This window comes from Callospermophilus lateralis, chromosome 12, assembly GCF_048772815.1.
Source record: "Callospermophilus lateralis isolate mCalLat2 chromosome 12, mCalLat2.hap1, whole genome shotgun sequence".
Classification (NCBI taxonomy): Eukaryota; Metazoa; Chordata; class Mammalia; order Rodentia; family Sciuridae; genus Callospermophilus; species Callospermophilus lateralis.
The window spans coordinates 70,015,110-70,085,575 of NC_135316.1; the positions used below are offsets into that span (position 1 = coordinate 70,015,110).

The window sequence follows — 70,466 nt, forward strand, 5'->3', positions numbered from 1 at the left end:
ATTGAAGAAGACCTCAGAAATGAAAAGATCTCCCATGTCCTTGGATACACATATTGTCAAAATGGCTGTACTACAAAACGTGCTATACAGATTTAATGCAATTCCTATTAAAATTGCAAAGACGTTTTCATAGAAATAGAAAAATCAGTTGTGAAATTCATTTGGAAAAATAAAACGCCCAGAATAGCTAAAGCAGTTCTTAGTGAGAAAAGTGTTGCAGGAAGCATCACTACCAGACCTTAAATTATAGTACAGAGGTATAGTATCAAAAAAAGCATGGTATTGGTACCAAAACAGACATGAAAACCAATTGTACAGAACAGAAGACACGGAGACAAACCCCCATAAATACATATCTTATACTAGACAAAGTCGCCATAAACATACATTGGCAAAAAGATAGCCTATTCAACAAATTGTTCTGGGGAAACTGAAAATTCATATGTAGTAGAATGAAATTGAACCCCTATCCTCCCACTTGGTCCAAATCTCAAAGTGGATCAAAGACCTAGGCATTGACAAAAGATACTGTGCCTGCTAGGAAAAAATAGGCCCAACTCTCCATTATGTCAGCTTAGGAACCAACTTCCTAAATAGGACTCCCAAAGTACAAGAAGTAAAATCAAGAATGAATAAATGAGATGGTATCAACTAAAAAGCTGCTTCACAGAAAAGGAAATAATAAGAATGTGAAGAGAGAGCCTACAGAATGGGAGAATATCTTTGTCACCTGCACATCAGATAGAGCATTAATCTCCAGGATATATAAATAACTCAAAAATCTTAACATTGAAAAAACAAATAACCCAGTCAATAAATGGGCAAAGGAACTGGATAGGCACTTCGCAGAAGAAGAAATGTGAATGGTCAACAAATATATGAAAAAATATTCAACATTCCTAGCGATTAGGGAAATGCAAATTAAAGTACCCTGAGATTTCATCTCCGGCAAGAATGGCAATTTTCAACCCCCGTAAGGGCTGGGGTTGTGGCTCAGTGGCAGAGCGCTTGCCTCGTGCATGTGAGGCATTGAGTTCGATCCTCAGCACCACATAAAAATAAATAAGCAAAATAAAGTTTGTTTAAAAAAATACAAGTAACAATAAATGTTGGTGAGCATGTGGGGAAACAGGTTCATTCATACATTGCTGGTGGGACTGCAAATTGGTGCAACTATTCTGGAAAGCAGTATGGAGATTCCTCAGAAAACTTGGAATGTAACCACCATTTGACCCTGCTATACCACTCCTTGGTTTATACCCAAAGGGCTTAAAATCAACATACTACAGTGATGTAGCCACATCAATGTTTGTAGCAACTCAATTCACAATAGCCAAGCTATGGAAACAATGTAGGTGTCTTTCAACAGATGAATGGATAATGAAAATGTGCTATATATACACCATGGAATATTACTCAGTTATAAAGAAGAATGAAATTATGGCATTTGTTGGTAAATGAATAAAACTGGAGAATATCATGCTAAGTGAACTAAGCCAAACCCAAAAACCAAAGGCCAAATGATCTCTCTGATATGTGGATGCTAGGGAGGGCAAGGAGGGGAAGAATATTGGATTAGATAATGGGGAATGAAGGGAAGGGAGGGGGAATGTGAATAGGAGAGACAGTAGAATGAATTGAACACAACCTTCTTATGTTCATATATGAATACACGACCAGTATAACTCCATGTCACGTACAACCTCAAGAATGGGATCCTAATTAGAATAAGTTATACTCTATGTGTAAATATTCAAAATACACTGTAATGTCATGTATATCTAAAAAGAACAAATAGATGTAAAAAATGAAAAAGAGTAGTAAGCAACACAGCATGACAGACCTCTCGCCAATCAGCAGACATTGAAACTGTTGAAAAGCTGAGCCAGTACATATAAGAGGGTCCGAATTCCAGACAGCTCCAGACAGGCTGTGTATAACCCTAAGCAGGTGCCCTGTTACATTTCTAACAAGGTTGCTAAGTAAAATAATCTATTAACACTATCATTGTCATTTTTCCAAAACCAGTAAGTCTCTCTAAATGCTTTGGAACTTATTCTTCATAGAAATCATATTTCAGTGTTGCTTTGTTTCATTAATTTTTAAGAACACCTTTTTTCCATAATAACTGCAGGTCTAGTACATTCTTTTCCTAGAAAATGTTTCCAGCCTATTGATTATCTGTACCTTGCCCACAAACACCATAAGTCCCCTGCCAGTCCTCTTAGTCCTTTGGCTGCATTCAAGCATGTGCCTAAAGACTGAAATATATATATACATATGTTGGAGGAACAAAGCAAAGGCTATTTAGAAGAGAAATTGTACTATTACTTTAGCAAATTGTTGCAATCCCAGTGGTTATCAGAGATTAGGACTGGGTAGGAGGACTTCTCAAATAAAAAAATTGTTTTTGTGGTTTTCTTTTTAAATAAAACAATAAATCGTATGGATACGTTGCCTCAACAAATTAGTAATGTTACTTTCTTCTTCAAAAAGCCTCTACATTTTCATTATTGTCAGGATTATCAACTGGACTGACTTATTATCTGGGGAAGTACTTTTGTTTCAGTTGCAATTGAACAACAGATAAATCTTTTGAAAGTTTCAGACTTTGAAATTTATTGTATCTTCTCTTTTGAATACAGAGAAATCAGAAATTGAACAGAAGCTCCAACTTTTAGCATTAAGTAGCTGAATCATTAGATAAAGCCATTTTAGTGCATTTTTAAAAAATCGGTAAAGAGCTACAAACAGTGATTTTTAACTAGCAAGCATAGTTTCAAAATCTCTAAATATGATAGTCTATGTATTTCAGTTAAACTACCAACACTCTAAATAATTGCTTTTTCTTGCCAGATGGATTTCTTTTCCTTCTTAGTCTAGTTATCTTTCAGGTTTAAAACATTAAGGTTTATTGAGCAGTGGGAATATTTTTAAAAAATTTCTTTCCATCTTGGTTTATGTAAGTCTACCAGCAGCAGAATTTTATCACTCCTCAGGGTGATTATGAGCCATTGGGTTCTGGTTCTGGCTGTTGGTAAACTCGTCTTTTTTTTTTTAAATTTATGGCATATGTACATAAGGGAGAGCAAAAGTTGGCTCCTGTGAGCTTCTCTAAGCCTTGACAGTGCTTTGCTCATGTTTAAAACATGTCGTGAATAGGCTGTCACAGATTCAAAGGTCACTTTTCCATTTTGTTCATTTTGGGAAATGCTTTTAGGTAATTATCTGACTTTTGTACCTAATAAGTTTGGAGCATGGGATGCTATCCTAGGCTACCCAGGGCTCTCTTAAAATTGTAAAACAGAGTGGCCATGCAGTCTTCATAGGCAGCATGTTGCTTCCAAGCATGGCTGGCCCAAGTGTTTTTGTGTTGCAGTTTCTGGAGACCTTTGTTCTTGCAAGACATGTCACTCAGTGTCATGTGTAAAGTTAATCTGTATATACCTGATGACACTTCCTCTTTGACTTAAATAGCATTTCACAGATTGCATATAGTGGAAGACACACTGTGCAACACAGCTGTGAACCAGGGACTTTGACTTGGAGGAGCCTAGGGGTTAGTAGTGGATCCAGCTTAAGTGGATTGATGAGACTGTTGTAGCCCAGAGGACGACATGGAGATTTACAGAGTGCTGTGAAAGCCCAGAGGAATGAAAGCATCTTTTGTTTGGGAAATTCAGGTTCAGCTTCTGGGGGTTACCAGTTGCAGGGTAGTTGCCCTCATGTTGGAATACTTGCAATTTGTACAGAAAGTAGCCTTAGGTTCCATTGATCTAGCCTCCTTTTCTCTTTCTCAGACCATGCACTTCCATCTAGCACTTAATATCTCCAAAAAAAGGTTATTCACCCCCAAAACTTCCATTTCAAGGAGGATATTTGGAAATTCTTTTGAGATGAAAAGGGAGGAGTCTTTTAAGCCTGGTCTTGACAGTCTCATGCAGTCTTTACATTCTTCAGACCTCAAGCCACTCTCCCCCAAATTCTCAGACATTAGTCTCATGGTTCCCAAAGATCAAGTCTCCTATTACTCTCACTCTAACTTATATAATTCTAATCCTGTACACAGCAAAACCTCTTCACAAGTGTCCCCATGCACGTGGCTACTGCCAGACTCCATTCATCACCTGTCAATCTGTGACTTTCATCCCCTCCTCCCCTTCTGCAGAGTAGTCCTTGCTCATGTCATGAGTAGCCTCCATGTTGCTAAATTCAGTGTGCCCTTTTTGGTTATCATCTTATTGGTCCCTGAGCTGCATTGAACTCAGCACACTGCTTTGAAGCTCATTCTTCCCTTGGCTTCCATGATAATCTCATCCCAATTTTCCTCCTGCCTCTCCTGACTGCTCCACCTCAGTCTCCTTTGCGGATTCGTCCCCCTCCTAGGCCACTGTCCTTTTCATTCTAAATTCTCTTTCCAAGCCACTTATTTGCTGCCTTGATTTCAGGTGGTCGGTGGTTGTCAAGTACACAAAAATAGTCATAGAAATGGCAGGAATTTACAAAAATGCATAGTAAATATATAAAATGAGTTCTCCTTTCATCTGTTTTATTTTCATGATGTCTCTAATGTGTATTTATTTGAGTGGTACTTCACATGTTTTCAAACCATTCTTAATGTAACTATAAACAGGTTCCAAGATAGAAATGAATTAGAGTCCTGTCTGATTGCAACCTATTCCTTCTGTAGATGAAGAAACTGAAATCCACAGAGCTTAAGTACTTTCTTTAGAGTCACACAACTGGTTCATGTCTTACTCAAATCTCACAACAACTCTGTGAGGGCATATGGATTCATCAGTATTTAAGAGATGAGAAAACTGAGTTACTGGTAATATGAGTCTTGGACAAATTTTCCAAGCTCCAAGTTGCATTACAAGAACTAAACACCAGCCACTAGTTCCCAGGTTGTTGGCATGGACCTTACTGCTTCTCTGCAATTGTAGAAATGTTGCAACTAAATTATATTTGAAAGCTGAGTTATCTTTTTTTTTTTAAAAAAAAAAAAAAGGCAAACACACAACAAGTTCAGCCTGACAGGATTGTGGAGAGGAGGGCAGGGAGGAGGAGTTGCAAAGTAATATGAATTCTAAGTGTTTGTCCAGATGTAAAGACTGAGTTAGGTTTTTTTTTTTTAACCCAGGCCCTGTGTTAATTTAAAGTGTCTATGTTGTTTTTTCCTCCTTTCCCCTTGATATGATCCACTTTCATTTTAAGTGGCCATGCCTTGGCACCCATGGCCAAACCTACCCAGCTTCAGATCCCAAACTCTGTGCTGCCTGAAGTCTCAACATCCCAGGCCTCTCTGTCTCTGTAGAGGAATCCTGAGATGGGCATAGAGGGAGCTTTGCCTGAGCTATTGTGCATTGTAGCCATTTGAGGGGCTAGGCCTGGCATTGCAGGCTCCCTGTCAGGCAGAGATCCCATGATGCAGGTGGACCTCCCTCTCAAGCTCTGCCTAAGATCCCACACAGCACCTGAGATGTCAATAGACCTCACCAAGCAAGATTCCACACTTGAAACCTTATCCCCTGCCTTATTTGGTGAAGAACATTTTATTGAAACTCCTTTGCTAGTCCCCTTATGAAAATAAAGAGATTCCAGGTGCATGCTCTCTTCTCCAGAGCTCTTTCCAGCGTGGAAGCTGACCCTTAAGTTCTCAGAACCATCCCTCCCTCAATTAGAAAACTACTATCTGTGTTGTGTGGGTTTTTTTTGCCACTGAGCTTAATGTCGCAGCCAGCTCTTTTAAACCCAGTTTATCCCATCTGCACGGGTCACTGGTAAGAGTATTTAGTGTTCTAAATTTGTTGCTCAGATAGTAAGAATCTTCACAACTGAAGATTAGAAGAAAATTTTGCTAAGCAAGATCTAATAATATTATGCTAAGTGAAATAAGTCAATCCCCAAAAACCAAAGGCTATGAGGATGCTAATTCACAATGGGGGGTTGGAGTGGGGAAGAATACAAATACTTTGGATTAGACAAAGGGGAATGAAGGGAAGGAAGGGAGAATGGGAATAGGAAAGATAGTAGAATGAATTGGATCTTACTTTCCTATGTGCATATATGATTACAGGACCAATGTAATTCTACATCATGTACAACCAGAAGAATGAGAAGTTATACTCCATGTATGTATGATATGTCAAAATATGTTCTACCATTATGTATAACTAATAAGAACAAGCAAAAATATATAGTAAAAACTAATTCACCCATGCAGACACCCAGCCCCAGGCATGCTGCACTGTACCCAGTTGAGCTCACCTGAATGGCCCTGCCCTCACACAAACCAAGGGGTGGTATGGATGTAAAAATTCTCAACAAAACACTAGCAAATGGAATCCAAGCACACAGTGAAAAGAGTATACACCATGATCAAGTGGGGCTTTTCTCAGGGATGCAATTTTTTTTTTTTAATTCTAGGATTCCACAGCAGCTACTTTCAAGAGTCATATCAGTTCTAAGGTCATAACTGTTGATACTCGTGACCTAAAATATTCTCTATTTTAGAAAATACTCCATGTGCTCCTGAGAAGTAGGTAAATTTAGTCATTGATGGATAAATATTCTAAAGATGTCTGTTAGGTTCACATTATTAATCATAGTTTTTAGTTCTGTAGAATCAGAATGTCTATCTAGTGGTGAGACAGTTGTGTTACAGTCACCCAGTATTGTTGTATCCTGGTCTATTTGATACTTATTATTGAGAATGGTTTGCTTTATGTATGTAGATGCACCATTGTTTGGGGCATAAATATTTATAAACATGATATCTTGTTGCATGATTCCCTCAAGCATATGAAGTGAGCTTCTGTGTCTCTTCGGATTAATTTTAACTTGAAATCCATTATGTCTGATAGGAGAATAATTGCTCCTACTTATCTAAGAGAATTATTTGCATGGGATTTTCCCCCTATGCTTTCACCTTCAGTTTGTGGATGTCTTTGCCTGTGAGGTGAGTCTCTTGCAAACAACATATCGTTGGGTCTTGTTTTTTATTTTTATGTAATCTGCCAACCTGTGTCTCTTTTTCTTTAATTTTGTTTTATTTTTTAGTTATAGATGGACACAATACCTTTATTTTATTTATTTACTTTTATGTGGTGCTGAGGATCAAATTCAGGGCCTTATACTTGCTAGGTGAGTGCTGTACCGCTAAGCCACAACCCAAGCCCCAAACTTTGTCTTTTGATTGAAGAGTTTAGACCATTTATATTCCATGTTATTATAGAGAGATGCTCTTTAATTTGTGCCGCTTTGATGTATCTGTAATGTTTAAATCAGACTTTATTCTCATTTAATTGCCTATTCTTCTATTCTGTGCTGATTTTCATTTTTATTTTTCCTTCTTCATGAAATATTTCATTGAGTATGTTTCATAGTACAGGTTTTCTGGTTATGAATACTTTTAGCTTCTGTTTATCATGGAAGGGTTTTATTTCATCTTCAATTCTATGTGTGTGTGTGTGTGTGTGTGTTTTTTTTTGTTTTGTTTTGTTTTTTGTACCAGGGATTGTACCCAGGGGTGCTTAACCACTGAGTTATGGTGTTTTTTTTATGTTTTATTTGAGACAGGGTCTTGCTAAGTTGCTTAGGCCTTGCTAAGTTCCTGAGGTTGACTTTGAACTTACAATCCTCCTGGGTCAGCCTCCTGAATTACTGGGATTACAGGCATGTGCCACCACACCTAGCCCTGGCCACTGATTTGCAGTGATCTGTGAGGAGACACCAAGGGTTTGCTCAACAGGTACATCCACTCACACTGAGGGTTACAAAGAAGATCCATGGCTCAGAGAGAAAGGGGAAGAGGGGGAAATATGTATGTCTGGCTTCTTTTTGTTTCCCAAGTAGTCAAGGCTCACCCATGGGCAGTTAATGCCCCAGAACTTCTGCTTTTTTCCATTCAGTCTCTCCTCAGAGGCTGCTCAGGAATCATATCTAAAGCCTTATTTCATACTGATATATTTATATCCCAAAACGAAGTTCAGGTTCATGCAGTGGTTGGGCAAGGATCCAAGAGAGCTAACAGTGACTGCCAGCATCTTAAGGCCTGGCTGAGGCTAGAAGTCCACGTCCACACGTGGACTTCTAGCACACTCTATTGGTCAAGGCAAGTCACAGGTCAGTCCAGATTCCAGGTTCATGGAAACAGACTCTACCTCTCAGGCAGAAGCTGCCGAGGCACCTTGTAAAGGGTCTGGATTCCAAGAAGGAAGTGATGGGGGCAGTTATCACACAGAATCTAGTAAGAAGGTAGCCAGGACAGAGGAGTGGGAGGGGGCCCAGTATTTTAGCAAAATGCTCCTGCTTTACCAGAGCTAAAGCTTAGAGGGACTAAAGCAAAGACAAAGGCTGGATCTAGAAGGCTCTTGGGTGCCAGGCTAGGGCACTTGGATTTTTCTTGGAAGGTATCAGAGAAACACAAAGAAGAGGGAGATGAACATAAATTCATTTTTGAAAGACCTTTTTATTTGGATGTAGAGAACAGTGCAGCCTAGGCAGGACCGTTTGGAGGCTTCATGGTCAGCAGTTAAGGAAAGGAGATAAATCCATGTATTCAGAGAAGTGAATGAATTCCACATTGGCTTGGGCTGATTGAAAAATGTACTTCTTGTTCAGTTCAATACCAGGCATATTTTCAGAATTTTGTTATCCTCAGTCACCTAAAAAAAGAAACAGAGCAATTAATGACCACCTGCCAGCCCTCAAAGGATGGACTTCTGTGCTCCTGGTGCTGTCAAACACAGTCCAGTTTCAAGGTATGTTTGAGTGGTTCCAATAGGCCTGGTACCCTATGAATGGAAATTCTGAGGTGGGTGTTGTTGGACCAGGGGCTCTTGATGTCACCACTTTGTGCTTGGCCCATCTTGAGAGCTGGTTTGAAGTGATCTAGCTTCAGAAAACTGCTCAGATCAAACAGTTTTGCAAGAGTCTGACACATAAAAATCCAGAATGCTACTTTATGTTCAATGGAAAATATGGACTAGATAGGAAATGTACAATCACTGCTCAGGGCCTTCTTTCCCAATAAGTAAAGCTACACAGAATGCTGAATGAACATCCAGGTGCTTAATAACTTCACCTCCTGAGCCTCAGTTTCCATGTCTGGAAGGTGAGAGTAATAACCCCTTTCTTCCATGAGTTGTTACAAGGACTAAACAAAATAACACGAAACACACATAGCATGTGGATGTGAATATATATATTCAGTGAGCTTAAGAATTAATTGCTGAAATATATTTTAAACTGAGTACAGTATGAATAATTTTATAATCAATATCACTATAAATAGCCATGTCAGATATGTACATTCTTGACAATCAGATCTAATTAATTCAGAAGTCAAAAAAATTGGAACATGGCCAAGGTGAATCCTGAAGTACCTAATAAAGGTAATACATTAGAAATAAAAGTTGATCAAAAACTCACCTATAAAACCCTCCTTGTGGTAGTGTTTGGCTTGGTGTTGTTTGTATGGCCTCGCCTGGTTTTCTGGTAAGTCCCTGGAAAACATTAAAAGAATCATCTCTTGAGGTGACCACTGTCGATTTTGCAATTTACTGCCTTTGTCTGCTTTAACTATTCATGTCAAGGTCATCTCCCAATTAACAGTGCCTCATGATAATGTTTACAGCACAAAGTAGTGATTTGGTTTCAGGACTTTATCAGTTTGAAAGATTTCTTCTCACCATGCTTTCATTTATCCAGAATGTTTTCCCAGGGAAGTTTCATTCCATTTAACTGCTCTTTCTGAGTTTTGTTGTTTTCTCTGGATCATTCTGTGTTTTTCTAGAGATAAGAGAGAAGCTTGTTAGAGGGTTGTGTTTTTAAGAAACCAGGAAAAATGAGTGCAGAGTACAACCGAGTCTGAAAAGAGTCCAGGGGAAGGAAAGCCTTTGGCAAAATTCTAACTTCTCTGTCAAACAAGAACAACATACTGTGTTCACTGATGCTAAAGTAAAGCCCAAAGAGATGTTATCAACACTAGACCTAGGTGATAATCTACACATTTACATAAAGTGAAATTATGTGAGATGTGCCAAGACACATTGATTGTGGATGATATTAATTACCGAAGTAATAGCATCTTCAAAACCTTTTATGAGGTCAGATTCATTAATCTGTAACATATTTGGTCGTAGGCATCTAAGGACCTAGGTCTCATGGTGAACAAACCATTTCTAGAGGATGGGAAGTTTCACCTGGTCTTGAATAAGAGGAGGAAAGAGGAAAATGATGGTGTGAACAGAGGCACCAAGATGGATTTACAGGATTGTGACTGAATCATTTGAATAATTTCTTCCAAACTGATCAGCTAGACCTAGATCCTTTTAATAGCTAAGTGAAAGGAAATTGTTGAGAAGCTTAATTTTTAACAGAACAGCTGTGAACTCTACAAAATAAGGTCAGTTGCTTTCACTCTCTGGTCATAAAAGGTCTCTGTTGTGCTGGAACCTGGCACAATATACAGGATAAAGGTCTGGGATGATCTCGAGGCACATGATGAAAGCTAAGAGCAATGTGGGAACTGTCACACCTGTTTGAAGCCAGCTTCTCTGTAGCTTTGCAGACCAAAAACCATGGGGCTGCATCAGCAATAACTCACATAGTCAAACACCCTGGGTTCTAACTGCAGAGACAGGGGCCCTGCCCAGCTGTGGTGGGTCTTCCTATTACAATCAGGATGCCAGAACTCCAAGTTCTTTAGAGGTGGAAGACCCATATGAACAGATTTCATCCCACCCACTACTGCACCTGGTAGGATTCGGTTTCTGAGGCTCAGTAGGACCTGTGTTGGTTTTGAGAAGGCCAATGAAAAGCACACTGGAGCAGCATAGTGACAAGAGAGTCCAACTTCTTAGAGGAAGAAGGAAACTTAGAGGTCACTCCAACTCACCATTGCACAGAATCACCCAGCCTGTTAGTGACAGAGCTGACCCTCATCTCTGTCATGGTTCCCTGTATTTTGTGAAAATGTTTTGTTGTTCAACTCCATGAACTGTCCTTGCAATCTTACCTCCAATGTGTTTCTTACACTATCATTTGCCTTTTCCTTCCTCTCTAAATGATTCCTTTATTCTCCTTTTGTCCTTTGCTTTCTTCTTGGAAGAAAAGGTAAATATCCTCCATCCCAATGTTTATCTTATTTGTCATGTTTTAGCCAATCTGGGCTAATATAACAAATTTCCATAGACAGGGTGTCTGAAACAATATAAGCTTTGTTTCTTATGATTCTGGAGGCTGGAGGTGTAAGATTAAGGTGCTAGCATGGTTGGACTCTGGTGGAGAGCCCCTCCTCTTGATTCACAAATGGATGCCTTCTCCTTGTGTTCTTCCCTGGAAGAGAGCAGAGAGAGACAACTCTCTCCTGCTTCTTCTTACAAAAGCATTAATCTCATGAGAGCCCCATCCTGGAGACACAATTACCTTCTGTCTTAGTCCTTTCTGGATGCTATCACAAAGTAACACAAACTAAGTAATTTATAAACAACCGAAATTTATTCTCTAACTGCTCTGGAGGGTGGAAGTCTGAGATCCAGGCATCAGCAGAATTTCATGTCTGGTGAGAGCTGCTCTCTTCTTCCAGGATGGCCCCTCAATGCTACATCTGCTGAAAGGGATAAATACTATGTCCTCACATAGTGCAAGAGTTGGAAGGGGAACGGTACCAGGACACATCCTTCATCCTCTATTATAAACACTCATCCCATTCAGAGGACCAAGCACTCCTGGCTTCCCCCACCTCCTAATACCATCACAGTGAGATGAGGGTTTCAACATGTGCATCTGGGAGGGACACAAACATTCAGCCCATAGCAGTCCTTTTATATGTGATTTGCTGGTCACTCCCTCCTCAGCTGTGGGTCATGGCCCTCTCTCTTTCTCTGTTGCTCACATCCTCCATGTTGGCACTTCCTGAAGAGACTCCTGACTTTCTGGTCATCTCACTGCCTCTGGGAGCCTTCATCAGGAGTTATGGATTCACCCTCTGCTTGTGTCACTTCAATGATTCTACATTTGTTTCCAGCTCATATCTATTTCCGGAGCTCTAGACCCATATAGCAAACTGACTGTAGACATATCTCCTTAAAGTCTCTTTGCATATCTTAAACAGAATCATCAGAACATCTCAGCTGCCCCTTTTCTTGTAATCTGTGCTCTGAGTGGCTCCATCAGACACCTTTCACCACAAGCCACGAACCCAGATGTTTGCCTTGATTACTTCTCTTCCACATCCATAGCAGGTCAGTCAGTTTTATAGATTCTACTTTCTTAACCTTCTTGAATCCATTTCCTCAGTTAACTCTGTCTTAATTTAGCTCTTCCACTGGGAACCTACATTTATGCTTCAAGACTTAGTCAGCTCCAGTGTCAGTCATCTCTCCCAGGAAGCTTTCAAAGAGCCTCTTCAGCCAATTATGTAATTTTCTAGTTTTTCTTTTTTTTTCTCCTCTAACAGACCATAAATCTCTATAGGCAAAGCATCCCTACTCTGCAATCTTCGTACCCAGCACTGCACTCATTGATTGTTAAATGCACACATACATGAGTAAATAAGTGAACAAAGTGAAAAAGTAATGTTTTCACAGCCAATCATAAACGTAAGATATAGGGGTGTAGTAGCTCAGCGGTAGAGCACGTGCCTAGCATGTGCAAGGCCCTGGGTTCTATCCCCAATATCACCACACACTAAAACCAAAACCAAACCAAACAATAAATGTAAGTTATGTGGTTATATATAGGATGTTTCCATGTTTCCCTACAGCTTTCCAAAAGTTTGTTTTCTTAAAAATTTTTAAAATTTGTTGTTTTTAGATATACATGACAGTAGAGCATATTTAGAATAATTATACATACATGGAGTATAACTTCCTATCCTGTGGATTTTACATGATGTGGAGTTTCACTGGTCTTGTATTCATATATGAACATAAAAAAGTTATGTCTGATTCATTCTGATGTCTTTCCTATTCCCATACCCTCTTCCTTCCTTTCATTCCCTTGTCTGATCCAATGAATTTCTAATCTCATCACCCCTGCCCCCTACCCTCATACACTTTGTGTGTTAGCATCCATGTATCTGAGAGAACATTCAGCCTTTGGTTTGGCAGGATTGGCTTATTTCACTTCTCTAGTTCCATTCAGTTACCAGCAAATGCCATAATTTCATTCTTCTTTAAGGTTGAGTAATATCCCATTGTGTATATATACCACATTTTCTTTATCCATTCATCTGTTGAAGGGTACCTATGTTGGTTCCATAGTTTAGCTATTGAGAATTGAGCTGCTATAACATTGACATAGTATGCTGATTTTAAGTACTTTGGGTATATACTGAGAAGTGAGATAACTGGGACAGTTGGTGGTTCCATTCCAAGTTTTCTGAGGAGTCTCCATTACTACTTCTCCACAAGTTTGATCAATTTTTTTTCCTGCCTGTTTCCTTCTTTTGTGTTTCTGTTTCATTATCTACATTAGTAAAATAAGTCTTAAGACTCAGGGCAGAGCTGGGGGTGGAGCTCGGTGGAAAAGAGCTTTCCTAGCATTATGCAAGACACTGGGTTTGATCTCCAGCACCACAAGAAAAAAAAATTTCAGGGTATACTCTGGTGCTTAATTCTAATTTCCTGAGCCAGGGGATTAAGTGAATGTAGATATTCAAAGGAAATTGAATTTGTAAACCAGACAAAGTTAACAATGGGACATATTTTCCTAGAAGAAAGAGTCTCTTTATGTCCTTCCTGAGGCTGGCTATAGAATTACCACAATGATACAATTTATCTTCCTTCCTGACTTTGTGGGATAGTTTGCTGTTGTGATTCATTTTAAGGTGAAGTGTTGGAGGGTGAGAGCAAGTAATAGAATCTAAAGTTGGAGACATTCATCATGGACAAATCCCAAGGTGATGGTGACCCTGTGGTATTCTCACAGAAAACTGTTCTTAGCTGAGTCTTACCAATTTCCAGATTGGCTGTGCTGATTGCTATTCACCTCACATTTGTTGAGCACTCACATCAGGCTGCATGTGACACACCCGAGAAAGCCATCTGCCCAGCCCATCAAGATTTTTTTCTTTTTAGAATAAATGGAATGAAGACAATGAATACCACATGGAAATCACTTTGTCAAATCCTCTTTAGCTTTTTTGTTTGCTTGTTTTACTTAAGAAAAGGGGTTTATTCTGGCTCTGGTTCTAGAGGTAGAAGGTTATGGGCTACAACTGTTGATGGAATTTCTGGAGGTGACTCGGCATCACATGGCAAGAAACAGCAGCACATGTGTCTCCTCCTTAGCTTGTGTATTTCAATGGACTCTGACTAAAGGAAACTTATTTGGGGAAAAGGTTATCCTATTTATTTAGGTAGGATTTTTTTTTAATACATACTGTGTCAGAGGGAAGTCTCTGAACTAGATCAATAACCTCAGGCCAAGGTCTTGTTCTCCCTTTTAAAGTAAATAGGTGAAAGAGTGACAGAGGTAATGTGGGGTACTTACAGCTTTGGCTGTGGGATTTTTCCCAGGCTGTTGGATAATCCAAAATCTGGAGGGCTTTCTGGTCACATGGAGACCTCTGTCAGTTCAATCCTCTTTTATGGTGCTCATAGTGTATTGGGAAATGAGGGTCAGGACACGGAGATCTGGAAGCAACACTATTAGCGGTGCCATGGCTCAAAGGGATAATTCCCCCCAAAAAAGTGCAGCAGGGCTTTTACTTTTGTACATAAGCAAGTTTTGGGGACATCAAGGCAAGACAGTTGGCGCAATTCTATTGGAAGGTACATTCCTCATTCCTTATATGAATACAAGCTTGTCAACAACCTAGGGACTCTTAGCTCATACAGCTTAGGGACTTGTACTGCACTAAGCCTAGAGGGGGTTGATCTGTCCCTGTTGCTTTGTTTCCTGCTTCTGCTTCTTTTACAGGCACTTGTCAGCCACTGTAAGCCTATGGTTAAATGTCAGTAAGCAGAGCTACTGTGTGTCATTGGGCAAAACCCCACCCTGTCAGCTTCTAAACTGCCAAAGTTCCCATTTTGCTCTACCACAATAGAACAAGTTTGGCACTTGTCCACTGTAAGAGGAATGCATGTCCATGTGACTTGAAACATCAATTGAGCACTGACCTTGAGCTGTGGGGAAGGACATGATAAGGGAAGAAACCCAGCACCATATGGGTGTCCAGTGCTACACAAGCACCAGTTAACTATGCCTGCTGCCTGACCTTCCCTCTGCTGAGGAATTTGTTAGTTAACTAGCATTTGTTGAGCAGTCTATTTAGAGCTCCTGCTGCATGGATTAACTATGATGAACTCTAGTCCATACATATATTGAGCATTTGGGATAGATAGTGAATATATGCATAGCTGTATATTTCCACAAGAGCAACTCCCTGATAATTTTTTTTACATCAGGTTCATGTTAGACTCTACAATGGTCCTTTTCTTTATTCTAATTTTCAAAAAGCTTTACAAGGTTAATTGATACACAAAAACTGCACATACTTAAGGTATGCAATTTGATGAGGATATAACTGTGATATACCTGTGATACCATCGCCACAATCAGGGTAACAAACATATCCACCGTCTCCAAAAGTTCCTCTGTGTCCATTTGATTGTGTGTGTGTGTGTGTGAGAGAGAGAGAGAGAGAGAGAGAGAGAGACAGACACACACACATACAGACACACACAGACAGACAGAAAGGCAGATGAGGTCCCAGTTTTCTCCACCAATCCCTAGAAGGCAGTAGGGTATCAGCTCAGCTTGGCAAGCTCTTGATCTACACAACACAAGAATTTCAAGGTGGGTCACACCAGGCACAAGTAAAGCCTTATTTAGGGAAGCAAGGAAATTTATTCAGGAGAGCAAACAACACAGCAGGATGTGTACTCTCAAGGAGAGGAAGGGTGGGGGAGGGGACTGTGTGGCTCCTCTTCTTTTAAAGGAAACTTTGTAACTGATGAACCTGACAAGCAAAACCTGGGTGGTGACAGCCATAAGAGCTGGACTCCTCGATTTGGATTGTGGCTTAGCGGCTGGACGTTTGCCTTGCACATGTGAGGCACTGAGTTCCATCCTCAGCATCACATAAAAATAAATAAACAAAATAAAGATATTGTGTCCATTGTTGGGTGGGGGGGGGGATTCCCTGCTGAAGTTAAGTTTTTGTCTTGTGGAGAATATCACAGAATCCCTTACCCCTCCCCCTCCTCTCCTAAGGGCGCCAAGCCGAAGAACACCAAATTCAAAGTTTACAGTGTCCCACGCAGTGTCCTCTTGCCATTCCTGAGTCACCCTGCCAATCAGCACCTGCCTGAAACCTACACAACCCTTCTTAAGCCACAGCTTGCAAGCTCATGCTCTCTGCCCTCTACCTCTTCTTTCTCTCCTCTCTCTCCTCTCATTCTCTCTGTCCTCCTCCTCTCCTCTCTCTGCTTTCTGCCTCTCCTTCTCTTCCCCTTTGGGCAGCCCCCCAATAATTCTCTGGTTGAATCTCCATCTCTGGTGAGTCACTCTCCTTTCATCCATGTATAACTGAAAAAACATTAAAAAAAAAAAAAAGAAAGAAAGTTGGACTCCTTTGATTGTTGATGGAGGTCTGGTTCTTTTTAAAATCTTACGGTTGACGTTATCAAGTTAACATATAGTGCTTGGACTATATCCATATCCTGGGTCTCTAACAATAGCTCCCTGTTGGCTTCTTTTAATCATTCTGAAAATACATTCTGTAAGATAACAAAGTATATGGGCACTAATTAATTGGACTTTTAGTACTCTAGATTTCTTAGATCTTTTGAGGATTTAGGCCTAGAGGAAAACAGGCCTGAGGGGTGAAGGTGAGGGCATTTGTGAGTTGGTAGATTTTAAGTTACAGAGCCTCTTTCCTCCCCTGCTTCTCTCTTCTTTACCTAACTTTATTTATTTATTTTTTATCCTTGGTTAATAAGACCTTTTCTTTGGGGACAGGTAGGATACCAGGAATTGACGAGCCTTTTAAAATTAATATTTATTAAGTGACAAGTCTTGCTAAGTTGCTTAGGGCATTGATTCATAAGAGAGGGAGTTGCGACACAGCAGGCTTCACTGCATGTATGATTTAGGTATCTTCTTTCTTATTGCATGGAACTATGTCACCAGGCCACATGAATACTGTCCATGTAAGAGGTGGTTCATTCACATAGAAATCAGTCCTTTTCAGGCATATATGAGAGCTTGAGCATTGGCATATGACAAGGCTGTATCCCCTGTAAGCCTCTCCTTAACAAAACCTAAAGTGATTTTTGAAAACTTGAGATTTTATAGGAAATAGTTGGAGTGACTGAATTCTACCATGGGATGATGATGTGATTTGCTGAAAAGTTGACTTAGGAAATTAGAAGTTTATGAAATATATTTTATTAGTTTTACATGTATAGTGCAAGTTTACAATACCCAGGCAGGTATTTCTCTCATGGAACAAGAATTCTGGAGGTTGGAAGTTTTGGGTGTTAGCTTAGATGCCCAATAAAAATCTTGACTTGCTATTTTTCAGTCCATACTTAATTCCTGGGACTTTTTTCTAAAAGCTTGTTATTTTACAATAGTAAGATGGTGGCAACTATTCCAGCTACCATGTTTGTGTTCAAGGCAGGAATTTGGGGAAGGGGCAGAATCAGGGCACATTGTTCTTGTACCTGGCCCTTTTATATGCAATCCTTGGTATCCTAAAGGCATTGGTTCCAGGACCCTCTAGGATATAAAAACTCATAGATGCTCAGGTTTTTTATATAAAATGTATTAGTATTCCCATATAACCTACACACATCCTCCCATATACCTTAAATCATCTCTAGATTACTTACAATGCCTAATACAATGAAAATGCTATGTATATAGTTGTCGTACTGTATTGTTTAAGGAACAATGAGAAGAAAAAAAAGTGTGCAGATTTTCAATACAGACACAATTATCAGAGCCAACTGCCTGGTACACAAATGAGATTCAAGGCAAACAGAGCCCAAAGAGTGTTGGAGAGACTGAGGACCTGTGAAATGCCAAGGGGCCACAGCAGAGTGTGCCTACATATCATTGCATTTGTCTGAATTCAGCCAAGTGCCCAGCACATGACAAATGAAAGTTTTTCTTTCTGGAGATTTCTGGAATTTATTCCAAAAAATTTTTATCCCAAATTGGTTGAACCTGAGGTAATGAAACCAAGGATACTGAAGTTACAGATAAGGAAGGGTGACTATAGAAGGGAAACCGTTTTCAAACACTCCCTTCAATATCCCCCTAAGAGTTTCACTTTTGTCTCCTTGGGTAGGACTTGTCACTTGGCCATACTTAGCTGCAAGAAATGCTGGGAAAGAAGTATTTGGTGTTTTCTGCTTCTAGTGGAGACTGGCAAAGCAGAGGAGGAATAGGAACTGAGCTGCCCTACCAGTAACTGGCTACCAAGTCACCACCAATCCTCCATTAGGGAATAAAGGAAGGGCCAGAATCCTTTTGATTACTTCTTTTCATGGCATTTGAATGTAAATTAGATTCTGGGTTTCAAAGTGCCTACATCCTCAGGTTATTTCTGGGAATGAGGGTCAATTGGAAGGCTGCATAGGGAAATAAAGGAGTTGGGAAGTTGTCCCAGGCCACAGAGGATGTGCTCTTGGTTGTACTTGTAGCCCTGTTACTCCAATAGCACAAGAGTCGCAATTCCTATTGGGCGACTCCTCTGAGTTGGACAACTGTGGAGCCCGGCTCTGGGGCTCCACCATGATGGTGCCTCTAATATTTTGCCTCTGAATTGACTGCTCCTGCCCTATCAGAAGACTTTTTCCTTGTATTTTACAGCAAATATCCCAAGTGAGTTTCTATAGTTCAGTCTTCACCAGGCAGTAGAGGTGCACCTGTTGCAGAGCTCTGAAGGCCACCTCCAGCTGCTATCAATGGCCTCCTTGGCTCATGTGTGTGGCTGTTGTGGTGGATTAATTGTCTAACCACTCTTGGTCCCTCTCAGAGGGGACATGGGTGACTTAAGCTTCCTGAGGCTTTCCAGATGAGCTAATGGAGCTAATGGAGCAAAGTCTAGCCCTAGGCCATCTGCTGGTTTTTTTGTTTTGTTTTGTTTTGTTGTTTTTATATTACAGTGGTTCCACTGTTGATTCATCTTTATTTACTTGTTTAAAATTAAAGCCATAAAAGCTTTCTGCTTTTACTATCCAGAGTGCCAGAAAGCCAGAACAAACTAAAACAAACTGTGATGTCATTGGATTTTTTTAAATTGAAGTGAAATTTGCATAAGATAAAGTCTAATTATTTTAAAGTGCACAAATTTGGCTAGGTGTAGTGGTGCACCTGTATAATCTCAGCAATTAAAGAGGCAAAGGCAGGAGGATTGCAAGTTCAAGGGCAGCCTCAGCTTCTTAATAAGGTCTTAAAATTAAACATAAAAAGGGTTGGGGATGTGTCTTGGTAGTGAATCTCCCCTGGATTCAATCCCTAGCACCTGAGGAAGGGGAAGTACATATATTTGGTGGCATTTAGTGTATGTTGTATGATCAAACTCTTTGAATTTGTGTATTAATGTTAGGGATGATCTCATCTTCTATATGGAAAAGACTGTCAATGCTGCCTGTCAGACTGACCCCAGTAGGTATAATTTATGAAACTAACTAATCTTCTTGATAGGCTTTAAGGAAAAGGTATCTTCCTGAGCAAATGTAATAGGGCCACCCTCTCAGTCTCTTGCTGTCTATTCTCAAATGGCTCTTGCAGTAAGATGCAGATTATTTGCTGGTCATTTATTGTTTAATATTTTATGGTGGCTTAGCCAGCAATTAGATTCACCCAAAAGCAAACCAAATCAATGTAGGTCACCATCAAGGTCATGGGTAACTATGTCTGACATGAAAATAGAAGCTCTTCTTTCATTTACTCATTGGAAGAGGAATTTTCTAGCTTAAAGCCTCACTATGAGTTAGCAGAGGATCAGCTGCCACTCAACTTTTTTTTTTTTTTTTTTTTTTAATGGTAATGGGGATTACCCAGGAACATTCTGCCTCTGAAGTACATCCCCATCCCTTCTAAAAAATATTTATCTAGGGACAGGGTCTTTCTAAGTTGCCCAGTCTGGCCTTGAACTCATGATCTCCTGCCTCAGTGCCCTAGTGGCTAGGATTATTGTAGGGATAGACAAGGCAAGGCACCAAAGATAGCAGGAAACATTTTTATTTGGCTGCAGCCAGGTTCAGAGGGCACAGCTTTTGCTGTAATCAATCAATCCCCTGAACCCTGAGTTCAGGTAGTTTCAGAATTTTATACCCAGCATGTAAGGGGAGGGGCGCAGAAGTTCACAGTCTGCAGAAGTGAAAGAAAAAGCTGCTTTTATGTGAACTATTAAGGACAGCACCTGAGAAGGGGAGAGCTTCTTCTCCTCTTTTTTTCCTCCCTCTGACAGCTGTTACCATGGAGCCCAATTGGTAACTTCTCTTATCTTAGAAAAGTAGACATCTCTGTGAAGCCCCAGCTTAAGGCCAGAGGCCTTGTTTATACATTTCTACAAACTACTATACTGGATACATGTTTGTGAAAAACTAGTAAGGGGGTGTCCAGCATTGGAGTGCCGATTTCTTCCCAGCCAGTGGCCAAGTAAAACAGAACAACACAAAAATTGGAATTTTATCTACATTGAACTCTTTTGTAGAGACTCTTGCTGACAGTCCTAAAATCAGCCACGGTGAAGATTTCTGGAGAAGCCCAGTTAAGACTTTTCAGTGGAGAAAGGGGGTGCCACTTCAATGGCCCCGTCAGAACTGCTCAGACTTTTCCTCCTTGCCAGCCCTGGGCCTCAGCATGCTTCCTTGATCCTTCCAATATTACCCTGATATGATCAGAATCCTCCTGCTAAGCTCATGTTCACTTTTTATCAGAGGTAAAAACTGAACACGATGATCTGTTCCTAGGGTAAGTTCCAAGAACTGAAAACACAGTCCTCATAGGATCATATAACTTTTCAATTTTCCAACTGTTGAAAATAGTATCAGTTCTGACTCTGTTGTCCCTGGTTGTTCTGTGAATGTACCTAACCAACTTCCCTTACACTAAGAGGCATGCTGCAGAGCACACTGGCTAAAATTACCCCATGGGAGCCACCTGTTTAATTCCTTTTCTGCTGTGTCTCAAATCTCAGATCACTTACAGTTCCCTAAATTCTTTTTCATGGAAAAAGTCATTATTCCATCTATTTTGGGAGGTTAAAATTTGCCTTTTAAATGTGGTTTCTGAAAAAAATAAGTCCAGTAGTTTGCTCTGGCAAGTATCTAATATGAAGGCAAACCAGAAAGTTGCAGAATCAAATATTTAGCCAGATAATAGGCTAAAAAATAATTCAGACAACTCTACTGAAGGCTTAAATTGATTTTTTTAACATGTTGGATTGGTTGGTTTTCTTAATGTCTCATAGATATAACTAACCACAACAATATTTTGGTTTCAATTAAGATTTTTGAAATAGGACTGCTCAAAAAAAATTTAACAAAAAAAATTTAACTAATGAGAAAAATTAAAATATTGAACTCTTTATAGCAGTTTTTCTGGTCTAAATAGGGTGGATCCATTGAATGTAACACGATAGAGACATCTGGAATAATAATGATAATAATAACAACGGTCATTGGAATGTTTATTATATGCAGAGTATTATTAATTATTTCATTTATTTCCTTTAATTCTTACAAAATCCACCTAAGAAAGTATAACTGCTCATTTTTAAGAAACTGAAATAAAGAATGTAAGTATTCTTAAGTTTCTTACTATTAGAATGCTAAGTTCTCTTGCAGAATCTATGTGGAGGGAAAGAATTCATTCAGACAAGAGTAGCCCTCTTGGCCATTTTTCCTGAGGGGACCTTTACATTTTTGTTCCCCCCTTGCCTGTTTTGCTTGTCAACTCACTGGGTGCACACAATTTGGTGTGTGTGTGTGGGGGGAGGAACAGACTTCTAAGTGTTTAGGGTGAAACTGGGTGAAGTGAAGGTGAAGGTGAAGGTCAGGTTCATTCCCAGAAGGTGCAAAGAACCGACTGAGATTTATGCCTGCAAAGGGAAAACAAAGAAAATAAGATGTACATCCAATTAACATGGCAGAGAGGTGGGGAGTCAGGGAATCAGGAAAAGTACATACATTTCCTATTGCTGCTATAATAAATCACCTCAAATTCAGTGCATTACAATAATATAAACCTCCTTTCTTTTAGTTCTAGATGTCAGACATCTGAAATGGGACTCACTGGGCTAAAACCAAGGATTCTGCAGGTCTGTGTTCCTTTCTGGTGACTCTCTGAGGGAATCTATTTTTTTAAACTAGAAACAAATCTGTTTCCTTAATAGCTTTAACGTTGTTAAAGGTCTTTTAGCCATAGGAAAGCTTGATCCTGATCTCTGCACTGTGGAGATGGGTAGGAGAGACAAGAGTGGAATGAGTTACTAGTTACTATCATTTGCCTGTCCCTGTGGAACTCTATTCCACCAAAGTTAGACCGTTTGTTCACCAAAATTAATTTCCTCTCACTAAAGATATGGTTAAACCATGTCTTCCAGCGTCCTGTATTTAAGTGAGATTTTATGATTAGCTTTTGCCAGTGGACTGTGGCCAGAGGTGGAAAAGGAGCCAGTGTCTGTGCTCCATGTTCTTTTTCTTCCTGTTCTATGGAGATCTAGGATGCCAGGTGTAAAGATGATTGCATTATAAGAAGAAGCCTGGGCCCCCAAATGACCCTGTGTAGCAGAACTCCATTACCATTATGATTGGTGGGGGTGAGAGAGAGAGCAGAAATTAAGCTCCATTAAACTATTGAGATTTTAGGATTATCACTCATGGTAGTTGGCTAATCTGGATTAACACACAAGCAGCAAACAAGTAAATAAAGTAATTTCAAGTTTTAATAAGAGCTATGAAGGAAACAAGTGCATAAAATAATACAGAATAACCAGAAGGGATACTATTTCAAAAAGTGTACTCATCAAAGGCATTTCTGATGCAGTGACATTTCATCTGAGGCCTGAAAGATGAGAAGCAGTAGTTCTGAGAAGAGAGAGGGAAGAGCTTTCAGAATAAAGAAACTAATAAATGCAACAAACCTGAATGGGAAAAACATGGGACACATTGGCAGGAATAGAAAAGAGGCCAGTGTGGCTGAAACCAGAAGCTTAGACAGAGGCTCTCCTTAGGGAAGGGTTCATGGCAAGCTACCAGCTTTGGCGCAACTCCTTTCATGCAACCGCTTTTGTGTAAACATTAGATTTCTGAGAGGGTGTCTGCTGGAGAATGTATGCACAGGAAGCAATGCCTTCACCTGCTCTTCTAACTAATGCAACCAGGAGGGGCATAGTGAGGAAGAGTGGCACAGTGCACAGTTGGCAAGAGAGGAAGCAGGGAGGTGGCTACTGCAAAAGTCTAGACAAGTGATTGTGGTGGCATAAACTAGGTTGATTGCAGCATTGATGGACAGAAGTAACCAGATTTGAGATGCAATAATTGTTGTTTGCAGTACTAGAGGTCCAACCCAGGGCCTTTGCTTTGTAAATAGTAACAATGTTTCTATATTGCTATCTAGTTCAGAATGGATGTGACCTTAGGTTGTTTTTGTTTTGTTTGCAGTGCCAGAGATCAAACTCAGGGAGTCCCACATGCTAGGCAAAAGCTCTACCGCTAAACCACAAAGGAGCCTGAGTGCATTTTAAGTGCAGAGCCAGCTGGACATCAAATATGGATACTGAAGTTGAAAGCAAACGAAAAAATTAAGTATGATGTCTAATTTTTGGCTTGCACTTGAGAGGATGATGTAACATTTACTAAGAGACAATGTGGAAGGAATAGTCTTCAGAAACAAGATGAAGAGACTCTTAGCTGTGTTGAGTTTGAAGCTAAGTACATCCAATAGGAGGCATCTAACAGGAAGAAGGATATGGGTGTGGAGGAGCAAACAGAGCAGTACTAGATTTAAATGTGCAACTGTCAGGTGTTTTCACAACCTCAGTACTAGGTGAGGCCATCAGAGAGAGTGTGGCTTGAGAGAAGGAGCTCAGTAGAAACCTTAGCATTCTAATATTTAAAGATCTATAGAAAGAAGATCAGTAAAAGAGAGACTGAGCAGGGTGGGTCCAACCAGGGATGGCTAAGGAGGAACATGAGAAATGTATTTTTTTCATTAATAAAATAAAATTTAAAAAATAATATGTGTTCTTAGTTTTAAAAGTAACATTGCGCTACAGGGTTCACAGTAACAGTAACAGTAGCCTTCTCCATCCTTCTCCCTTACTGATCCCTGATTCCCAGAGGGAACCACTTGCACTTGGTCAGCTTTCTCTTCTGGCATTGCCTCCTTAATCTCTAAACAGCTCTTGTATCTGTAATTTCTTGTCCTTTCTCTTGGCCACCAATACACTTTCTTTCACTAAAGGTGGTTTCTCTTTATCTTGCACACACTCACCCCCACATGTGCTCACATGTACACACTCAGACACTTCTTCACTATCCTCCAATTCTGGTTAAAGATGGCCCCTGGTTTACCTTCACAGACTTTAACGATGGTGTGAAAGCCATATGCATTCAGCAAAAACCCTACTTTGCATTGTGCTCTTTTCCTGGGCTGGCAATATGGAGCATCACATTCTCTTGTGGTGTAGGCAATGAAGATGAACCATAGCTCCCGTCAGCCATGTAATCGGCAGGGGACACAACACTAATCTACAGTGTACTGTGTTGCCAGCCTTTTTTTTTTTCAGATACAGTTATTCAACAGATTACTAAGATATTCAAGCTTTTATTATGAAATAGGCTTTGTATTAGATGATTTTGCCCAATATAGATGTTCTGAACAGGTTTAAGATAGGCTAGGTTAGGCTAAGCTATGCTGTTTGGTAGGTTAGATTCATTAAGTACATTTTTTTGTGGTAAATATTTATTTTAATTTGTTATATATGACGGAAGAATGCATTACAATTCACATTACACATATAGAGCACAATTTTTCATGTCTCTGGTTGTACACAAAGTAGAGTCACACCATTCGTGTCTTCATACATGTACTTAGGGTAATGATGTCCATCTCATTCCACCATCTTTCCTACCCTCATGCCCCTTCCCTTTGCCTCCCTCCCCTTTGCCCTATCTAAAGTTCCTCCATTCCTCCCATGCTCCTCTCCCCATCCCCATTATGAATCAACATCCTTAAATCAGAGAAAACATTCGGCATTTGTTTTTTTGGGATTGGCTTGCTTCACTTAGCATTATATTCTCCAACTCCATCCATTTATCTGCAAATACCATGATCTTATTCTCTTTTCATGCTAAATAATATTCCATTGTGTATACATCCCACATTTTCTTTATCCATCATCTACTGAAGGGCATCTGGGTGGTTTGACAGTTTAGCTATTGTGAATTGCATTAAGCACATTTTTGATGTGTGGTATTTTCAGCTTATAATGGGTTTACTGGCATGTAACCTCATTGTAAATCGAAGAGCATCTGCACCTCACAATTTTTGGTTAAATCAATAATATAGTCTTTTTATTACTCTGACTTTATAAATGGTATTCATAGCTGAGCCATGTAGTATACCATGATTATACTTCCTTTTTTATATAACCTCTGGTTTTTCCTGGAATTAATAATTGCCTTCATTATAAAAAAATTTTGGAGGCTTAATTTCCCAGGTATCTATTTCTAATTCATCTTTGAGCTCTCCTATCAATATTTTTACAGACATCAGGTAATGAAGATGTTGCATGGTTTTTCTTGGCAATGAATTTCCAGGATCTCATCTACCCCTGCTCCAGTCTGGACTATTTGCTGTTGTCCTCTGAGATTTCTTTGCACTGCCATCTTGGGGATTCCCCCACCTCTCTGCCTGTGCTAATCTCCTATTTCCTGAGCTTCATATCTTCCTTTTATGTTTATTCTTTAGTCTTGTGAAAGCATAGGCTCCTTCCCTGATGATAAATGCATGAAAAATCAGTTCTTTAACTGTAATCTTTTTAAATTTCCCCATTTCTACTTTAGGTAGGCAGGTATTACAATTTGACAATAATTTCCCCTCAAGTTGAGGCATAGCTCCCTTGTTCTCTAGTTTCCAGTATTACTGTTGAGAAGTTTGAAGTTACTCTTATTTTTTAATCCTTTAAATGTGATCTCTCTCTCTCTCTCTGCACCTAAATCATTCTGCAAAGGTCAAAGCAGGACACAGACAAATTGGGAAAGTGTATAACTGGGGGGAGGGGGGTGCAGAGGTGAAGGGAGAGAAAATACTCCAGTGGACAGGCTCAGAGCTGAGATTCCTGCTTATGTTTCAGACACTCTGTAAGAAAGGCCATACGACAGTGTTGCTCCCACATCTTGGGCTCCATTCTCACATTTCTTCAAAATAAAAAATAATTCTCATCTATATCCTGATTTTTTTCCCCATCATTCATTTATTCAGATGATCTGACCTGATAAATCTATTGTTAGTTATGTGATTATGTAACTCCAGAAAGGTTTAGGATTAAATATAGAAACGATCTAAATTAAACTCACAGTACTAATATTTTTAGTACTGGCTATAAAGTGTAAGACAATCTGCATGAGTTTATTATTTATGTGAAATATAATAGCAAAGGTGGAAATTATTCTCCTTAAACAATCTAACAATTTATCCTATTATTTTAATTTGAAATGTGCAATTGATTTTTATACTTGTGATTTTAAATAGAAACTGCAAGAGAATTTGGCTAAGTATATAAACCGCCTCGATCATATTCAGAGTTTGTATTGACAGCTGGTTTGTCCTATCATCCTGCTGGGATGAGGAGAGATTTGCTGGAGGAGAAAGTGTCCCAACAGGCCTGAAGGATGAGAGGGGATTAGCAAGAGAAAGAACTCAGTAAGTGCAAGGTAGCATATGCCAAGTTCCACACCTGAAAGTGACTATTGGCCTGTTTGGGAAGCTGTAGGTGTTTTACAAACACTCTCTACACACACAAAATAGGCATTCCTGCTTACAGATTTAAAAAAACAAAATGAGGATGCTGCCTCACTTTGTTGTTCAGGTTTGTCTTGAACTTCTGGGTTCAAGGGATCCTCCTGCCTCAGCCTCCTGAATGTTGGGACACAGGTGCATCTATAGCACCCTGATAAATATATGTTTTGTTTTTATTTTTTTAGTACCATAAATACAAGTTTATAACAAAGAACCTGAAACCAAGAAAACTTACCAAAAGCAACATTCCTATAAAACAGTATTTCTCATACTTCGGTATATTTCCATTTGGATAATTCATTGTTATGGGAACTGTCCTAGGCATTGCAGGATGTTTGGCAGCATCTCTTGTCCCTGCCATATAGATGCCAGGTTATAAAAACCAAAAAGCTCCAGACATTGCCAGAAGTCTCCTGGGGAGCAAAATCTTCTGATTGGGAACCTCCTCTATATGATATGACAAAGAATTTCACTGGCTCAATCCCAGTACACCAGCTGGAAACTCTTGTCAGTATAGGTGTTCTTGTTAGGAGTAGCAATCTCTAATTACTCAAAGGGAGAAAGTGACCAGATGTCTCAGTCAGATACAACTTCCTCCCTTCACCAACCACTGAAGACTCCTCCTAAAAGGGGTCTGATTAAAGCCTTTCAATGTGCATTACACCAAGCATCCAGGAACACCCAAGATAGTCTTTCCTGACAAGATGGAAGATAGTCTTTCCTGACAAGATGGGGGCCATATTACAATGCATCAGCTTCGTTCCTGTAGCCCAATGTAATTGGACACACATCTATTAAATTTCAGCTAATTCCAAGGCATTTGTTATTCAGTGTGCAAATGCAGCTGCAGAGATGATGAGAGTCACCATGTGGGTGAGGACTGCCTAGCTCTTCACAGGGATGGCCGCTGTCCACCTCAGGGAATGCAGTTATAGCTGTGCCACCTTGCTATACCAATAGTGGCATGCACAGTGTGTTAACACAAGACCTAAATGAAAAGAAGCCTAAAGATCCAGCTTCCCCACTAAATGGTCAGACTTCAGAATACAGGGTTAAGAGGCAGGTGAAAGGGAAAGGAGAGTGGGAAATAGGATCCCTATATGCCTAGAAAGCTGGGGCTTTTAAGGCAGCCTCGCGGCTTACCATAATCCTGAGCACACTGGAGAGCCATTGAAGATTTTTAAATTGGCAAGTGACACAACAAGATGAATTTCGAAGATATTTCTACAGGACTTAACATTTCACAAAACATGCACACTCCTATAGTTTAGATCTGAAATATCTCCCAAAGGTAGATATGTATTAAAGGCTTGGTCCCCAGCTTGGCACTTGGGATGTGGTGGAAACTTTTAGAGGTGGAGCCTAGTGGGAGGTCTTTAGGTGATTGAGGGTTTGTCCTCAAAGGGATTGTGGGACCTCGGTCTCTTCCTCTTTTTCTCTTTTTCTTCCTGGCCACAAGGGCAGTGGTTCTGCTCTACCACATACTCATGTGGTACCACATGCTCCTTCTCAGCGTGCTCTCTCTTGCTTTCTTTCTTGCCATCCACACCACTAGAAGCCTGAAAGCAATGCGAACTGGGACCTCCAAAACTGTGGGTCAGAATAAACTTTTTCTCTTTGTAAATTGATTGTCTCAGGTATTTGTTAGGATGACAGAATGCTAACAAACATACATCACCTCATTTAACATTCTCTAATGTAAACATTGTTTCCATTTTGCAACTAAGAACTTTAATTAACTGAGACATTAATTAACCAAGGTCAGAGAGCTAATGGGGTTGTGGCCAGAACTGAATAGAAACAAAGTCTTCATTTAATATTGCCATCTGGATGTGTTTACTGTAGTTAGATTTAAAAAAAAATACAGGGTTGAAGATGTAGTTCAGTGTGGAGTGCTTGCTTTGCATGTGCAAGGTCTTGGATTTGACCCCCCAGCACCACACACACACACACACACACACACACACACACACACACAGCTGGTTGGGAGTAACATTGAAGGCAAATAATAGCTACAAAATAAGTTGTGTCCAGCAGGAACTAGCACTAAACATTTACTAGGAAAATTTCTAGATTATACTGCTTTTTGTATTCTGGATATTTCTAAATTGGTTATGCTACCGAAACCAAGTTACAAGTCTTTGGAGAAGTGGTTTCCAACCAATGCACATGGTCTCATCATGGGGACCCAAGTTTACTTCAGGAGATCTTCAGATTCAATATGCATTTTCATAACGGATGCTGAAAATACTACCATCTATTTTACAGAAACTTCTAGATTTTTAGAAATTCAATTTACTCTCAAAGGGATTTTTATACTATGTCACAAAGTACTGTGCTATGTGTGTATGGGCACAGGCTATTGGGGCTGAGCGTGGTGGTGGAGTTTGGGTGACTAAAGGCTCTAGAGGAAAGGGAGGAATCTAGCATCTTTGTATGCATGTGCCACAGAGTCAGGACTTGGTGAGGGGAATGTAGGGGTAGACAGAGGCATGTACTTGTTTCCCTGCCCTGGAAAAGAAAGCATTCCCAGGACTTTCCCCACAGACTGGGAATTGTGTTTGTTTTTATGGTCAGGATTCAGGTGATACCTTAAACAGACCTAAGTTGTATTGATCAAAACTTGGTGTGGACAAAAACACAGGGATTCACCTAGAGCTCAAGTTGGAGAGCAGGAAAAGGGGCTCTTAGCCCAACCTAAAATCTAAGCTAGAGAAACAGTAGAAAGGAACAAGGGAGAGAGATGGCTCCAGGCCCTGGCCATGGCATAGGCCAGTTACCACCTAATTCTTCTCTTCCCTCGTCTGAAAAATGGAGCTAAAACTTCTTTGGCTTAAATGAACCAATGAATGTATTCCTGGAGAGTAGCACTATGCATCCATAGTTAAAAGTTTTTGCTTATGTGTTTATTCTGACCTAGCAATCCCACTCCCAGCAATTTATCCTGAGCTGTACCTCCTCCAATAAAAACAATATGTATGTATATTTTCACATATATGTATGTATGTGTGTGTGTGTATATATATACACACACACACACATACACACACATACATACATGCATTGTTTTTATTCGAGGAGGTATAGCTTTATTGTGTGTATATGTGTGTATATGTATGTGTATACATTTATACACACACTTACATATATGCTTGTTCATTATGCCATTATATTGCAAACAACCTACAGGCCATCTATATTAGTTTTTGATTACTGCTTAATGAGTTACTAGAAATTTAGCAGTTTAAAATCACATCCATTTATTAGCTCACAAGTCTGCAGATCAGAAGTCTTACTTGGCATGATTAGATTGTATACTCAGGGTACCACAAAACTGAAATCAAGATGTTGGCTGCACTGAATTCTCATTCTGAGAATTGAGGAGGAAAATTTCCTCCTCCCAATATTCTTTTTTTTAAACATTTAATTTTTAGTTGTAGGTGGACACAATACCTTTATTTTATTTTTATGTGGAGCTGAGGATTGAACTCCGTGCCTCACATGTGCCAGGCGAAATTAATGCTGTCTCCAAGAATGGTTGGGTCTCATGAGACTAGATTAATTCCTGGGAGAATGGATTGCTGGAAAGTGAGTTTGGCCTTCTCAGCTTGCTCTCTCTTGCTTTCTTTCTTGCCATGTGAGCTCTCTTTCCTGAGCTTCCACCATATAACCTAACCATGTGATGCCATCATCATGTTGTGATACAGCCAGGGAGCCCTCTCCAGGTGACATGTATTGTGTCATATGGCCGCTAACATGGCATCCAAAGGTTCCTATCTCCTGTACTTCATTCTTGAATATAATTCCTTCCCACTTGAATGTGAGGTGAACTTATTGACTTACTCCTAGTAAACGCAACAGAAATAATAAGATGTCACTACAGTATTCTCACTAAATGACTGTGATTTCTGTCTTGAAGGCTCTCTGTGTGTGCCTGTGTGTGGTGGGGTCACTGAGGATGGAACCCAGGGGTGCTCTACAGCTGCAGTATGTCTCCAGACCTTTTTTCAATTCGAGACAGCATATCTCTAAGTTGCCCAGGATTGCACTTGCAATCCTCTTGCCTCAGTCTCCCGAGTTCCTGGGATTACATGCCATCATGCCTGTCTTGAAGTCTTTCTTTCTAGGGTGAGGCAAGTTGCTGTGTTGTAATTTTATGGAAAGTTTCATGATGCAAGAAAATGAAGTGCCAGGAGATTGACAAAGAGGAGTTTCCCCCTTGAGTCTTCAGAGAGAATGTGGCCATTCCTGAAATATTGACTTCTGGCCTTGAGCCTTTAAAACTGTGAGAGAATAAATTCTGATCTTTTTAAGTTTATGGTTAATTTGTGATAGCAGCCACAGGAAACTATTACATCAGCCAGTAGCCAGAGAAGACCTGAGCCCTGCCAACAGCCACTAATAAGCTTGAAAGAGGATCTTCTGAGGCCTGCCAGCAGCCAGGTTGAGTGAACTTGGCAATGGATCCTCCCTAGGTTAAGCCTGTAATGACTGCACCCCCAAGGGACACCTTGACTGTTGTCTATGAGAAATGTGGAGCCACCCAAGTGGCTCCTGGATCTCTGACCTGCAGAAACTGTGAGATAATATAGGTTTACTGTTTTAACCAAGTTTGGAGTGATTTGTTATATAGCAATCTCCCTCCTCCCTCCCACTCGGGTTCTCTCTCTCTCTCTCTCTCTCTCTCTCTCTCTCTCATACACACACACACACACACACACACACACACACACACACACATTTTTTTTTCTCTCAATTTTGGGGAGACAATCTATAAACTAATGGTGGTTGGTAACTGATAGGAGATGGTGTGTTGGTCATCTTTACATCGCTGTGACCAAAATGCCTGACAAGAACAAATTAGAGGAGGACAAGTTTATTTTGGGCTCGCTGTCTCAGAGGTTCAGTTTATGATCAGACAGTTTCATTGCTCTGGGCCCAATGTAAGGCAGAACATCATGGTACAAGGCTTGTGGAGGACCACTGCTCTGCTCAGCCAGGAGGCAGAAAGAGAGGGTGTGGGGACAGACACACACACCAGGGACAAAATATAATCCCCAAGGGTATGCCCCTAGATAACCTACTTCCTCCAGCCACACCCTACTTGCCTATAGTTACCACCTGGCACAATAGCTCTTTCAAATTATTGATCTATCAAATGGGTCAACCCCAGTGATGAGGTTACAGCTCTCATAATCTACTCATCTCATCTTTGAACATTTCTATATTGTCTCACATGTGAGATTTTTGGGGACACCTCATATTCAAACCATAACTGATGGTTACTGATTGTGGATAGTTTCTGATAGGGGTGAATAGGAAGGGAGCTCAGGGAATGGGAATAGGAGTAAGATTTCTCAGAGTATAACTTTATAAGATTTTGTTTTAATCTATATGAGTGTTTTATACATTCAAAAAATAAAATTAAGAAGATGAAAAAACAAAATTCTAAAATTGACACAAATAAAAATGAAAACATAAGTTGATAAAATAGCCATATTAAAAAGCATATAAATAATTCAAGCAATTTCAGAATACAATACACTAACTGAATGATTTAAAATGATATATTATAAAGACAAAAACGAACAGCAAAGAAATCTTAAACCTAGAAGATTTGTTGCTGCTGGTGGTACTGGTGAGTAAGTTTTGTGTAAATTGTAGAATAGAACAAATGAGTAAATTTGTTGATGCTGATGGGAACCAGGATTTTTACTGGAGGAGATGGAAGATACAAACATGGAAAGGAGGAAGTAGAGAGGGGGTGGGGACATACCTGAGGGTTGGGGTTGTGGCTCAGTGGCAGAGCGCTTGCCTCGCACATGTGAGGCACTGGGTTCAATCCTCAGCACCACATAAAAATAAACAAAGATATTGTGTCCATGTATAACTAAAAAAAAAATAAAATGTATATATACATATATTTAATATTTAATGTCTTGTTACATGATGTTTTACACACACACACATACACCTGGGATCTGGGATCTGGGGAGCCAGTGGTAGTCATGTGTACCTATAGCCCCAGCTTCTTGGCAGACTGAGGCAGGAGGATTACTTGAGCCCAAAAGTTAAGTCCAGCCTAGGCAACATAATGAGACCCAATCTCAAAAAAAAAAAAAAAAAATTATAGACCTATATATACACACATATATATGTATCTGGGTAAAGGCTTGTATTGTTCATTGTAGTGAAGTATAAAAAGAACTTTAGGGCTCACAAAACCCTAAAATTTTAAATATAAAACTAAAAGTGCACAATACAAGGAAATTTAAGGAGAACTGGTAGATCTCTTGCTAGAAAGCAAAGAAGAGCTCAAAGATTTTCAGACATTTGAAAGACATAGGAACCAGGCCAGGGGGCTTCTACTGGTCAAATGTGGGCAATTTGAGCACCAACAAATAATAATGGCATTTGATTGTAAGGACTGAACATAAAAAGAATCCAGGAGTCCACACCATTTCTCAAAAACAAAGAAGAAGAAGAGGGAAAGTGTGAAAGGGCAAGAGGATGGGAAAGGGAGAACTCCTTCTTTCATTTTTTTTTTTTTTTTTTAAGATTGGAATGTCAGCTAAAAATGTAGAAAAAATGGTAAGAGTTGGAAAGCCACCATATTACAATGGATATAATGTTCATAGGTGTATACTGAAGTCATTTAGTTGTACAACATTGTGAATGCCCTATGCCACTCAGTGGTTCACTTCAAAGAGGTTTATGAATTTCACCTTTATAAAAAAGTTGGAAAAAATCACATGCATGCTATCTTTGTATATTATTTGTTGGAATAAATTATTGTTCTGTAGAATGACTTCAACTTCTGAAAATTTTAAGGTTCTGTCTGAAATTAAGCACATTTTTATTGTTTAGAAGACACATCCTATCAGCAGTACATTTTTGATTGTGCTCCTTAATTAAAAGTAATAGAATCTCTTTAATCATCACAATCTCTTTGTTTTTTTTTTTATTTTTTTATTTTCAAAATGTTCTCATTCCTTTATGACAGTGTAGAGCCTCAGGCTGCATTTGGAATGCTGCATTTGGAGTCAGAAAATGGGGACAAATATTCACTGGGGTTCAGCCTATCCCTTCAGATATTAATACAAATGCAGCAGATAGCTTTGTTGACAGATAGAAGCAACCTTGAGCAAAGGGGTTGGACTTGACATGGTGTATAATGATGTCAGAGGAACACTGTGGGCCTCCTGAAGTGAAGCAGTGGGAAGTACACACCATTACTCCTACTTTTCTCACTAAAATATTTAACCTGAATTTAATCATGAGGAAACAATTCCATAAATCCAGAAGTGATGTAGTCTGCAATTGACCTGGACTTCAAATATGTGAAAGCTATAAAGAATAAAAAAAAAAAAAATGAGAGTATTGTTCCAGACTGAGTTTAGGGATATGAAATTAACTGCATCAATCTAATTCTCCGTAGATCCTGAACTGTGTGTGTGTGTGTGTGTGTGTGTGTGTGTGTGTGTGAGAGAGAGAGAGAGAGAGAGAGAGAGAGAGAGAGAGAGAAATTTTGGGACAGGAGAGGAAATTTAAACATGAATGGTACATCTGATATGATTGAAAATATATTTAATGTCTTGTTACATGATGTCAACTTTCCACTGGTTCAGTGGGAAAATATACAGTGAGAACGCAAATGTTGAAAAATGTTAGCATTCTGATGACTCTGGGTAAAGAGCATTCTTTTCATAGTACGGTTCTTTCCATTTTTCGGTCGGTTCGTAGATTTTTAAACTAAAAAGCTGGGGTATAAAAATAAATGCAAATTTACTTCCTTCCAACAGTGGAGGTTCCCACAGACCGGAAACTACCCCTGAGAAGGCTTCCTTTCCGCGGATCTAGCAGCTTCCCGGTTTCTCTTTCCCTGCGAAATCGAGATGTGAGGGTGAACGTGAGCTGTCCTAGCATCTGGGGCAGCTTGCCGCGGAGCCGGGAGGGGGAGATCGGGGTGCAACTCCGGGCCCCGCCCCCGCCCCTCCACACCCGGCACGCGGGCAGCCTGCGTCCTGGGCGGGGCTGGTGCCGGCAGCGACCAATGGGAGCCAGAGGCGGGGGCGTGGCCGGGGCGGGGCTGTGCGCTGGCTCCTAGACCAGCCCCAGGGCTCCGCAGCCTTTTCTCCACCTTCTGCGGCACCGCCCTATCAGGCGGCGTGCGAGCCTACGTTGGAGGTGGTGGGAGGCCGTGGTTCTCTGGTTAAGTTCTTGGGCCGCTTCTCTTCGCTTACGTCCTCTTTACAGCGTGGTGCCCAGGAACCGAGGACTGGAGGTATCCTTGGGGCCCTGATCTCCTGAGAGCTGACGCAACTGGGCGTGCTCAGGTCTGCGGGTGTTCTAGGGTTCGGAGGCAGGATCCGCTGCCCGGCTACTGCTGCCGTGGATCGGGAGGGTTGTGTTGTTGGTGTGGAGTGATTCCTGTTCTCCAGTCATTGGGATGCAAGCGTGAAACCAATTCTGGCATTTCAGCGTTTGCGCCATTGGTGGAGCAGTTAGCTCCTCCTGCCGGTGCGTCTCTTCCCCTGGTGGGCTCCTTCAGACTGTAGAGCCCCAGCCCGGCCGGCTTCGAGGGCTGAGAAAGAACACTCTACTCTTTAACTTGCTCGTGGAATCAGCCAGGTTGGTTCATACTTGCAAAAACCGGTCGAATGAATTTGATCAGAAAGTTAAGGTAGCTCTGGGTTTTAAAGTCTTTCCAGGTGTAATTTTATATAAAGCAATCGCAATGATCAGTAGTATTGTTCTGCCCAAGAAGAGCAAAACAGTGTTGAAACTGTCCTGCGGATTCTACATTCATCTCTATTTATGCAGTAAGAAAGTTGACAGGCATGAATTTTAGTCCTGGCTTTGCTACTGCCAATCCTTGTGACCTTGGGCTTAGTTAATTCATGGGAAATGAGGTGGAATTTCCAAGATTCCTTTTAACTCCACGTTTGGTAAACTGTGTTGAGCTTATTTTTCGTTTTGCACTTTTAAAAAGAATAGGAAAAGGGAAAAGTTCATGAAAAGGCTGTCCAGCAGGGAACAAAGATCTTTGAGAGCCCAGAAGTTTAGAAACTGATTACAGCTTAAAACTACAGATGGAAAAGGAAATACAAGTGAAATTGAAAGGATTTATCAAGAATTAATTAGAGAAACTTGAAAAGCATTTCAGAAGTACAGCTATATTTAATTACCACTCCTTACACCTATACAAATAAGGTCATGGGAAAATAAATAAAAATAAATATTAAGTAGTCATGTAAGAGAAAATATCGTCAGAGAGGATGGATAACTTAGCATGTATCTTAAGTGTAGGAAGAATCTTTGGAATTTTTAAATTTGTATGACCAGTTCCATTCAGCAAACACTTTTTTAAAAATCAGAGGTTTTCTATCTTCCGTGCAGAAAAATCCTACATTTATTCTGAATGTGTAGAATTCCCTTCCCTCCCACCAAGATGTATATAAACACATCTTCGTGTGTGTGTGTGTGTGTGTGTGTGTGTGTGTGTGTGTGTGTGTTGGGGAGTGCTGGGGATTGAATCCTGGGCTTTGTACATACTAGGCAAGTGCTATACGGCTGAGCCATACCCTCAGATCCCAGTATTTTACAGCCTTTGGAAGTTAGTGTTTTGCTGCAAAGTAGTACATGGCAGAAAGATCACACTATCTTCAGAGGCACATATAGTTTGAATACCCTGTATCTCTGAGTGAGGAAAGTTACTTTTCTTTTCAGAGGTTGTGTTGCTTCAGTTGTGAAACGTGGATAATGATACCTGTGATACCTCATGGGGTTGTGAGGATTCAGTTAAATCCTTCGTGTGAACAATGTGTAGCAATGCCTGACATCAGGTGTTTAATAATGACAGCTGTTGTTAGTATTGAGTTCATAATGCAGCATAATGGGTTTTAGTCTGTCCTACAGAGTATGACCCAAAGGGAGCATAATGGGAAGTGATCTACAAACACTGCCTAACCCTAGATTTCTGCAAAGTTATAATCCCTTCCCAGGGTCTTGGGCTGAGATGCTGCTAAGGACACATCCATTTCTGACTGTTTTGACTGGATTCAAAGATCTGACTATCAAATGTTTTAGTAGATACAGTTGGAATTTTTTTCAAACTTATTGGAAGTTAAGGATCTCCAAAGAGTGCTCATAAACAAAGAAATGAGTTAGTTTACTGAACAGAGATCCAGCTCAAGATAACTGCTATGGCCAGTACAGGTCATCAGACACAGGTGACTAATTCTAACCTTAACGGGGACCTATTTTGTTTGGATGTTTGTCGACCTCCTGAGGCTCTCTGGTTCTTATCTAAGCCAAATTATTCTTTCTTTTCAGCAAACATTAACTTGGGACTTCTCAGTGGTTTTAACTGCTTAGTGATTTAATCTTAGGGATTTAATCTTCTTTTTCTTAGGAAAAGAAAAGAGCCAGAAAGTTGTTTTTAACCTCTTACTAGATAGCTTTGAAACACAATGTAATTGAATAGAAAGAACTTTCTTATAATTTAACCAGGGATGCCGACACAGGAGTGGACACCCATATTGGAAGATGTTTTATTTTGGCAGTACTTCTGAAAACTAATGAGATGTGATCCATCCCTAGTGATTCAAAATGGCAAAGAGGCAATTGCACAATGACTTTAGTTGAGTATTTGCATAAGTATTAACCCAGACCCTTTGGGTTATAATCTGACTAAAAACTTAATATCAAAACGGACAGAGGAGGGGCTGGGGCTATAGTTCAGTGGTAGAGCGCTTGCCTAGCACAAATGAGGCACTGGGTTCGATCCTCAGCACCACATATAAATAAATAAAGGTATTATGTCCAACTAAAAATAAAAAAATAAAAATAAACTGACAGAAAAAAAGAAAGTAAAACAACAATAAACTAATAAAAATTATTTAAATTAAAAAAAAATCTGACAGGAAAAAGTAGCTTAAAAGTAGTGGCAGAGGGCTGGGGATGTGGCTCAAGTGGTAACACGCTTGTGTGGCATGTACGGGGTGCTGGGTTCTTTGATCCTCAGCACCACATAAAAATAAAAGATGTTGTGTCCACCGAAAAAAACCTAAAAAATAAATATTAAAAAATTCTCTCTCTCTCTCTTTAAAAAAAAGAAAGGTAGTGGCAGAAATTAGAAATTAATTAGTGAGATGGTATGAAGTTATATGGTAAATTTTTTAAAGTTAAAGATCAGTTATAATCTCACTTCCCATAAATTTTTGGAGGCTGTAGTGTGTGTGTGTGTGTGTGTGTGTGTATATTCATGTGGAAAAAACTCATTTGTAAACAAGGTGAGTGAAAATGACAATCAATTATAACGTCTTCATTGAAAAATTAATTCCTTAAAACAGGAATTTAAATGATCGCCATGTCCCATGGTATAATTTGCCATCATTTAGTTAGTTTGCTGATTTTTCAGTAGCAACACAGATCCTTGGGCTGTGTTCCTGTGATCCTGGTTCAGTAGGTGAGGCCTAGGTGGCTGTCCTATTAAGAAACTCTGGCTGTAGCAGAAAGAATGCTGCATCTGGAGTCTGGACACTGGGTTGTCAGGCCAGTTCTGCCCCCACCTGCTGAGAGGATTAGGCTGAGAGCAACTTGGTCCAACTGGGTTTTACAGCCTGTGTGTGAGAATGGTATATTTGTTTTCCTACCCCAAGCTCTTTGGGGTGATTCACTGAAATCATTTACATAAGACATTTTGTTAGTTATGGTATTTCATATGCCAATGTTATGTAATCCATGTTTTGCTTTTTAACTTGGCAATTAGCAAACCCAAAAATAAGTTGAAGATAAAAAAATGAATCATTAGATTTATTATTAATGTGTTCTTAGAGTATATAACTTATAATGTTAATTATTATATTAGTGAAGCTAAGAATTAGTTAAGTGCAGGTATTAAGTGTTTTCAAGGATAATAGGGAGATTAGAGGAATTTGGTGGGGCAGAGCTCAATCTTTAACATGAAAATATATAAAAGCATGATGACCTTCAGGTTCTATGCTTAGGAGCCTTCCACCTTACTCATTTGTAACTCTGATTTTTTAAATATTCCTAAATGAGGAATTACTATTATTAGATTTATATAGGGTCCTCTTTGTAAATCAGGTGTGTGACCCTGATCTTGGCTCTGCTGAGAACTGACATTCTAGATAGTAGTGACTTGGGGTAGGCTTCTGGGACATGTGGACTTGGGAAATTCCTAAACACATGCAAAATAAAAACTTTGGACATATTACCACCAATAATGACTGTAATAAATTAGAAATTTTACTTTAAACTGATAAAAGTTATAGTTGATAGTATATACACTCCTATGTATTAACTTGTGTTTCCTGTTAATGGGCACAAGGCCTTTGTTTCCAACTCAGATCACATAACAACTGTTGTACATACCACAGATGTGCAGGAGCTGGGCTGTGGCATGTGAGTGTATACCACATTGAGTGGGGACATATAAAGGGAAGAAAGTTGTTGAGTATCTTTCACATACATATAATATTTAATCCCAAAGTTGGCCTATAGCTGGCATTTGATTCATCTTGGTGAATAAATGTATATGCTCTACCTTTAATTGTTTTGGCTATTGTGATGGTGGTGGTTGCTAAAGAAAATACATAGATTGAGAGGTTAACAGAAACTTCCCTACAAATAGGAATGTGGCCCTGACCCAGGTCTGCCTCTTTCCTTCATGCCAAGCTGCCTCCCAGCTAGTAACATCATGTAGCCAAGAGAACTGAGCTGGCGTTTACTGAGTGTACATTTGAAGTAGATGATGGTGGGCTGGGGTTGTGGCTCAGTGGTAGAACACTTGCCTAGCATGTGTGAGGCATTGGGTTCAATTCTCAGCACCATGTACAAATAAATGAATAAAATAAATGTCCATCATCAACTAAAAAAATATATATAATTTTCTTTTTAAAAAAGTAGATAGTGGTGATTTTTAAGTAATTATCATTTTACCATATGACACAGGTTTGCAACACTTTTCTGCTCCAGGGCACCTGAGGGATGTGATGCCTCCCTTTAGGGACTGGCTAAGACAGTGGCAGTTGAATAGCAAATATTTATTGCATGAAGATAAAATAGACTACTCAGAAAACAGTCTCCCCTGCCCTGCAATGGATTCATAAGCACACATTGAGATATTAGCCTGGCAGATGACTTCTTGAGGCTGGAGTAAAAATTAAGGCCACTTGGGCTGGGGATATAGCTCAGTTGGTGGGCCCTTGATTCAATCCCCCCCCCCCCAAAAAAAATTAAGACCACTGATGAAGTGAGATTAGAAATTGCTGTTTTGGAGCTTAGGACACAGGGGTGCTTTGCTTTATTAAGGTGAGGCTCGCCCTGGGATTGTTCTGCAGGGTAGGGTGGTGATAGCCCTGATAGTTCCAAATAAAACCCAGGAAAGAAAAGAAGTTGTCTGTGTGAGAAGTTACAACATTGCATCCTCTTTCTTTTGTGCCCAGGAAAAACCCAGTTTGTGTAAGTTAAAGGAAAAGGGACAGCGAGAATGTCAGCCCTTAACTGGAAGCCATTTGTCTACGGAGGTCTGGCCTCCATCACAGCTGAATGTGGTAAGGAGCGCAGGTCCCCAAGTCACCTTGCCTACTGCGTTGGGATGGAGTTTTAATTGCCATTTGTTGTTTGATGTGAATGTTGCTCAAGGGCAGAACGTGAACTTAGGAAACATTAATCCCAGAATTTAAAAATGCCTCCTTTTAATTTATTTTAAAGACAGATAAGTCATTTTGGCTATTTATTAGCAGTTTAGGGTTCAGAGTTCAGTGGGGACAAAGTTGAGCCTGCCAGCCAGACAGAAGTTTTACGAGAATCCTGTTTGGATTGCGTTTGTTTGTTTCTGTTTTCCTCGCCCTTTCCCCTACTTTTTCACAGTTAACCCATTTGGCAGTAAAGAGGTTTGGGAAGTTCAAGGGTCTTCCCTGAGGAGATTGATTTATTAGATCGACTTCATTCAGTCACTTCCTAGTTGTGTATCAGTGACTTCATCATTTGAGTTCCACATCTGATTCTGTTGGTTTATTCTCTAGAATTAGTCATTCAGCACATGGATTGAGGCCTTTTGTGTGACTAGTGCTGGGCTGGACGCTTCATTTACTCAGTTGCCTTAGAAGACATGTTAACCCCCAACCCAGTTTCCTGGGTCTCTTTGCTGGGGGGCTTTCAATGAATTAATTGATGAATTTCAGTGAATGTTTCCTTGTACTGAATGAATTAATCTTGATTCAGTGAGTCAAAGTTACTGTTTGAAGAATGGGTTTTATATGTTTGGATTAGCTGTTAGATACTATGTGAAACATATTTACCTATGTTATTAGATTTAATTTTAGACTATAAAATACTGCTTCCTAAGTAAAGATTCCTTTAGAAAATGAACTTTTTTTGAACCTCTTTTCAGTCACATTGAAAAAAACTAACTAATGTTAGTTTTTTACAAACTAACTCAATGTTAGTTTTTTACATACATACAGAATAGTCACTTTGATTTTTAAGTGCATTTCTTGCTTGTAATAGTAATTCTATTTACTTTCTATAGCAATGCAATCTCCTCAGACCCTTTGTAGAGTAAGATGAGGTGTGAATAAAAATACATTTATGTATTTTTTGTGTAATTGTTTTCTTTTTTAGTTGTAAATGGACACAATACCTTTATTTTATTTATTTGTTTATTTTTTTTTATGTGGTGCTGAGGATTGAATCCAGAGCCTCATACGTTTGAGGAAAGTGCTCTGCCACTGAGCCACAACCACAGCCCCATTTGTGTATTTTTTAGTTATGCTAATCTTTTGGTTTCTTATTTTTTTTTAAATAGAAGATTACAAAATATCTCCCATTTCTTAATGTTTCTGACTTCATATTATAGTCTGAATGCTTCCTTAGTAATATATCACCATGGATACTTTATTTAGTGGAATTTCTTTTTATTAAGTGAACTATTTCTTTCTTTAACATTTCAAGGCACATTCCCCATTGATTTAACCAAGACACGGCTTCAGATTCAAGGCCAGACAAATGACGCCAACTTTAAAGAAATTAGGTATCGAGGAATGTTGCATGCATTGGTGAGAATAGGGAGAGAAGAAGGGCTGAAGGCTCTGTATTCAGGGTGAGTAAATTTTTGTGTGTTTATTTTTCACTGTTGACCATTTCAAACAGATAGACCTATGACTAAGTGTTCATCAAGAAAAAGTAAAGATTCGAGGTATATTTGAAGATGAATTAGCATGGTAGACTTTTCAGTTTTAATTTCAATGGTGTTTTCTAAATACATATTTTATATAGTATATGTTTTGGTGAAATTGTGTTTTTCCTATATTCAATAGCCTCTTGGTATTCTTTTTCACACTTTGAAAGAATAGTACTTTTCCTTATCTTTCTGAATTATCTAGTTCTTTTGCCATCATGATATAGTATGGCTGAGTTGCATTTCACTATTTAAACACTGTTCAGTATTTAATGAACAGTGTTCTGAAGGTGCTGGGTGAGAGAGTGAATGAGCCAAGGTCCTACTCAGTCAGTTCTTTCATGAAACAGAATTTACTTGGATAGTTTAAATGAAGGAACAGGAAAGCTCTTTCATTTTCATACAAATGGGCAAATGATCTCCACTTATAATTTTCATTGAGGTTAAATATGAGGGGCCAAGCCTCTACTTGATGAACTAACTGGAAATTGGCACAAATTTTACTGAACCAACTTGTATTTTTGTTGGATCTTGGCTTTTAAGAAATCCATTTTGGTGTAGTTTGAGTGTGTCTCTGCATGGTTCTCCCTGAGGATGTCAAGTGACCCCTTGCCTGTTGGTTTGGCAGGATTGCCCCCGCCATGCTACGCCAGGCTTCCTATGGCACCATCAAGATAGGCACTTACCAGAGCTTGAAGAGATTGTTTGTTGAACGCCCAGAAGGTGAGTGGGGAATCTGTTTTCCACCTGGGGTCCACCAGCAGATAGGGTTTTTGATCTTTTTATTCAAGTGGTTTTGGAAAGAATTTTTCTGTTTGACTTTACTATGACTAAGGAAAAGTCTGAGTGTAAAGTCTAAAAGAATTGTGCTATTTCAAGTCAGGCACCAGCTGAATTGAGAGGAGCAATACTTACAAGGAACCATCTCTATAAACGTTTTAATTAGTTGTCCTCATTTCCAAAATGCCTAGACTACGGTATGTTGTTACCATTTAATCTAGCTTAAAATTTAAAAAAACATATGAATTATCACCCATTTTTTTCAGGACAGCATTGAATACAGTTCTTAGCATTAAGAGCTCTTGAGTTCCAATACTCCATGTCTGATTGGGTCCATAACTTTGTTTTAATCCTCAGAATTCTCTCTTCTCTCTCTCTCTCCACCCCCCCCCCCAATGGAATGAGCACCAGTCACTTGTATGAGAGTGGTGAAACGCTTTGAAAATACTTTGGCATATTTCAAACTAAATACACATGATGTGCTTTTAAAACTGTCTGTGCCTAAGAAAGCTCCATGTTACCTCATAGGAATGTGTCCTTTTTTTGTTCTTCTAACAGATATAGCTCATCTTAATTATGATGGTCTGACTTTACACACAAAATTGAATTGGTAGATAGTAACTCACTTTGTATGATCATTCAAATTTATTTTTCAGATACTAAGAGTTAGCTAGCAGAATTCCTTTGAAAATGAGTTGATTCATAAAGGATAAATTTATCTTAAGGTGAATAAGTCACTTATTTGGGTTATGGACAGGAAGAATTCTGTATATATGGAAAGTCAAATACTATGCCTTTGTTTACAGATGAAACCCTACTGATCAATGTCATATGTGGAATTCTCTCTGGTGTCATATCCTCAGCCATTGCTAATCCAACGGATGTTTTGAAAGTAAGCAGTGCTAGTTACATCTGAGAGGAACATTCTATATTTTCTTACTGAGAACAACAGAATTTAGATAATGAAAATCTGTCAATATAAAATTCTGTGTATATGCAAATCCATTTATACTGTAAAGGTTATAAAGACTAAATATCCACTAAGTGCATTTCCCACTGATAGAGATGTGCTCAAAAATAGAGCTCATTTTGGAGACAAGGATCTTGGTGACTGAGCAAGAAAAAATTTTAAGCTTGAATAGATGCATTTGATTTCTTTTTTCATAGAAAAATCTTCCTTGTCTTATTGGTTTATTAACAATAGATAGGCTAACCTGGTGTGGTGGCACAGGCCTGTAATCCCAGCGACTGGGGAGAGTGAGACAGGAGGATCACAAGTTCCAGACCAGCCTCAGCAACTAAATGAGACCCTATATCAAAATAAAAAAATAAAAAGGGCTTGGGACTTAGCTCAGTGGTAGAGCATCCCTGGATTCAATCCCCAGTACAAAAAAAAAAAAAAAGGGTTACAAATACAAGCTGCTCATTAATAACTACTTCTAAATGCATTTTCTTACCTTTTAATTTGTTTTAAGAAATATAGGATATTTACTTACTGTAATTAGATGTAACATATTAGATAACCTTATTGAGAAACTAGTATTTTAGTTCAGTTTTTTTTGTCAGTGTGACCCAAATACCTGACGAGAACAACATAGGAAAGTTAATTTGGGGTTCACAATTTCAGAGGTCTCAATCAGTAGACAGCTGACTCTGTAGCTCTGGGCTCAAACTGAGGCAGAAAATCATGGCAGATGAGTATGGCAGAGGAGAGTAGCCTAGGACATGGCAACAGGAAGCTGAAAGAGTTCTGCTTATCAGGAACAAAATATAAGCCTCAAAGGCATTAGCTCCCCCTTCCCCCCAGTGTCCCTCCTCTTCTAGCCACACCCTTCCTATCTACAGTTACCACCCAGTTAATCCATCACTTGGATTAATGCACTGATTAGGCCAAGACTTTCATAACCCAGTTATTTTACCTATGAGCTTTCTTTCATTGTCTCACACATGAGCTTTCGGGGAACACCTCACATCTAAACCATAACAACTAGGGACACAGCACCTGCCGGTTTCTGTTCTTGCTACTAAAAGGCTCAGGGGTTACTCCAGTTGAACTGGGCTAACTGGGCTGCGCAAAATAACCACACAAGAGACACACATATCTTTTTCTTTGGGGCTGTGACGGCTCCTCTGACCTTAAGGGTCTGCAGGAAGAGAGAGAGAGAGAGCACGTGCTAACCCCTTTTATTGAGGTGAAGCTATTCAAATGAGGCAAGGGGTCAGGTTTCAGGGGGCTGAGTATCTTCATGATGTCCACTGTCAGCAGGTTGACTGACACCTGGGTAGGACACATACAAGGCACTTCCATGGAAGATTCTATCCTAAACAGGGCAAGGGGTTATATTACAAAGGAACAGGTGAGCACCCATGGGGCTGTAGGAAGACACAGTCACTCCAACCCTCAAAGAGTGGGGCAGTCTAGCAGCATGGGTGCCTGATGTCACATCGCCCAGCAGGGGAGTTAACTCAGTCACTTGCAAGGTTGGTCTCCCATAAGCACCCTTAAATCCTTTTTTGGAATAAGCAAGGGCATAAGTAATTAAATAAAAACCAGGGGGTCTGCGGCTATAGCTCAGTGGTGGAGCGCTTACCTTGCATGTGTGAGGAAAGGCAGTTCCAGGGTTTGATCCTTAGCACACATAAAAATAAATAAATAAATAAATAAATAAATAAATAAATAAAGACATTGTGTCCATTTGCAACTAAAAAAATATTTTAAAAAGTGGGGCTGGGGTTGTGGCTCAGAGGTAGAGTGTTCTCCTAGCATGCATGAGGCACTGGGTTCGATCCTCAGCACCACATAAAATAAAATAAAGATACTGTGTCCACCTATAACTAAAAAATAAATATTTAAAACATTAAAAAAAAACAGGCATGCATTATTTTCTGAACCCCCTTGAGTTATTCTTTCTCCTATCCCCACATTTAATAAGTATTCTATTTAACAAAGACTACATGCTTAGCATCTCAAATGACTAAGAAAAGGTTCCTGCTCTCAGAGACTTCAATCTAATTGAAGATTCTAAGAAGCATCAAAGCTATATGCAGCTTGTTGAGCATACCACATGTTAGGTACATGTGCTATAGTGAAGGTACAGCATGTGTGAAGAAAAAATACAAGGCTCTTTTACCTTCTGTTTGGGGTAAGAGAGCTAGAGCAGGATATCTTTATTTATTAAACATACCTCAGGACTTAGGAGAAAAGCAGTTCCTGTATTTTGGGTTATTTTGCCATGTTAGTGTGGCAGTTAACCATTTCTTTTAGAAGCTGGTGGTAATGTGCTTGTTCCCTAAACAAATATGAGCAACCACTTTTTTAGTTGAAATCCTTTTCATTTTAAAGAAGGCAAAGAGCTACATCAAACATGATATTTTGGTGGAATCTTGGTCATGTGGATCACATGGCCTTTTGAAGTTCACTAGTAAGTTCAAGTGTAACAGAGTCTAACAGTATCATGTGGTAGTCATGTGGCCAGCTTGCCTGCATACCTTTTCGTTCAGCGGGTTGGAAATAGTAGTGACTTGGAGCATTTTAAGACCCATGCTTGCCTGTGCTTCATGCAGCTAAGTGTACTGGATAACTCTTATTAATTATATTAGCTTTGCCATCACTTTCTTTCCTGCTTAGTCACCTACAGGGAAATATGCTATTTTCTGTCCTTCCCAAAGACTTTTAAAAATTTAATTTTTTGAGACTTAATGAAATGCTGTATGTAGGACCTCCTGGACTCTCCTTGGTGCCTTTTGGAGATTCCAGAGTTCCCAAGAACCAATCATTGTATGTTTTTAGTCTATTGAGAATATTTTAAGCTACATTACAGTAATAATTTATATTACAGTTTTTTCTAAGGTTATCAAGCATGAAATTGAATGATTTTCAGAGGCATACAAGGGTGGTGGTGGGGAGAATGTGCAATTTTCCTTCACTTATTGGTCTTTAAAATCATCTCTAGATACGAATGCAAGCACAAAACAGTAATATTCAAGGTGGAATGATAGGCAACTTCATTAACATTTACCAGCAGGAAGGGACGAGAGGACTGTGGAAGGTAAGCTTAAAGAACAGATCCAGCTGACTTAGTTCTTACCATTTTTCCTTTTTAAAATTTGCCATTTTTCCATCATTTTATTTTAACCCAAGTGGCATAAAGGAATAACGGAAGAGTGGTGTCTTCTGCCCTCGAAGATATGATCTTCCTTATTTATTTCCTTATCTGTAAAATGGAAATGTAAAGAATGTATCATGATTTTAAAATACCTTTTGAATAATTCATGTGTAAGAAGTTTTGTGAAAGTTGAGCATGTGTTTTCTTTTTGTTGTTTAAATCCTTATGGAGAAGGTATCTAGGTTTGAGTTCTACTGGCGCAACATAGTTTCAAGGTCCTGAAGTGAAGTCTGGGTATTAGGCAAGTGCTGGTGTGGAGTGCTGTTTGCTAGAAATCTAAAGACTTGTCTGTTCATAGAAGAGACCCTAAATATCACATAGTATGATCTCTCAGTATGACAAGGAGACTTCAGGCTCTGAGAGGTGACTTGTCCTGGCTAAGGTCTGGCCCAAAATTGTGCAGATGGTGCCAGAGTCAGAATTAGACCTTAGAGCTTTGGAGTGCTTTCTTTGTGGTCTTTTCAGTCTGTTGGTCCACAGGAGGAACACATGAAAAGTGGTTATAGTTTGTGGAATAGAACTTTGCGCGTTTGCATTCTATGGAGGGCTATCCAAATCATCTTATTATTATTTTTACACAGGGTGTGTCCCTTACGGCTCAAAGGGCTGCTATTGTTGTTGGTGTGGAGCTGCCAGTCTATGACATCACCAAGAAGCATCTGATTCTCTCAGGCCTGATGGGAGACACTGTGTATACCCACTTCCTGTATGTTTATGGGTTTTTTTTAAATTAATATTTTAGGTATGCAATTTAGGGTGACAATTTAATATAAATTTATAGACACTTTAGAGAAAGTTTATTATAAAAGTATTATATTTTCACATTTGAAAATATGTAGCACAGAAGTCAAACAGGATAGAGTATAAGTTCTTATCCCTATACATAGGCAGCTATTGTTAACAGTTTCATATGTACCTGTGTGTGTATGTTACATGTACTTCATTACTGGGATCAAACCCAGGGCCTTGAGTGTGCCAGGCAAGTGCTCTACCACTGAACTTTACCTCCAGCCATTTGTATATGCTTTTTAAAACTTAACAATAAATTGCACACATCTTTCCATGTCAGTTCTTTCAGATTTAATTTATTTTTAATAGCTTCAGATTATCATGTTATATAAACATATTATAGATTATTTAATACTTAAAGTAGCAGGGGTGACTGCCCTGACAGGGACTTTTGGCAAAGCATGGAGACTGATCTGACTGTGACCACTAGGGAGGACACTGCTGACCTCTGGTGGATAAGAGCTTCCCTAGGCAGCCAACCGACAGCCTCCATAACAAAGAATGACCTCATCCAAAGTGTGATTAGTGCTGAGGTTTAGAAACCTTCTGTGAGTAATTGATTCTCTTGAAAGAAACACCTCGGACAAGTAAACCTTCAACATAGTTCTTGAGCAGGAAAAAGATTCATGAACCAGGTATCACACTCATGACCAAAAGTGGTTCAGAGAGCTCTGATTCACAACGTGTGCAGGCAACATTTATAGTCAGAGAAATGGAAATGGGATACAAATGGTTTCATTTAGTCTTTTTCAACTTCACAATGGGAAGAAAGTGTTCCCATACAACCATTCTCTTTTTCACTTTGAGTATAGAATTCAGTAAATTATATGAGATATTCAACCCTTTATTATAGAGGAGGCTTTTAATTAGACAGTTTTTCCCCAAGTGCAGGTTAATATAAGTGTTCTAAACATGTTTAAAGTAGGCTAGGCTAAGCTATGATGTTCAGCAGGTTAGGTATATTAAATGCATTTTTTACTTATAATTTATATTTCCAATTAATGATGGGTTTATTGGAACACAACACCATCATAAATTGAGGATTGCCTGTATAGAAATAGCCTGATTGACTGCATTGACCCTATTTGGACACGTTTTGGCAGCTTTCAGCTTATGATTGACTGAATGTTTGACTGAGACTTGGTTACTTGTTACTAGTAGACTGTCACATTAATTTGCGTGTTTGTTTGCAGGTAGGTTTCAGTTAGTCATGTACAGAGGCAGCTTTAGGTTAAACACAGTTAAATCGAATAATACCTAATGTGGTCTGTGGTAGTCTTGTGAGAGTGGAAGTCTAGCAGAACCTAAGACCCCTGGTAGTTGTTCCAGTAAGGAGAGCTTGTTTTTTCATTTTCATGAATAATATGAATATAATATGGCTAGAATTACTCTGATGCCACTTACAGGTAAATAGATGAAATAGTTCATCCTTGGAGTATGTTCCTTCATGTTTCTATGATTCTTTGACTTTGCAGAACCTCAGATTACTCTTAGCTGTGGCTGGAATTTAAAAGCCAATAAAATCAGTGCTGGTATTTAAGGAAGTTTGTCTAGCTTTCTAGATATGGACCTTATATTTGATATATTTCATGTCATTACATGTCTCTTCACTTTTGGGAGGAGGTTGTTTCCTTCTTTGATGGTATTGATGTGTGCTGAGTGGTGGCTAACTTTTGGGGACTTTTTTTTCCAATTAAATCTTCATAGCTCAAGCTTCACCTGTGGTCTGGTGGGGGCCCTGGCCTCAAACCCTGTTGATGTTGTAAGAACCCGTATGATGAATCAGAGAGTTATTAGAGATGGCGGATGCTCTGGCTACAGGGGTACCCTGGATTGCTTGTTGCAGGTGAGAATGAATGAATGTTTGTGCAGGATTGAGAATTTTTGTGTGTGTGTGCTATACACACACACACACACACACACACACACACAAATATATTGAAGTAACTAAATTTTGGCAGCTATTAAAACTAAGATGATTGATACTCTATAGGCCTTAGATATACATATGGCACTTCACTTTTGCTACACGGAGGTAAACTATTATAAAATCTAAACAGATATTTGAAATGCTCATTTTTTATATGCCTCCACTCTGCTATGAAGAGTAATAAAAAAGGTATTTTTGTGTCTCCTTCCAAAATATACCTTCTTCTTATGTGTCTAACACATAGAAGTCAAACTGGAATGACTATTCCTTGTCCAGACATCTCTCTCAAAGCAGTACATCAATCTTACTATAATTCTCAGCTTAAATAACTGGGCCTCCTGTTTATGAGTATGTGAAAGTTTTCATCTGTCTTTCCATTCACTTGGCAGCAGCCAATGATTAAGGACTACTTTTGTGGGTCCCATTCTTTGGCATGATCTTTCTACTATTTGCTTTGTGTAGGGTTTATTCAGCCCTTTGTGTGGGGTCATTTGGCCTAGGCAAAAGCCTTTATAGGGACAGGGCAAAAATTATAACAGTCCTTCCACATAGGATTTAATTTTTTGTGGAGCTGGGGATCAAACCCAGGACCTCCCACATGCTATGCAAGTGCTTTACCCTGAACCACACCCTCAGCCCTAGGATTTAATTTTTAAGAAATTAGATAGGGGCTGGAGTTGTGGCTCAGTGGTAGAGCACTTGCCTAGCATGTGTGAGGCACTGGGTTAGATCCTCAGCACCACATTTAAATAAATGAATAAAACAAAGGTCCATCAATATCATGTGTGTGTGTGTGTGTGTGTGTGTTGGATGACTGCAAACACTATTAATGCATTTGACATGATTGGAAAGTTGGAAGTTAACTCCATTTTTCTTTTCTTTTGTTTTTAACAGACGTGGAAGAATGAAGGTTTTTTTGCTCTATATAAAGGGTTTTGGCCAAATTGGTTGAGACTTGGTCCTTGGAATATCATTGTATCCTTTTATGTCGTAATAGATCTGAAAAAAGATAGAGCCAAAGAATATTGCTCATGTAAACTGTCATTATCAATTATAATTTGGAATTGGTTTCTTACCCTTTTTGAGTTCCTCTCATTCTAAGAAATAACTCAGTTTCTTTTTTACAGTTAGTTTTTACTCAAGTCTCAGCTAGATACTATGGTCTTAGTTTAATAATGGTGTTATTAAAAGGTAATTAGATTAGTAAAATTTCTCATCAGATTCTGCTCTAGAATCTAAGCGCATTTATGATTTCAGAGAGAGACAAGGATTGAGTTTGTATCTAACTGCTCTGGAGAAGGAAATGGTTGGCAACAGGGTCTAAAAATGCTGATTGCCGAGGCCACCTGGAGATAACAGAAATCAACTCTGGAATTGTTTGGCTGGTCTACACTATTCCTTTTTGCCAAAGTAGGAGGCAGAAAAGGAGTGTGTTTTATTTGACTTTCTTATCACTATGACCAAAAGACCTGACAGGAACAACATAGTAGAAAGAAAGTTTATTTGGGGCTCATAGTTTCAGAGGTTTTGGTCCATAGATTGCTACTCCATTGCTCTGGGCACAAGAGGAGGCAGAAGGTCATGGCAGAGTCAAGCAACTCAGTAGGGGGCAACAAGGAAATAGCAAGCGAGCTCTACTTACCAGAGACAAAATATAAACCCCAAGGGCATGCCCCTATTGGCCTATCTCCTCCAGCTACACCCTATCTGCCTGCAGTTACTACCCAGTTAATTTGTATCAGTGGATCAATCTACCAATTAGATTGCAACCCTCATAATCTAAACATTTCACCTCTGAGTTTTCTTCATTGACTCACACATGAGATTATTGGGAATATCACATGTCTAAACGTGAATAGAGGTGAAAAGGCAGAATGAAGAAACAGAAGGGTTGGATTTTGCCCTTCTCTTAATTCTTTTTATCTGCTCCTTCCTCACAAGAAAGGCTGCGTAGAAGAAACCCAGAGGAGAGCTTCCCAGGGATTGCTAACAGAAGTTTACTGTTCCAGAAAGCCTTCATACTAATCAAAATTGCATAATCACATACAAAATGACAAAAGATAATCCGTGTGGGTGTCTTTCCAGAAGAGGCTGAGACCGGGGGATTTGCAGATCTCAGTCCTCGGCAGTGACTTTCTGTTCCATGCTGACCTTCTGGGCAGGCTTTTGGGGAGATGGTTAAGGCTGTAGAACCTCGTATTTAATCATGCCTGGGCACAGGTCTGCCTGTACATATTTATTAGCAGGTGTGCGAGTTATAAGTCTGTTTATACTAATTGAAATTGGTAAGATGACATTTTTTTGGCAGCCTTAACCCATCACTACAGTTCTTTGTGACATATGAACAGCTGAAGAAATTGGACTTGTGACAAGTGAGGGCTACACGAGACATCTGTCTGAAAATGCTAACTTCTGCAATGGTAGAGCTTCCTGTATTTCACTCTGCTTCTCACTGCTCAGCTCATCACAGATTCTGGGATGGCAGCAACAGATGAAGAAGGCTGGGGTGGTCCAGACTGCTGCTGTTGGCATCGGATGCTCTTCATCCGTGTTTAATGGCCTAAATTGTAACATCCAAACACTAGTCCTTACCATTGAAGTGCCCTTCAACTTCAAAGATAATACACAAAGAAATTTTGCAAGAAAATCAGGTACCATGGACTGTTTTCTTCAGGGAGAGCAGCTTCTGCTGCCTCTCAGCTTATAGCTGCAGATGTCTGCTGCTTTAAAACAGCTCATGGAAATGATGCAGTGGAGCCTCCAAGACAGTGTTATTGTTCCTGAAGTGCTGGGAGCTTTTGCTTCTTGGCAGCTGAAGACATTTCATGCATGGAGACCTGGACTTGTTAACCCCAGGAATAGACAGTGCAGGAAATAGATCCTTGGGATATTGCACTGCGCTATAATCTCCTATCTTTTCTGGATCTTTCACTTATAATAAGTGATTTTTAAATCATTGAAGACTTGACCTTTGTGAGGAATTGTTACAGTGTATTAATACCAGTGCTGTGTTGACTTCCAAGGTTACAAGGTCTGTGGGTGGGAGATGTTTTCAAGTGCTTGCCTCCTGTTTTAGATAATGTGAGTAATTTTCTCTGTGATTTTTGGCAAAATTTATGACTTCCCAATCTAGAAAATGGGAATAATGACATCTAATGATGTTGGGGTCAAATGAAGAAAAAAGAGCAGGTGTTGCTATGTGGCCTAAAGTGAAGTATGTTTACATCATGTTGAAGCTATAATCTCTAAACAGTCTGCGGATGCGAAGAAAGTCATATTACCATGGGCTTCTCACAGTAATAATGAGTGAAGCCCTTTGTTAAAAGAAGAACATATAAATGAAGGTTTATCTTAACAGAATGTTGCTAGTGAACTGAGTTGATTTTTTCAATTTCTAGCTTTTACTTTTAGTTTGTGTCATGTTTGTTAAAACGTTTCCTGCCTTGGACTTCCTAGTTAAGTGTGAATGGAAAATACTTGCTTGAAATTTTTTAGATTTTTTTTTTTTTTTTTTGTGATGCTGGGGATTGAACCCAGGACCTCAAAGACAGCTAAAGAAGACATTTCATGCATGGAGAATCCATATCCCCAGCCCAAAATAGTTTCTTTAGGGTACCTGTTTATCTCATTTCCAATAAAAGGTACATGATATTTTCCTTTTTTCTTTTTTTAGTGCTGTAGTAAATCATTTTCCTTCCTTCTTGTCTTCACTGTATTTTCAAAACAAAGGTGTCCCTCAGAGCCCCAAGAATTTTCTAAGAAAGGGGGTTGGATCCTTTCTGGTTCAACCTTTAAGAACCATATTAAATTCTAACCTGGGCTCCAGGGCAGGCTATTTCTACAGAATGTGCCAGAGAGATTCCCAGTTTGTCTAGCCCCAGGACTCCTTCCTCCTTGGAAGAGAAGGAATATGAGTTTTCTTGAAGGATCAGGCAATTTTCCTCCAAGCCATTTTCACCTTGTCGTCTTTATTGGAAAACATTTTGGAAACAGAATTTTATTTTCAAAAGTAAAAGTCATTTAAGAAAAAAAAAAAAAAAAAAAAGGAAAGAAAAAAGGTCATTGATGGTTTGTAGGTATTGACTACCTAGACCAAGATGAAAGGCCACATGCCCCTGGCTTCACTAGATGGCAGCAGAGGACCCTGAACTGTTTGCAGGCGCTGAATGTATCTTATCAGAGATTTTTTTCTCCTTAGCGGACATTCCATTAATGTGAGAAACTTCTGTAGAGAGACTTTCACCTTTGAGTTGAAAAGATTACTTTTCTCAAACCACTCTTTGTTTAATGTTGAAAACGTTTTATTTTTTAAAGCACGTAAAATTTCTAAAATGGAAACAAGTTGTTTTGAAAACCATATAGAGTGAATGTCGGACAATTTGTCATTATTATACATTTATTCAAATTATATGTGTCCCTACCAGGTGAAAGGAAATTGAAACCTCATGTATAAGACAAAAATGTAGCATAGATTTATTAAGTGCCTTATAGAACAGGATCCTAACCTGCTTTTTTTTTTTCAGTCTTCTCTTTCTTAATTATGAAAGTTAATGCGATTGTGGAAGCATCTAACCACGAAACAACTTAAGGAACTGGGAGGCTTGATCCCCTTATTTTCAGGGGATGATCATAGTCCCCACCCCTTGGATGTTGCTTACGAATGGCAAAAGAATTTCTAGTTTTTATAACCAAGTTGAAGAAAATGTTTTTGTAAGCTTATGGATTTGTGTAATTGATGCTAAATGTTGCTGATCTGTCATATAAAAAATGGCTCCTGTTCTTCATATTTATTCATGTGCTAGAAATAGTATTCATTATTCAAAGAGTATACACGTCACAAGTATCTATATGTCAAGCTCTTTATTTAAATGTTGTTGGAATATGTAGTGTAAATCTTGTTTCATTTATTTAATAAATTAGAGTAATATATAATAACAAAACAGTTTGTGATTATTTCAGATAATTAGAAACATTTAAACAAAGTCCAAAAGGCTGGGGAAGAAACCGTGTCTAAGGACATTTCTCTCTGCTGGAGAAGTTGAGGGATCATCTTGCTTAGTGCCTGGTACCTGCGTGGAACATCCCTGCCCCCACCATTGTATGAAATGTCCTGCAGCTCAGTAGAGGCCAGTGAACTTGATCCTGTGGCTGGTTTGGCAAGTCAGCAGCCTGGACATTTAAAACACTAATATGACTGAGGTCACCATTGTGAATTATCAAGTCCCCTCAACCTATCTTCCAACATTGGGTGTTGCTAGAAGCAGGACTGGGCTCCTTGATCCACTGTGGACCAGGCAAGGATACCCAGTTGGCGGAAAATAACCAGTGAATGAATGTGAACTTGGTTCATTAATTTTTTTACTTAAAAATATTCTCTAGGTGCCTGTCTTAATATTTGGATTAAACAGTGGTTTATGGAAACACCAGAATGGGTAAAATGGGGAAATTTTTTTCTTAGTAGACTTCATTTTTTAGGTCCATAGCAAAACTGAGTGGAAGGTACAGAAATTCCCTTTTGTCCTCTGCATCCCCCATTATCAGCATCCCACACTAGAGGGGTATATTTGTCAGAACTGATGAACCTACATTGACATATCATTAGTAACCAAAGTCGATAGCTGACATTAGGGTTCACTCTTGGTTTTGTACATTCTGTGGGTTTGGACATAGGTATCCATCACTGTTATATTATCACAATAGTCTCTTGCCTAAAAAAGGGAGATGTTTACAGTGCTGATAATCAAACCCAGGGCTTCATGAATGCCAGGCAAGCACTCTGCCATTGAATCATATTTCCAGCTTAAAACCTTGTCCTTGTTCTCCTATTTAAGCAATTGGATGATATAGCCTTACATGGTTGACTACATATGAAGGTCAGTAGGAACAGCTGGCTGCTGGTATGCCTCAAATGCCTGTGGACAGGGGGACTCTCACTTGCATGATGGCACCTGCTGGACACATTTGGCTTTCAAGCCAGGGTATGAATTTTTAAAACTGGCAGCTGGGAAAATGTGACAGGGTAAATTTTTGGCACATTATAAGGAGATCCATTCTGGAGCAAATCAGGGGAATGCAAGGCAAAGCTGGTGTAGTAATCTGTCTCACAAACTAGATGCAAATAATGGAATTGAGACCACCAAGAGCAAAACCTTGGAAACCAAAGCAGGAGTATGAAGTTTAAGTGGTAGCACACTGCATGCTTTATGCTTAAGTTATATCGTAAAAAGGCCTTCCCAACTACATACATTGGTTAAAATACATAACAGCAAAAAATCAGATACAGGGAGATCTTACCACCATCCCTTCATCAAAGTAGCTGGAGACCCTCATTGAAACACATTTTCAAGTTAAAAGATATGCCCAGGGCAGGAGATTTAACCAAAATTTTATTTATTTATTTACTTGACATTATACATACAAGGAATATAACTTATTCTAATTAGGATCCCATTCTTGTGGTTGAATATTATACAGAGTTTCACTGGTTGTGTATTCATATATGAACATAGTAAAGTTATGTCTTGATTTGTTCTACTGTCTTGCCTATTCGCATGCCCCCTCCCTTCCCTTCATTCCTCTTTGTCTAATCCAATCAACTTCTATCTCCCCTCCCCCCACATTGTGTGTTAGCATCCACATATCAGAGAGCATTCAGCATATGATTTTTTGAGATTGGCTTATTTCATTTAGCATGATAGTCTCTAGTTCCATTCATTTACTGGCAAATATTATAATTTTATCCTTTATTATGACTAACATTCCATTTTATGTATATATATGTATACATACATATACATATTGGTATAGATGTGTATATATGTGTATATATATACATGTGATATATATATGTGTGTGCATATATATATATCCATTTTCTTTATTTTTTTAATTTTTAATTTTTATTTTTTTTTAAGAGAGAGAATTTTTGATATTTATTTTTTAGTTTTTGGCGGACACAACATCCCTGTGGTGCTGAGGATCAAACCCGGGCCGCGTGCATGCCAGGCGAGTGTGCTACCACTTGAGCCACATCCCCAGCCCTGATATATCCATTTTCTTTATCCATTCATCTGTTGAAGGGCACCTACGTTGGTTCCATAGCTTTACTATTGTGAACTGAGCCACTATAAACATTGATGTGGCTGTGTCACCATAGTACGCTGATTTTAAGTCCTTTGGGTGTATGCCAAGGAGTGGGATAGCTGGGTCAAATGGTGGTTCCATTTCAAGTTTTCTGAGGAATCTCATACTGCTTTCCAGAGTGGTTGCACCAATTTGCAGTCCCACTAGCAATGTATGAGTGTACCTTTTCCCCAAAATGCTCACCAACATTTATTGTTATTTGTATTCTTGATAATTACCATTTCAACTGGAGTGAGATGGAACCTCAAGTGTAGTTTTAATTTGCATTTCCCTAATTGCTAGTGATGTTGAACATTTTTTCAAATATTTGTTGACATTTTTCATATATTTGTTCTTCAGTTCTTTTGCCCATTTATTGATTGGGTTATTTGTGATTTTTTGGTGTTAAGTTTTTTGATTTATTTGTATATCCTGGAGACTAATGCACCTGAGGTGCAGGTGGCAAAAATTTTCTCCCATTCTATAGGCTCTCTCTTCACATTCTTGATTGTTTCCTTTTCTGTGAAGAAGCTTTTTAGTTTGGTACCATCATATTTATTGATTCTTGATTTTAGTTCTTGCACTTTTGGATCTTATTGAGGAATTTGATTCCTAAGTTGACATGGAGATTTGGGCCTAGTTTTTCTTCTATTAGGTGCAGGGTCTCTGGTCTAATGTGATCCACCATGAGTTGAGTTTTGTGCAGAGTAAGAGATAGGAGTCTTAATCTCATTTTGTTACATAGGGATTTCCAGTTTTATCAGCACCATTTGTTGAAGAGGCTATCTTTTCTCCAATGTGAGTTTTTGGCAACTTTGTTTAGTATGAAATAACCGTATTTGTGTGGGTTTGGTCTCTGTGTCTTCTATTTTTTTTAAATTATTTTTTAGTTGTAGTTGGACACAATACCTTTATTTATTTATTTTTATGTGGTGCTGAGGATCAAACTCAGGACCTCACACATGTGAGGCAAGTGCTCTACCACTGAGCCACATGTGTCTTCTATTTTATACCATTGCTCTACAAGTCTGTTCTGATGCCAATACCATGCGGTTTTTGTTACTATAGCTCTGTAGTATAATTTAAGGTCCGGTATTGTGATGCCTCCTGCTTCACTTTTCTCAGTGAGGATTGCTTTGGCTACTCTAGACCTCTTATTTTTCCAAATGAATTTCATGACTGCTTTTTCCATTTCTATGAAGAATGTCATTGGACTTTTAATAGGAATTGCATTAAATCTATATAGCGCTTTTAGTAATATGGCCATTTTGACAATATTAATTCTGCCTATACAAGAACATGGGTGATCTTTCTATCCTGTAATGTCTTCTTTCTTTAGAGTTTTGTAGTTTTCATCATAGAGATCTCTCACCTCTTTTGTTAGATTGATTCCCAAATATAAATATTTTTGAAGCTATTGTGAATGGGATAGTTTTCCTAATTTCTCTTTCAGTTGATTCATCACTGATATATAGGAACACAACTGATTTATGGGTGTTAATTTTATATCCTGTTATTTTGCTGAATTCATTTATGAGTTCTAGAAGTTTTTTATTGGAGTTTTTGGGTCTTCTAAATTTAAATATAGAATTATGTCATCAGCAAATAGGGATACTTTGAGTTTTGCTTTTCCTATTCAGATCCCTTTAATTTCTTTCTTCTGTCTAATTGCTCTGTCTAGAGTTTCTAGGACTATGTTGAATAGAAGTGGTGAAAGAGGGCATCCCTGTCTTGTTCCAGTGTTTAAAGGGAATGCTTTCTATTTTTTTCCATTTAGAATGATGTTGATCTTGAGTTTAGCATATATAGCTTGTACAGTGTTGAAGTATGTCCTACTACCCCTAGTTTTTCTACTGTTTTGAGCATGAATGGATGCTGAATTTTGTCAAATGCTTTTTCTGCATCTATTGAGATAATCATGTGATTATTATCTTTAAGTCTATTGATGTGATGAATTTCATTTATCGATTTCCGTATGTTGAACCAACCTTGCACCCCTGAGATAAACCTCACTTGATTATAGTGCACTTTCTTATTAATTTTCATTGGCTTTAATTCACCAAAATACTCATGTGCAGGAAGCCATCCGTGATTTACATGAGGGTCTTCTCTGGGTATGGTAGCCAGGGAGACTTAGGTTTGGAATTGTGAACTTTCTGTGGCTCTCTCCTGCAATAGATTGCCCAGTGAACGTGACCTTTATCTCAGCTCTAGGAAGATTCCTCATAGTAGCTCAGAGATGGGCATAACCCTTTGGGAACTAGACTGCCCACTTTTAACCTTTTTTGGTGAAGAACATTCTATGGAAGGCCTTTGATGTTTTCCAATATAAATAAAGTAAGTGCGGGTTCCATTTTGCCATAGTATAGAAGCTGGATCTGTATTATCGACATGCCCACCCTGCCCCTGCTTTTGAAATATTATCTGTGTCCTGGGTTTTTTTGTTGTTCTGTTTTTCCTGGCTTTTATTTCTCAGCCAGCTCATTCCACTGAAGGGAACCCCATTTCCACCGCCTGTGCAGGACATGGACTGGACTCATGGTTCACTTAGTGTCAAGACTAAAGCCATTCCGAAGTTCTTTTATTCCATTCCAAGCTTCTTTGCTAATATCTGTAAACACTCAAGTCACACATCTAACTTCACACAAAGATTTGTGTCACAGAAAAGCTAAGAAAGTTAAGTTTTCAAAAGAAGTGAAAGTAAAGGCAGGGGGCCCAACCCAGATGCAAAGTCACTGCAGGTGGTCAGATAAAGTTAAGAAAACCAGACAGCTCGCTTAGGAGAACAGGACTGCAGGGCAAAGAACTTGTTCAAGTCAAAGATGTCGAAGGCTGGCAATTTTGAAGTGGGCTACATCAAGCAGGGAGATCAAGCTGAACTGAAGACCCTGGGGACAGTCAAAAGTTCGTCACTGAGGATCTCAGGACGTGTTCACTGAATGGTCTGATAAGATGATGGGTCAGTGTGTCGCCATGCCACTGTCTCAGGTAGCCCTTCCTTTTATGTGTTTGAGGGGACTGTATCATTTGGTGGTCTGGGTTCCTTGATTTGGGTTTCATACCCTCATACATCCATGTGATTCTGATTCAATTCAGTAAGTTTACACGTCATTTTTTATTAGCATGATTAACTTATCGGTTTATGATTTTGCTGTGCAACTGGGGATTATTCTTTTCAATAAATTTTGTTGGGGCTGGGGATGTGGCTCAAGCGGTAGCGGCCCGGGTTCGATCCTCAGCACCACATACAAACAAAGATGTTGTGTCCGCCGAAAACTAAAAAATAAATATTAAAAAATTCTCTCTCTCTCTCTCTCTCTCTCTCTCTCTCTCTCTCTCTCTCTCTCTCTCTCTCTCTCAAAATAAATAAATAAATAAATAAATTTTGTTATGTCCAAAATCTGGTGGTTATCTGTTTGTTTGCCCAGATGAGTCACCCCATCATTCTGCTTTAGAACTTGCACTCAAAATGGAGCAGCTCATAGCAAACTGCTCCTTTATAAAAATGAAGTAGTAACTCAGGCACTCCTTGTTCTTACAACATGGAGTAACTCAGGGTACAACCACTCTCCTCACCATCAGCTAGTGTTCAGCTTAGTCTGAGATGAAGTTTAACAATTTTTTTTGCTAAATTAGTAAACATTACCAACTAGCACAGTGGTACATGCCTGTAATCCCAGCAGCTCAGGAGGCTGAGGCAGAAGGATTGCAAGTTCAAAGCCAACCTCAGCAATTAAGCAAGACCCTATTTCAAAATCTTTTTTTAAAAAAGAGCTTGGGATGTAGCTTAATGGTTCAATGCCCCTGGGTTCAATCCCTGGTACCAAAAAAAAAAAAAAAAATCTTAACCATTTTTAAGTTTGGTGGCATTAAGTACCTTCACATTGTCATGCAACTGTTACCACCACCCATCTTCAGAACTTTGAGATAAATGGGGGGATCTAGTTCCTCAATTTATCGAGCAGTGTGCATCCTTGTGATCATGGTACAGGCCCAGGCTCAAACTTGCATCTGAATACTTAAGAATTTTTCATACTTGTGAGAGGTTCCCACAATTCCCCAAACTGATCTAGAAAAAGAAACTACCATATGTCAGGCCAATGGTTTTCATTCACCCAGGCTCTTCCCTGTGCCTCTTAATTCTTACATATAAGGAATAAAGCCAAGTACTAGCAATTAGTGATTACCATTAGATCTTCCCCAAAGTGCTGCCCAAGTATTTCTATGTCTATCAAGAAGATTTCAGTGAACATAAGACAGCGATTCAATTCATTGTTCCTTTTGAGTTCTCGAATATTGATGGCTGTAGCCAAGAACCTCAGGAAGTCTGCCCATCATGTTTCAGCTATAACTATCATTGCTGAGTAGCAGGGAGAATCGGATGGGGGCACAAATCCCACAACTGGGGCAGGGACAATGGAGTTCTGGACCTGATTCACAGCATGTGTTGCTACGAGAGCTGATTGTCAAATTTCCAGGAATTTTGTGAACTGGTGGTGACAAACTATTAAAAATTAAATTATGTAGACTTATAGTTAAATACGTTATATGAAAAGCAAAGGTAATAAATGCTTGAAGTTTACCATTTCCTGATTTTCTGGTATCTGTGCCACTGACATGATTCCCATCTATTGTGGCTGTACGGTGGGAATACCGTCTCCTGACGTGCTGTTGTTCATCTTCTTGCAGCTCCATTTTGGGCGATGTCTTATTGGTAGCTTGATATTGACCACAACGGGAGGACTTACACTGCAGGTACCAATAATGCTGCAGATCAAGGCTTTGTCTTGTTTTTGCTGCTGTTAAACATTTACCATCACACCTCTTCACTACGGAGTAGGAGGGGAAACAGACCACCTAGAATACTCAGTCACAGTCACTCTTATTGTGCACCTTATATTTACCTCCACATTAAGATTATCAAAATAATCCTTTCCCCGTGTCCTCCAAGAGGGCCCAGAGGATATTCCCTTCAATGAGTTAACTTTAATGTGCTGAGGGAAGCCCCATTTCCTTTAGACACTTTGCAGTGGTGTCCTCTGCCTGATTGACTGATGATGAGAAATGCGGCCATTTCAAGGTGCTTTCTGATTTTAGAGACCACGTCACCCTAGCAGTCAGCATGGCCACACTGGTGAAGGGAATGCTTTGACTTGTGAAGGTCTTTGGTGGTGTCCCTAGGATGGATAGTCAGCCTACTAAAATATAATTTGTTCTGAATAATTGGGAATTCTCAGGTGGCCAGAGATCTAATTTGGGTAACCATCATAGATTCCTGGTCACTCACCCAGTTCCAAGATCTGAGCAAGTTCACAGACCTGGAGCCCTTTGGCATTGCTGAAATATATATGAAAAATCTTTCCTCAAGCCCTTGGAGCTCCATGCCATGGGGAAAGAAAACACTTGGGACTATTTTGGAATTGCTGAATGTTGGCTGATGCTAATCTCTGGGAACCTTACGTAGTTGTTAGGCCAGGTTACTTCAGTAACAAGCCAAATGGTGTACAATAATGAAAGTTAATTTCTTGCTCATACTGTATGCCCACTGTAGTTTAATTGCAGCTGTTTTTCAAGTTGTGTTCTAAGATCCTGGCTCGTGAGCAGCCTCTATGTGGAACATTGCTAGTCTTATGATATAGGGAAAACTTATCACAGCAAAGATACATCAGTCCTCAAAGCTTCTGGCCAGAAGTGACCCATGTCTCTTCTGTTCACATTTAATTTTCTCAAGCAAGTCACATGACGAAATCTAATGGGGTTTGGGAAGTATATGTTTCTTCCATGTGGAGGAAATCAGACTATTTGGCATACAGTGATACATTTTACCACTCAGGTGATTTCTCTTCATTTGACTTGCTTATTTGGCCTGTGCAAAAGCAAATGGGTCTTAAAGAATGAGATCCATTTAGAGAGTATAGAAAATCTGATTGCTGCTGCTCTTATAAAAATATTATGCTTATCAGAGTAAATCAAGATGGTTCTTGGCATTTGTGATGCAGTCATTGATCTAGAAAAGGCTTTTCTCCTTTACAGTGGTTAGCAGGCACCTCTGGAAACTGCTTTCATGGGTCAGGAATGGCTTAAGCCTATGACAAATCTCCTACTTTGTCATAACCAAGGTTTTGGTGGTCTTAATAATCACGTATCCCACAAAATGTAGAACTGGTTCACTATGTAGATGACATGATGAGATGTGACATTTGTAGGAGTCTGGTGGCCTGAGGCTGGTTATCCCCCATCAAAGTAAGCCGAGTTGCTGCACTACACACCTCTACACTTGAGTGAAAATACTGATGGTCATGTTTGGACATAACATACAGCACAGTTGAGCATGCTGCCTTCACCTATTCATGAAGAAGTTTGAATGCTTGCTGATTTTGAGTGAGTCCCAGAGAAAGAGAAAGAGAAAGGTTGCAGTAAGTCCAGGCTGTTGTACAAGATGATCTATCACATGATCACATGGGACATTTGCCTAAACTGGTTAACAGAGGTGGAAATGCTATCAGCAAGCCCTGGGGATAGGAGACTCACAGTGCGCACCTCCAGGGGTGTGGAACCATGTCTTCCTTTGCAAATAACTTTTTCCTTTGAGAAACAGCTCTTGACTCATTACTGGGCCCTGGTAGAAACCAAACATCTGATCACATGACCTGAGCTGTCTGCCAGGAACTGGGTGCTATTGAATCCCCCAAGCCATGAAGTTGGGTGTGCACAACAGCACTTTGTCAGCAAATGGGACCCTGAGAGCTTGTTTGGAGGTTCTAGCAGGGGAATGCAGCTACTTGTATACCCTTGACAGAAGAAAGGTCCTCCTGTATCGGGGAAGGTCATCCTCTTCCATCGAGCACACAGCTTCAGGAGGGAAGCACGTGGAGAGGTGAGGGAGGAAGCAGTCACCTGCCTAGCCAGCCAGATCAGCTGAATCAACCCTGGCCATCAATGCGGTGACAGATGTCACAGGCAGATCACTCTCACATCCCTTTGTAGCAAATGGAAGTTGTATGGTACACAAAGAAGTAAGATTGAGCACTCCCTGAGGCTTGAGTAGGTGGCTCAGACCACAGCACACAGTTCCGCTGATTGCTGTCTTTCTCTCAGATCACCCCTGTGGCATCACGGGGATTTCCCTACGGTCAGTTCACAGAGGAATTAAAGATGAAGGCTCAATTTATAGATGGTTCTGAACAATATACAAGATATAAGTGGCCTCCTGTATTGTGACAGCCCCAATAGATGTGTCACTGAAAAAATAGTTGGCAAAGAAAATTCTTCAAGTGTTCAGAACTTTAACAGCACACATGTGCTTCCAGGACTGGAACCTTGAATCCATTATTAAGGACAAGGTGGTTGATCTCTGTTTTCACTCAGATCCAGATCCAGTACATCTCTGCTCGGTGATTTTGGATGCGGATTCCTGGGCGTAGACTGTATCACTCGGTCTCCCTCGCTCTCTAGCTTCTGGTTAGGTTTAGCTGATGAAAAATATCAGTAGGAAATTTGAGGGGGAGGGAAAAGAGGGCATTTGGTTTTCATTTTCTTCCATCTTCACTGCTGAGTCCCTGGCAATAGATGTGTTCCTCCATGATCACAGCTCCTGCCAAATGGCTCCCTGTCAGCAGCTGTAACTTTCATGGGGCTCTGGTAACACTATTTTCTCTTCAGCCCTACAGGTGGTAATTTTTCCCACTGATGGGAATCCTAACATTCATTACTCTGGGTCTCTTTAACTCTGCCCACACCTCTGTGATTACTTCTTTCATTAAAGTCTCTATTGGAATCATCTCAGGTAAATTCTGTTTCTTGATGGGATCCTGGTTAAATGTAACCTTTCAATTCTTTCCTCCAGAGGATTCAACCTCTCATATTTTCTATCCTCTTGTCTTGTGATTGGAGAAATTTCTCTGCATCTGTCTTTCACTTTACTAATTCTCTCTTTGACTGCTTCCCTATTTATTTTAATTCCAACTATCTGTTTCAGTTTTAAGGTTGTTTCAAAAATATTCTAGTTTTTTTGGCTTGGGGCTTAAACTCAATGGTAGAGCACTTGCCTAGCACATACAAGGCCCAGGTTTTGCTCTTTAGTGCCACAAACAAAAACTATGTATTTATATATAATACATATAATGTATATTACATTTATTTCTAAACCTATGATTTTATTATAGTTTTATAGGATTATTTCATAATCTTCTTGGTTATTTTTGATAGTCTTCTCTCCCTACTTGGTTTACTCTTTCCATTCTATATGCGCATGACAGCCATGCTTCTATTTTTTTCCTAGAAACTATTGTATAAGAGGAGTAAGTATAGGTTTCCATAGGAGTGTCTGATGAAGGCTGAACCTCACCCAAGGTGCAGAGAAGACCTTCCTGAAAAAGATATTAAATTTGAGAATAAAGGGACACCTAGTCATTTGTCCAGCTGCATCCAACTGCTGGACCCTAGGCCTCTCTGGACCCAAGTATGACTTCATAGTCTCTTTTATTATCCTTGCAAATAGAGCAAATCTGCTTGTTGCCTGTACCATTCTGGAATCTCTGTGAAGGGTCTCTGTGAAGCTGCCTCCAGAATTTCTCAGGCATGTGTACCCCACCACTCACCTTAGAATTTTTCTGTTCTCTACCACTATATTTATGATATATTGTCTCCAGTCTTAGAGCTTTCGTGAACCACCCTTGTCCCCATCACCCAGAGAGGAGGACCCCTTCTCAAAAGCACTTGCAGCAAGAAACTGTCCTGATCCCTTCTGTTGACTCCCATTCTTCTCTAAACAACTTCTTTTCATGAGGTAAGACAAAAATGGATGACATGTTTTTTTCAATGTCTGTTTTATGTGTGACTGATTTTGAAGCTCAAAAGTGGTCAATTTGACATGGTTGTTTGTTGATTCTTCCCTCAGGTAGGGGAAGATACTTGGTTTACCTCCTTAGGATGGACAAGGAGATACGTGTGAGTAGACAAATAGTCCCTTGGCATACTTTATGTCAAAAACTGGACTTATCACTCTCTGCCAAGCCACCTTCTGTGTGCCCCTGAGTATTGAATACACAGGTAGGCATGCAACCTGGCACACAGTAGGCACAAAATAAGTGTTAAGTAAATGGAATAGTGAATGAATGAATGGGAAATTGAAAATGTTATGAGATGCTATGCAACGTGTACATACATTCATGCATGAACACATGCAACCAATGCACATAGGGATGTGATGATATATGCACATAATTATAAATAATGCATACACATGTAAAATGCGAAAAATCCTAACAATACAAGTAAAATGTAAACATAATTTAAATGACTTCTAATATGCCACCAAACCAATAAATCTCAGTTACTATATATGTATGTATGTATGACTTTTGCAGGACCAGGGATTGAACTCAGGGACAGGCTACCACTGAGCTGCACCCACAGCTGTTTTTATTTTGAGACAGAGTCTCACTAAGTTGTCAGGGCTGACCTCAAACTTGAGCTCATACTGTCTCAGCCTCCTGAGTCACTAGGATGTACCACTGCTGCCAGTCTCAGTACTATTTAAATAAATGATAAAATTTATCATAGTTCTATATTTAAATTATTTCCAAGTTTGAACATCTTTGATAAAGCTTTTTATTTATTTATTTGTTTGTTTGTTTGTTCTGGGGATTGAAGCCTGTGGCCTCATAAATGCAAGGCAAGCAGTCTACCACCGACCTCAGCTTCACTCCTTTTTAAAAATTTTATTTTGAGACAGGGTCCTGCCCAGTTGTCCAGGCTGCCCTCAAAGTTTTGATCCTTTCTTCAGCCTCCTAAGTAGCTGGGATGTACATAAAGCTTTTTAAAAATATGTTTGAGATTATCAATTTATGAAAAATACCCAGAAGAGGAAATTTTTTTAAAGTGAGCATTTTAAAGCTACTGTTAGACATTTCAAAGATGTTTTACCAGTGTTTATTCTTATCAGCAATATGTGATTTTATTGCATTTGTTTTCATTTTATTACTAGCAAAAGTACAGCTCAGAGCTTTTTGAGGTTGAAATTCTTGGGAGTCAATTATGTCTTTCTTCAAAATATGCCTTGATGCTCAATTTTGATTCATGGTTTTGATCCAGGTTTAAGATGATGTATACAGTCCACTGATGGGTGAATGAGAACTTGATAAAGCAAGGAAACAATCTGAAAAGGGAAATGGATCTTCAAACACTTGATGAAGCCATAAAAAGCAATACCAAGAGAAATGCTTCTAATAGTAGTCGGGAGAATTGTACATAAAGAAACTCATGAATTTCAAATGAATATGCTTTAAAATCCAGGAAGCCACTGCAAACACACAGGTATGTATAAGGATAATTTCTTTTTATTCCATTTTGTGATTTCACTGCTTTACAAGCAATGAAATAAAATGGGGTGTGATGTAGAGGCCGGCGTGCGATAATATTCCTCCCTGTTGGTGCCGTGATTAGTGCTTTATAGCACAATTGGGAGCTCAGAGGCATTTCTGGGAGCCTGCAATGCTGACCCTCAGGCCTCATGCCCCATTACAAACAGGTTCTAACAAGGTCAAATGTCCATGTCACATGGTCCACATGCATCCATAATGGTGTAGAGGGGGAAGGAAAAAGTCTTGCTTTTTCCAATGGTCATCCTGAGCAAGTTGCAAACACTCCTGGGGGCTGGTTTTGCCATTCATTAGATGGAGATGATAATAACAGCCACCCACCTCCCCCTGAATTTAAGTGAGGGGCACTTTGGAAGCAATAATGTAAGCTATTTTGGCAGCGCTTCATGGGTACCAGGGTCCTTCAGAATGTCCAGTTTGGGTCACTGAGGAGGGCTGCCAGGCAAGTCTCTGAAGCACCCACTGTAAGGATGGCTCCCTCCTCTGTCTTTTTTCCTTTCTGCCCTCTTCTGACTTGGAATACCCCTGCCCCCTGACCCTGAGGCATTTTTCCATTTCTGGGGCCTATTCTAAGACATTACTAAGGAAAGTCATGGCTCCAGAATGTGGACTTTCAAACATTTTTTAATTTGTAGTTTTTAAATATACATGACAGTAGAGTGTATTTTGACATATTATACATACATGGAGTGCAACCCATTCCAATTAGAATCCCGTTCTTGTGGTTGTACATGATGTGGAATTGTACTGGTCATGTATTCATATATGAGCATCAGAAAGTTATGTCCAGTTCATTCTACTGTCTTTCCTATTCCATCCTCTGCCCCTTACCTTCATTTCCCTTTGTCTAATCCAATGAACTCCTATTCTTCCCCTCCCATCCTCCCTTTTGTGGGTTAGCATTCACATATCAGGACACTCAGTTTTTGTTTTCTTGGGGGGACTGGCTTATTTCAGTTAACATAATATTGTCTAGTTCCCCCCATTTACCAGAAAATGCCATAATTTCATACTGAGTAATATTTCATTGTGTGTATATACCATATTTCCTTTATTCAAATTTCAGACATTTGTAGCAGATAGTAGGGAAGTTTCACCACTGTATATGCCTTCAGAGGACTAGTAATAGGATATGGTGCAATATTCTCAAACAAGAGCCTGTAGACAACTTTTAAAAATGTGTATTTTGATTTCATTGTACTCTTAAAATTATAATCATGCACATTTTGGATTATTAACATGACTTTTTTTATAGGTGAGGATTACTCCATGACTTCAGCTTTCACCCGCCTGTCTGTGCACACAGATTATTTTAATTAAGCAACTAAAAAAGAGCAGGGTTGTTTTAATAAGTACAGGGTATGTACAAGTCAGTAAAAGGCAAAATGATGATCTACTTTGAGTGAAGCTTCCAGGTAATTCATGTGACTGGGGTGCTGAGCATGTTGCAGAGTGAACCCCAAAGCAGCTGTGTGGCCACATCCACACTGTCTTCATGGTGCCAGCAGTGATCTAATTTCCAGCAAAACAATACCTGCTATCTCATTAATGGGGCTAGTTCGAATGTTTTTGGCTGCACATTGTTGTATATTATGCATCTGTTGGCATAGAACTTGTAATTCTATTGTGGTATAAACATGCAAAGCTTATGCCAAGTTTTATTATTGCTCATACTTAAGCATCATAATACAATTATGTACCTCAACATTGGAGATCTGCAGTTTTTTCTAAAGGGCTTTATACATCCTTGGAGAAACTTCACTGTAGTACAAAGAACACCTGCCACAGCGGGGATATCTAAGTTCCAATCGTGGTCTTGACATTGATCTGTAGGAGGCTGAGTTGATCATCTCTCCTCCATAGATCTCAATTTGCTCATCTGTAGAATAAGGAGGTTGGATATCATGATCTTTAAATTCTCTTCCAGCTCGAAATACTACTTCAAAAAGTACCTTATTTTACTAATTTTTTTAAATAGCATTTTTTAAAAACATTTATTTTTTTAGAAGTAGTTGGACATAATACCTTTATTTTATTTATTTATTTTTATGTGGTGCTGAGGATCAAACCCAGTGTCTCACGTGTGCTAGGCAGGTGCTCCACCACTGAGCTACAACCCCAGCTCCCTAAGTACCATTCATAAAAGATCAGTACCGTCAATTGGGAACGTGCCAGGCACTGGTTTGTGCCTTTTATACTCTGAAAATAAAGCTTGAAGTCACTTTTGCCTGATGACTCTTGGGAAGCTAGGAAGGTGCTTATAGGTGCCCTGACCTCTAGAGGGGAGCAGGAAGAGGTTTCCCTACTGTTGCTGGAGGGGTCGGCTGCCTGGTGTCCAGAACACAGGCCCCTGGCAAACCACAATGACCACAGACTCCTGCTGCTACTGGGGCTGAACGCCTGCGGGGTACAACATGGGAAATGGGGGGAAAGCAGTTGGGGATGTTGTCTTTGGAGATTGCTCAGTGCACCTGGGAAGATGCCCACAGGCAGCCAGCGGCATGGTGGGGACCAACTCCTAGGAGCTGAAGACGGCCTGGAGAATTCCAGTGGGGTTAGAATCCAGACAACGTGAAGGTCTCTCCTTCTTGCCTCTTTCCTTCCTGCTGCCTCCCTCTCCCCACCTTCTCCTCCCTTCCCCTTCCTTTCCCTCTCCTTCTCTCTTCTCAATCGCTGAGATCTAGGGTCGAAGGCTCACACACTTCACCTTGTTTTATTCTTACCGCATCCTGAGGCAGGTCCGTCGTTGTATTTCGTGCACATTTTACATCAGGCTCCCAAGGCACAAAGATTCAAGTTGCCCACGTCAGCATATGGAGGGGGGCCAGGGAGCACTCTTGGTGGTGAGTTGTGTGACTTTTACAGACTCCCAGGTGCCTCACAAGTCCAAAGGTGTGGCTCAAAAGGGCCCCTGGGACAGTGCTGACTGCCCTTCGGTGCTGTCCTTTCAGGAGCTGGGCTGGGGCTGGACGGAAGCTGTCTTAAGCGGCAGGGGCAGCAGAGGCCTTGCGAGTGGCCCACTACCCAGGCACTGCGCTCCTCTCCTGCAGCTGGACAGGGTCGCACTGGGCCCCAGTCACAGCTCCCAT

At 39.6% G+C, this 70,466-nt stretch overlaps 1 protein-coding gene across 4 annotated transcripts; it reads left to right on the forward strand.

Annotated features, from left to right (window-relative positions):
• Positions 1 to 35,128: 35,128 nt before the first annotated feature.
• Slc25a30 (solute carrier family 25 member 30) lies at positions 35,129 to 54,746 on the forward strand. 4 transcript variants are annotated; one of them, XM_076872035.1, is made up of 10 exons: positions 35,129 to 35,284; positions 40,473 to 40,580; positions 41,983 to 42,130; positions 42,837 to 42,931; positions 43,795 to 43,880; positions 46,942 to 47,037; positions 47,736 to 47,860; positions 49,651 to 49,789; positions 50,768 to 50,848; positions 52,201 to 54,746. In XM_076872035.1, exons 2-10 carry the CDS (start codon positions 40,517 to 40,519, stop codon positions 52,240 to 52,242), a joined length of 876 nt encoding a protein of 291 aa, XP_076728150.1. In that variant the 5' UTR covers positions 35,129 to 35,284; positions 40,473 to 40,516; the 3' UTR covers positions 52,243 to 54,746. The 4 variants fall into 4 exon arrangements, with proteins under 4 accessions (XP_076728150.1, XP_076728153.1, XP_076728152.1 ...); XM_076872036.1 differs by lacking the exon at positions 35,129 to 35,284 and adding an exon at positions 35,427 to 35,631; XM_076872038.1 differs by lacking the exon at positions 40,473 to 40,580.
• The last annotated feature ends 15,720 nt before the right edge of the window (positions 54,747 to 70,466 follow it).

What these genes read in the sequence shown, in the direction of transcription:
- Slc25a30 (XM_076872035.1), top strand. Translation starts at nt 40,517, where the DNA reads ATGTCAGCCCTTAACTGGAAGCCATTTGTCTACGGAGGTCTGGCCTCC. An exon ending in GTTTGTTGAACGCCCAGAAG is followed by an intron (nt 42,932 to 43,794) that starts GTGAGTGGGGAA and finishes CTTTGTTTACAG; the next exon opens with ATGAAACCCTACTGATCAAT. An exon ending in TTGGTCCTTGGAATATCATT is followed by an intron (nt 50,849 to 52,200) that starts GTATCCTTTTAT and finishes CCATCACTACAG; the next exon opens with TTCTTTGTGACATATGAACA.